The sequence below is a fragment of the Pelobates fuscus genome, chromosome 9, assembly GCF_036172605.1.
Source record: "Pelobates fuscus isolate aPelFus1 chromosome 9, aPelFus1.pri, whole genome shotgun sequence".
NCBI lineage: Eukaryota > Metazoa > Chordata > Amphibia > Anura > Pelobatidae > Pelobates > Pelobates fuscus.
The window spans coordinates 136,226,626-136,298,714 of record NC_086325.1 but is presented as its reverse complement, the minus strand read 5'-3'; the positions used below and the strand labels follow the sequence as shown (position 1 = coordinate 136,298,714).

Below are 72,089 nucleotides of genomic sequence, written 5' to 3'. Positions count from 1 at the left end.
TTCCGCGCGGAACAGGAGTTTCTGTTTCCTGTACCCGGCCGGACTGACAGGAAGGTGCACACTGAGCACCTTCCTATCACTCCGGCCGGGCACCGCGGACCGCACAGCAGCTCGGCCACGCTACGGGGAGGGGAGGTGAGAAGAAGGAGGGGGATGAGAAGAAAGAGGGAGGGGGGGATGAGAAGAAAGAGGGAGGGGGGGAATGAGAAGAAAGAGGGAGGGGGATGAGAAGAAAGAGGGAGGGGGGGGATGAGAAGAAAGAGGGAGGGGGGGATGAGAAGAAAGAGGGAGGGGGGGAATGAGAAGAAAGAGGGAGGGGGGAATGAGAAGAAAGAGGGAGGGGGGATGAGAAGAAAGAGGGAGGGGGATGAGAAGAAAGAGGGAGGGGGGATGAGAAGAAAGAGGGAGGGGGGATGAGAAGAAAGAGGGAGGGGGGATGAGAAGAAAGAGGGAGGGGGATGAGAAGAAAGAGGGAGGGGGTGAGAAGAAAGAGGGAGGGGGGTGAAAAGAAAGAGGGAGGAGGGGGGTGAGAAGAAAGAGGGAGGGGGTGAGAAGAGGGGGGTAAGAAGAGGGGGTGGGGGGTAAGAAGAGAGGGAGGGGGGAGTTAAAAAGAGGAAGGGGGAGTAAGAAGAGGGAGAGGGGGGAGTAAGAAGAGGGGGGATGGGGGTAAGAAGAGGGGGAGGGGGGAGTAAAAAGAGGAAGGGGGGAGTAAGAAGACGGGGAGGGGGAGTAAGAAGAGGGGGAGGGGGGTAAGAAGAGGGGGAGGGGAGTAAGAAGAGGGGGAGGGGAGTAAGAAGAGGGGGGAGTAAGAAGAGGGAGGAGTAAGAAGAGGTGGGAGTAAAAAGAAGGGGAGGGGGGAGTAAGAAGAGGGGGGGAGTAAGAAGAGGGGGAGAGTAAGAAGGGGGTAAGAAGAGGGAGGAGTAAGAAGAGGTGGGAGTAAGAAGAAGGGGAGGGGGGAGTAAGAAGAGGGGGAGAGTAAGAGGGGGGTAAGAAGAGAGTGAGGGGGGAGTAAGAGGAGGGCAATTGCCCCCTCCCCTGTCCGCAGGCACCGTGCGGGCAGCCTGCAGGGAAGGGAGGAAGAGAGGACCCGGGAGCTCAGTCTTCAGCTCCTCTGGGTCCTTCTTGTGCAAGCACAGATCGTTGCCGCGGTTACCACGGCAACATTACGGCTCTTACGAGAGTAAACTCTAGACCTGGAGCTACGGGCTAGAGTTCACTCTCAACACTGACCACCAGGGATTCCTGGTGGTCGCAGTGGTGAGAGTGAACTCTAGCCCCATAAACACACTGCCCCCACACACCATACACATTCACACACTGCCCCCCATACACACACCATACACATTTACACACATTGCCTCACACACACACACATACACTGCCCACCCATACACACACAGCCCCCCATACTAACATTGCCACACACATACACAGCCCCCTCATACACACATTGCCCCACACACCCTACACATTCAAACACTACACCCCCTCACACACACTGAACCTTTCACACACACTGCACCCCTTACACATTGCACCGCTGCTCCTATACCCTACTACAGCCTCATATCCCAGCAGACCCCAGGTAAGTTGTCAAACTGTTCTTAAATGGTTTGACTACTTACTCTGAAAGGGGGGCCCGGCCCTCCTGGCACCATAACGACTACACAGAGCAGTAGTGGTTATTGTGCATGGATTATTTCTTTAAATAATCTACAAGTACCCCAGTAGCCAGCAAGCCAGTCAGCCCACAGGCCGGCCAGCCAGCCAGCCAGCCCATAGGCCGGCCAGCCAGCCCACAGGCCACCAGTTAGGCTTACAGCCAGCAAGCCCACAGCCTGCCAACCGCAGCCAGCAAGCCACAGCCTGCCAGCCGCAGCCAGCAAGCCAACAGCCTGCCAGCCGCAGCCAGCAAGCCAACAGCCTGCCAGCCGCAGCCAGCAAGCCCACAGCCTGCTGGCAGTAGCCAACAGCCTGCCAGCCGCAGCCAGCAAGCCCACAGCCTACCGGCAGTAGCCAGCAAGCCCACAGCCTGCCAGCAAGCCCACAGCCTGCCAGCCGCAGCCAGTAAGCCCACAGCCTTCCAGCAAGCCCACAGACTGCCAGCCAGCAACAGTAATTAAGGTAAGAGGAGCCAACTTGGCCTAGTTATCAGCGAGCTATGTTGTGTTGCTATATTGTGAATAGGAACCAGAGTGTTGGAGAGACCCCCCACCAGGCCACATTAGACTCCATTGTAGTCTCTAATGGGACCTGGAGGAAATTCTTTCTAACACACCCTCTAAAGGACACTGAGATAGCCTCTGCTAGAATGCTCCCCCCCTCCATGGCCCATTAGCCCTCAATTGTAAGCCCACAGCCTGCCAACCGCAGCCAGCAAGCCACAGCCTGCCAGCCGCAGCCAGCAAGCCAACAGCCTGCCAGCCGCAGCCAGCAAGCCAACAGCCTGCCAGCCGCAGCCAGCAAGCCCACAGCCTGCTGGCAGTAGCCAACAGCCTGCCAGCCGCAGCCAGCAAGCCCACAGCCTACCGGCAGTAGCCAGCAAGCCCACAGCCTGCCAGCAAGCCCACAGCCTGCCAGCCGCAGCCAGTAAGCCCACAGCCTTCCAGCAAGCCCACAGACTGCCAGCCAGCAACAGTAATTAAGGTAAGAGGAGCCAACTTGGCCTAGTTATCAGCGAGCTATGTTGTGTTGCTATATTGTGAATAGGAACCAGAGTGTTGGAGAGACCCCCCTCCAGGCCACATTAGACTCCATTGTAGTCTCTAATGGGACCTGGAGGAAATTCTTTCTAACACACCCTCTAAAGGACACTGAGATAGCCTCTGCTAGAATGCTCCCCCCCTCCATGGCCCATTAGCCCTCAATTGTAATCTCTACTGGGGCCTGGAGGCGACTGTTTCCAGCAGGGACACTGAGATGGACTCTGTTAGAACGACCCCCTTCCAAGCCTATTAGACTCCATTGTAGTCTCTAATAGGGCCTGGAGGGGATTCTTTCTAACACACTCTCTAAAGGACACTGAGATAGCCTCTGCTAGATAGCCTCTCCATGGCCCATTAGCCCTCAATTGTAGTCTCTACTGGGGCCTCGAAGGGATTATTGCACTTTTGTTCCTTGTGTCTAAAGATTGTGTAGGGTGTGGCTGGAGGCGGTGCATGGAGGCGGGACATGGGTGGCGCTTGCTGAGAGTATGGGTGGGGCCTGTAAGGGGGCCCTTGATTTATTTTGCCCGGGGGCCCTGAGGGTTCTCAGTCCGCCCCTGGGCCTATTCCAAAACCATTGGAAACCCAATGAAATGTCATGTGAATCCAATTTTGACTTTGATTTAAAATTGTTGCTTAAGTCTGCATTTGAAAGACTTCTCAATATGCTGTAATACAGCTCTCATGAGAAGTCTATGATTGGACAGCCACACGCAGACACCACTGGTCATTTCTGTTTATTGTTTAATTCTTGTGTGTACTGGGGAAGAAACAAATGGCTTTCAGTAGCTGCAAATTCTAGATCACTATTGCAAGCCAAGATTTCATATACCCAAAATGAAAACAAGCAAATATTATTACAAATGCGTTTTTCTCTGGGAGCATATCTAATAAACTGTCAAAACTATTTTTATTGAATGATTTTTAATGATGTGGTATCCACTTACACTTTTTAAAAGTATTAACAATTATTTATAAACAACCTGTGGCTCTCGTTTATTACATATATTTTAAATCAGTTGTTCCCAACTCTCTAAAGCTATTCAAACAGTCCAGGATTTAGGCATTTCCAGGTCTGATCCAAAGAAGGAAATTGACAAAATGTGGACAGTTTGGGTGTCTGGAGAACTTAGTTGGGATCCACCCTTCTATATCAAATGTAAGATGTTTAATGATGCACGATACATTATGATGTAAGATGTGTTGTGATGTAATAAAGAGATAAGGTGTTTTGAACTTAGATGTTTCATGATGTAAGATGTGCTATGATGTAGGATGCATTATGATGTACGTAGAATGTTTCATGATGTAAGATGTGCTATGATGTAGGATGCATTATGATGTACGTAGAATGTTTTATGATGTAAGATGTGCTATGATTTTTTTAATTGTAGGTTGTAATATGGGTTATGTGTTGTAATGTAAGATATGTTATGATGTCAGATTAATTATGATGTTGGTTGTATAATGAGGTAAGATGTGTTATTGATATAGGATTTATTATGATATAGGGGGTGGGGACTGCTAGAGGCTTAAGTGCCCGTCGCGATGTGTAAGAGGGGCTAACCCTTGCTGGACACCCCGGTTACCTGCAATATGCCCCCAGCGCTTTCCTGGAATCGAGTGTGTAATATGTTTTCTGATGAAAGATGTTTTATAATGTAAGATGTATTATGATATAAGATATATTGTGATGTAAGATGTGTCATGATGTAGATTATTTTCTGATGTAAGATGTTTTCTGATGTAGGATGTTTTCTGATGTAGGATGTATTATGATGTAAGATGTTTTATGATGTAAGATTTATTGTGATGTAGAATGTTTTATGATCTAAGATGTGTTGTGATGTAGAATGTTTTCTTTTTTTTTTTTTGCAATGACATTGACTTTTCAATATTATAAGGCTTGTGCAGAAGCCATGTCACAGTATACACAACATTGTATATGTGATACATGTATGTACGTAGTGGGGAATCGCGATGCAGCCTAGAACAACATCTAACCCCATTAAACCCCCCCAATAACGACAGACCACTTAGTATGGATGAAACAGGCCACAGCATTTATTATCACAACTAAATTACTGCATAACACATCCATAACTTTATTTATTAAATCTCTTCTTTTCTGTAACCAAAACATTAGACATAAATAAGCATAAATTAACATATATACATATATAACTCCACCCATAGTGTTATACAGTGACCCAACCGTCCTTGCCAATAAAACCATGGAGTGGTTCCTAATCACCACTCCCTCTCACCTCCCCCCTCGTCATAAAAAATCCTTCCAATGCCTGCCATCAGCCGACCTTATCCACGCTCGATGGGCACGAGACCTCAGGCAACCTAAAGTTAAACCTTTAGAGCAGGGGAGGTTTGAGACCTTAAAAAAACTTGTTCATCTCATTCCATCTACTTAAACGTAACCTCAAACTCAATTGGCAAGGACATACCCCCGGCTAGCTGCGACAAAATATAGTATAGGGCGGGCGGGAGGGAAGCTGTTTGCTGGCCCGAATCCCAAGTGGCACTGAGGTAAGACCTCCCCCACACTGTCTTACACAGAACATAATCACACCCACAGACTCTTCCCAACCAATCCCATGCATCTATCCCCACACTCCTACATGTGCCCTTGTCCGCTTAGCTGCGCTATCTCCCCAGGGCCTGAAACGAAAAATATGTGGTTAATACATGCAGTATGTTATATAATATTGATTGGCTTGTTCGCAGACCGCCAACGTTTTTGTATTAATAGAAAATGAAAAACGAAACACGAATAACTGGCTCTGCAATACCGGAGGGGTTGGGTCCTCACTTTGGTTGAGTGAAACCGGGGTGATTGGCACTGGAATGGGGGTGGGCGGGAGCAGGAGGGTCAACATGTCACTTCCAACGTGTCTAATAAGCTATACCTCATATTGTTCCCATAGCTCCTATACTTTGGTATTGAGTAGTGGAGTTAAGTAGGATGTAGCACAGTTAAATGGTCCATTAACACCTACTAAGTAAACTTAGCCAATATTACCATCTCCTCCCACCCTACTGCTTTGTGGCAGTTCCCCTATGCATCTAAATAATAATAACCTCACAAGCTACATAAAAGATGAAAGCATTGAATTCCCAAACGAAAAAGTCAAAAGCGTCCTACTCGATGTGCATTTCAACGCTCATTACAAAGTTTGTATGTGTTTGTTGATCATTACCTCTTTTATACATACCTCTTTTATTTAATATTAATATTTAGATCCTTATGTACCTTAGACAAGCAGTAAAAGGTTGCTATTATTGGGTGAGGGTTCAGAATAAATTCATATTCATCACTCGATAGCAACCCCTCACTGTGGCCCTGGTCAAGTATCTCCTTATACTCCAAAAGGAATATATTTGTTGGATCTGAGTCAGGGGTTGACCTACTTGGAAGATTTTAGCTGAGATAACTCCAAGATCGGCAAGTGGTTACTATGGTTTACACATGTACTTTCTTTGAAGGAGCGATCAAAACATTGGGTTAATAGATTTTCCCAATTACAAGTATGATCGGCAAGATAGGCTATGCAAAAAACTGTCTCTGCATAAACCATAAAATCGGCTGGTAAGGTATGGGTTAGCATGCTGACAACTTCAAGTCCAGTATCTCTGGTAAGTCAGGGGTGTTAACCTACTTGCAAGATTTTAGCCAAGATACCGCTGCTGGTGATTGGCTACATGTCCTCTTGTTAGCCTCGGGGCAGGCGGCTAGCTGAACTCCAGGAGGGCAGTATAGCTTAGAGTCCATAAGAAACCCGACATAACATATGTGATACTAATCAACTTTGTTACATAAAACCATCTGGTTGATAACTTATGGTATCATTATGATACAACCAACCTCCAATTTTTACGATACTACATCCAGGACTTAACAATTTCACTGTCTAAGTAGGCCATATGCTAATCTTATAAATAGGTTATATCTAGCTCTGAAAGTCATTGGTTCCCTTTTAAAAACACTTTTTTTCATCGTGTTTGACACTATATGACTATTGAGTGTTTACCTTATTAGTGTTTGTGGCATTATTACACGTCATTGCCATTCAATAAAGTTTTCTTTTTTAAATTATCAACTTAGCCCTCTTTTGCGCAACAGGTGTACGACAGTTTTGACTTGCACCTGAGGCGTTTCTTTCTACTATAGATATATGTGTTGCCCATTTTTCTGTCAATGCCCTTCGCGCTTTTAGGTAAATCATGTTTAATAATTTTTGTTTATGCCTATTAAGGCCGTCGGTGGGTCTGGAGAGAAGACACCCCCATGGGTCGAGCTCCAGTCGCCTTTGGAGTACGTGGGAGCTGAGGTCTACTAGTTTTCTCCAGCATAACCCTACTCTTGGGCATTGCCACCACATGTGTACTATATAGCTTCCCTTATCCCTGCAAAGGTGCCAACAGGTATCATTGGGACTCAGTTTCATGTGACATTGCTTAACCGGTGTCGTGTACCATCTAAATAATGTTTTGCAGCATTGTTCCTGTAACGTTACACACATAGATACTTTGGTGCAAGCCTCCCATATATCCTGCCAATCTGTTCCCTCGAGCACCTCTCCCAGGTCTGACTCCCATTGATCAGTGTACCAGAGGGTTCCCAATTCCCCTGATTCTGAGCTAATATGTTGGTAGAGTAGTGTGATTAATTTGGTCTGGGCTGTTTCCTCGAAACATAATCTCTCGAAGAAAGTGAATTGACTTTCCGCTGCTGCTTGGATCTCTTTGGTGTGTGAAAATTCTCTGATTTGTATATAGCAGAAATAGTCCTTTGTCTGGAGCGGGGCCTCGGTTCTGTTTCTAAGAACAGGTGTCATTGGGGAAGGGATCCTCCCCAGGACATATTTTTGTATTGTCTAGTCCCATATCTGAATGGAGTAAAGGACAGCCAAGCAGGTGGTTCTCAGCAGTGCCCTATGAGCTTTAGGGACCCAATGTAAACTGGGGTAGGTCCGCCCCTGTTAATAGGGATTCTATATCCACCCATCTCCTCAGTTCTGGGCATACACAATCACTCGGACACACACACACATTCACTCAGACACACAGGCTCCCTCACAGACACACACACACTCACAGACACACACTCACAGACACACACAATCACTCAGACACAAACACACATTCACTGACAGACACACAGTCATTCAGACACACAGGCTCCCTCACAGACACACACACAGACAGACATACATACACACACACTTACATACACAAACACTCACTCACAGACACACACAATCACTCAGACACACACTGACAGACATACACTCACTCACTCACCGACACACACTGACAGACATACACACATTCACTGACAGACACACACTGACTGATATACACACACAGACTCACTGACATACATAAACACACACACACCTCCCCCCCCCCCCCAACACTCACAGATCATTTTTTAATTTTAATTCAAATTTAAATTCACCCAGTCTCCCTACCTTTGGGAAAGCTGGGTGAATTTATTACCTGGGGTCCAGTGGGGATGCTGGCCGGGCTGTTTGGGCAGGCGTGCAGGCAGGCAGGCGGCCAGTTGAAGTCTAGGCAGGCGGCGAGGGAGCGCTGATTTGTGAGCTCTCCCTGCTCATGTGATGTCATATTCCGGCTCCAGGCATCACTCTGCGGTGAGCGAGGTAGCTGACCAGGGAGAGCTCAGAAATCAGCCACAATTTCGGGGACATTTCCGCGAGCATAGCTTAGAGGGATTCCCTGCTCTGTTGCGTTCGTCTATATTCTGGGAAATGTCCTCGAACATAGACGAACGCAGCAGAACAGGGAATCCCTCTAATTCCCACGACAGCTCGCACTTACCACACCGTGAGAGAGCTGGTCGTAAGTGCGAGCCGTTGTTAAATAGGTAGCTTGCAAAACGAGGACCACCTATAATCAAAAACAAAAGTATGTATTAGTTATCCTGCAGCTCAAAGAAAATAATTTACATGCAAAAACCTTTTCACGACAATAGCCGGTATGTATGTGTGGGAGGGTTGCGGGGTGGGGGTTTTCTGGGTGAAAAAGGAAGCAGTAAAAGCAAACCTTGATACAGAAAAGGTAGTAGATACATAGAATAGTGTTCCAGTAAAGTAGTACAGTAGTAAGTATATAGTTATATAAAAAGAGTAGCCAATATTTGGCATAGCTTTAAAGTAGACATAGTCAGGGCCGTCTTTAACCCCTTAAGGACAGAGCTTCGGAAGCTTGTCTTTCACTTAAGGACAACGGCATTTTTTGCTGTTTGAGTTCAACTGCAATTTGCATTTGACTAATTTATTGCACCGACGCATATTATACCGTTTTTTAAAGGACAGAAAGGGCTTTAATTTGATGTAACATAAATATATACATGCTTATTTATTATAAAAAAATATAGAAAAATGCAAAAAAAATGAAAAATGTTGTGTTTTTTTTTACAGTTTTTGCAATAATAATGTGTGCACAATTAGTGCAGGTTAAGGAAAGTAATTAAAAATAAATTAATTTAGTTGTTCTGATTTACAGAATATATAATGTGTCTGGGATTTTTTTTTGGTAGTTACAGGTCACAAAGCACAAGGAGTAAAATAAACTTTTAATGTGGAGCGATTTTAGAATTTGGTATGTTTGTCTTGTAAGCTTAATAGCCATAAAAGAAAACAAAATTGCCACACAAAAGTATATATTTATATAAAGTAGACACCACAGGCTATTTACCTAAGGTTGTTTTGACACTTTCTACGTAGCCATTTCACCGCCAATCTCTGCTAAATATTGGAGTAAAATTGTGTTTTTTGGGGGTTTTGGCACAGAAACTTATAACAAAGAACTTCTCACATGTATTTTGTAAAGTTGGTGTGTGCTATTCCTGTACAAAGTTTTATTTTGTGTTCAGTTACATCTGCTGAGTAAAATGACACCCCCATTGTATGTCTTTGGCACTATTTTGTGAAGCTACAGTGCCATATAGGAGACCTGTCCTTTTCAGTATTCACAGTCGAATTTTGAGAAACGGATTTAATGAGCCTATGCTTCCATTTGGGGTATTATAGTAGTATGACTGTTCAAAAAAAAAAACACAAAGGCCTACCATTTGTAAAAGTAGACACTCCAGGGTATCTCATAAGGTGCATATTGTGCCTTAACATGCCCCCATATTTTTACCAATATATGCCAAAGTATGTGGTAAAAAAATAATTTTGTGCATTTTTTACATACAGATTGCATTTTTGCTGGGCATTTTGTATATTTCATATGTGCCACTAAGTTCAAAACCCCCAAATTATGCTCAGCTAAGTCTTCTGAGTAAAAGGACACCCCCATTGTATGTCTATGGCACTATTTCGTGAAGCTACAGTGCCATACAGGAGACCTGTCCTTTTCAGTATTCACAGTAGAATTTTGAGAGACGGATTTAATGAGCCAATGCTTCCATTTGGGGTATTATAACAGTTTGACCTTCTAAATGCTGCATAACAGTATACACTCTTGTATGTTCACGTTGTCTAAAAATGCTGTTGTGGCATCAATGTCTTGCGATTGTTACACATGCACAACAAAAATAAAGAATTAAAAAAAAAAAAAAATAACAGTTTGACTGTTCAAAAAACCCCCACAAAGGCCTACCATTTGTAAAAGTAGACACTCCAGGGTATATCATAAGGTGCATATTGTGCCTTAGCATGCCCCCATTTTTTCACCAATAGATGCCAAAGTATATGGTAAAAAATAATTTTGGCCATTTTTTTACATACGGATTGCATTTTTGCTGGGCATTTTGTATATTTCATATGTGCCACTAAGTTCAAAACCCCCAAATTATGTTCAGCTACGTCTTCTGAGTAAAAAGACATCCACAATGAATGTCTTTGGCACTATTTTGTGAAACTACAGTGCCATATAGGAGACCAAGCCATATCAGCTTTTACAGAACTTTGAATTTTGACGCTGGGCCTATGTGCAATTTCCAAGCATCTTCGCAGGTTTTAAATTCAAACTACCCCACAAAGGCCTACCATTTCTTAAAGTAGACACCCCAGGGTATTTCAAAAGGCATATTTTGAACCTTAGCGTGGGATCATTTTTCCGCTAGCTTGTACCAGGTGTAGTGGTAATAAGCGTTTTTTCTGCCTTTTTGACACACAAAGTGAGTTTGCACAGTATATTTTGCAAACCTTATGTGTGCTACGACTGTATAATGCTTCATATGTTGCTCAGCTATGTCAGCTGAGTACAAAAATACCCCCGTATGTACCTTTGCCAGGTATATGTGAACATCGGAGGGGCACATTTGGGACATAGCCATTCAAGTTTTTTTCAAACTTTACATTTTTACGCTGTGCCCATGTCCCATTTTAGAGTATTTTACCAGGCTATATAATTCAAACTACCCCACAAAGGCATACCATTTCTTAAAGAAGACATCCCAGGGTATTTCAAAAGGCATATTTTGAACCTTAGCGTGGGATCATTTTTCCGCTAGCTTGTACCAGGTGTAGTGGTAATAAGCGTTTTTTTCTGCCTTTTTGACACACAAAGTGAGTTTGCACAGTATATTTTGCAAACCTTATGTGTACCACCATCTATAATACTTCATATGTTGCTCAGCTATGTCGGCTGAGTACAAAAATACCCCCGTATGTACCTTTGCCAGGTATATGTGGACATCGGAGGGGCACATTTGGGACACAGCCGTTCCAGTTTTTTTTCAAATTTTTATGCTGTGCCCATGTCCCATTTTAGAGTATTTTACCAGGCTATATGATCCAAATACCCCATAAAGCCATACCATTTCTTAAAGAAGACATCCCAGGGTGTTTCAAAAGGCATATTTTGAACCTTAGCGTGGGATCATTTTTCCGCTAGCTTGTACCAGGTGTAGTGGTAATAAGCGTTTTTAAATGTATTTTTTAACTTTTTAAAACTTTTTTTACGTTTTAAAACAATTTTTTTAACTTTTGTTTTGCTTATTAATTTCTTTCCTAAACTTTCTTAAAACTTTTTTTTTTACAGATTTAACATTTTTCTAAGCTTTTTTTTTACCGTTAACCCCTAACTAGCAGTAAGCAGCACTAACCGTAAATTCCCCATTTTCCCACCCACCCCAGCTAGAAAAAAAATATTCAATTATACAATATTTAAATTAGTTAATTAAATAAATTGAACCCCTGAGGATTAAAAAATAAATAAAAGTTAATCGTCAGGGGTAAAAAAAAATGAGATCACAGTATAATACTGTGATCTGTGTTTTTATCACTGTAGTCAGTGATCGACTGGCAGGGAAGGGGTTAATTTTTATTTGGACTGGGTAAAGGGGGGTGTTTTTTTTTTTTTTTTTTTTTTACTTAAACGTTATTAAAACTTTTTTAACTTAATTTTTACCTTTTTAAAGCTTATTTTAAAACTTTTTTTAACGTTAACCTCTAGTTAGCCTAACACCAAATCCCCCAATTCCCCACTAACTTCCACCCTCCCCAGCTAGCTAAATATATAATTTTAAAATACTTAAATTAATTAATAAAATAAATTTAACCCCTGAGGGTTAAAAAAAAAAAAAGAATTAACCCTCAGGGGTTAAAAAAAAAATCAGATCATAGTAAAATGCAATCCCTGCCAATTGATCACTGCAGTCAGTGATCAAATGGCAGGGAAGGGGTTCATTTTTTATTAAAATGGTAAAGGGGGGGGGGCGTGGCCGGGACACTGAAGGGAGCAGACGCATGTCGGACAAGCTCCCGCTACACAAGCAGCAAAAGCAAGCTAAAAGGGGATTTCTCACCCTCACACCACTGGGGACCAGACCCAACAACACCCGAGATGGGTAAGAAGACGAAGAAACTCAAAACCCTCGCGGGGGACGGCTCCAGAAGCATCTGCGACATGCTGCAGCAGCCGCGGCCTAGACCCAAAATGGCGTCGCCTGCGGACTCCACCTGTCCCTCCTCCGACGAGGAAATCCTCGATGCCCCTGATGCCATCCCGAGATCGGTGGGCCCAAAAGCATCCTCACTGCAAGGTGACCCTCAAGCCCCAGCTACCAAGGGCGATATTCAGGCCCTGATGAACAACATAAGGGCCTTTTTTAACGCAGACCTAGACATCATCAGAGAGGACATCTCTATGGTCACGGCCAGAGTGCGAGGTGCAGAGGAGTCTGTCTCCGCCATAGCTCAACGCCAAACAGGCGAAGCAGAGCAGATCCTACAACTTCAGACCGCGCAACATACCACACAACTTCAAATGGAGGCGATGGAAGATGCGAGAAGGCGCACGAACCTCAAGATTAGAGGCATTGCAGAATCGGTGGACAACCAAGAACTGCCGCATTTCATACGCCGCCTATTCGCAGCCATATTGCAACAAAGAATAGCCAAAAATATACAACTAGACGGCTGTTACAGATTAGCCACCTCAGCTAGAGCCCCGGCAGGGGCACCTCGAGACGTGATGGTATGTTTCTTACTGTTCCGAGACAAGTTGGCGGTGCAAAGAGAGACCAGAAACAAAACACCTTATCCCTTCGAAGAGATGCAGCTCCATTTCCTGCAGGACCTATGCCGCTCCACCCTTACCTGGAGAAGATCCCTCCAAAGGGTCACGCAAGCACTGAGAACAACTGGAACCGCATACAAGTGGGGGCCCTTACGAACCCTGATAGCCACGAAAGACGGCCGCAACCATACTATCTCCACGGCGGACGAAGCTACATCTTTCCTGCAAAAGCTAGGCATTGCTCGGCCTGAGCCGACCGCCTTGGGACATACAGACACTTGGGACGTTTCCGCGATAGTCCCGTTTACACCCCGAGCCGGGACTGACACAGGCTGAAGCCGCAGGGGACACTTGATGGCGAGAAAATTACAGACTGAAAACCACATAGTAATACTCTCTGGTTACCCATGTATTTAGTTAAAGTTAGATGTTATACCCTTCAGTTTGCTTGTTTGCTCCCGACAGCACCACTACCGGTGCCCCTCCCGCCCCCCCCCCCCCCCCCCGCGCTCAGGGGTCACTGAGCGGCACCCCACAATACATAGTATATGCCTAACAATGTTTATTGACAGCCATTAATGCTCCTGACTCTTATGTCGACATATGTACCCCTTCCTGGTATATCATATCCAACACTAGCAGCATATATACTCCTTATAAATTTCACAAGCCCTGTAGTGATAACAAAAGGTCACCGCATTCAAATGCATAAAAGTCACTCACGGTCGACATACTCAACGCTAAAGCAATCTCAAACTAGGCGTTATAGCCACCCTTGCCCTTACAACCATACATTTTATCAACACACGTCCCTAAGACTCCTGTTACATGCTCGTGTTAATATAGGCACGCAATGACAGCACAGATATTCCTCAACTGCACATAAAACGGCGTAGTGTCAGCATTTATAAGCCTTATATGCATTAGAGCTATGTATTATATGCGTCAGCAACTGCTTTTACTTATTTCACCCTTGTTTTACTTTCTTACTCTTTATTTTTGAATATCCCATGTAACATCAGCACTGCAATCTTTACATGTTTATATGTTTATACAGTCGTCCATTCTCAGCGTATATACGCCTTAAATGTCTTTAAAACCTTATGTTAACGACACTTTTGTTCCTAAAATGTTATCTCAGTTATACAATGTCGGCATACATAATACTGTTCCAATTGCCTTACAAAAAAAACAAAAAACAACGGTGCTGCTCTTCATAACATGTTATTGGATCTTTTTACTCGAAATGCCTTTGTTAAATGTTAATAACATGTCGATGTAATGCCCTGATACTATTTGCACCACAAAAATAAAGAATTGAAAAAAAATAAATAAAAGTAAAATGGTAAAGGGGGGTGGGATTTTTATAAACGTAATTTTTTTTTACACAGGGGGCAGGATCAGCACTGATCCGTCTCCCTGCACTTCACAGTGAACCCGGAAGTGCAGGGAGGCGGAAGGTGAGTATACACAGCACATGTGCTCGCTCTGACATGCTGACCAGAGGCAGACCGGAGCACCATTAACCCCGCGATCGCCGCGATCTGGGGTTAATTTTACCGCGTGACGTACAAGGTCTGTCACTTGTCGTTAAGGGTTTCCCCTGAGTGACGGACCTCATCCATCACTCGTCGTTAAGGGGTTAACGCGGGGCAAACAGGGCAGCTGCCCCGGGCCCAGTTGCTCCTGGGGGCAGCTGTTTTGCGCAGCCCCTATGGACCGGGCGGTTCAGCTCCCGCACACTGAGGAGGCTCCCCGGGTGGCCCATGCACTAAGGGCCACTCGGGGAGCATGTGTCAGCAGGGGCCCGGTCGGGCGCTGTGGCGCTTAAACAGCGTGACCGGGCCCCTTCCTGTTCTGCAGCCGGCTCCTCCCACCGGAGATAATAGCCGTGCGGGAGGATGAAGGCAGGGAGGAGGGGAGTTCCCATCTGCTCCCATCTGCCTCAGCCTGCCACTGGACCAGGGAAACCACCCTCCGGGAAAAGGTAAGAACCTGGAGGGTGGCTAAATGTATGTCAGTAGGGGGGGCGGAGCCTGACCACCGAAGAAGATGGATGTGTGATCCCTGAGCTCCCTCACCCCCGAGCATAAAATACGCTAACATCAGCGACTTTAAAAGGCCATCCATCGCAAAACACAAGCACCACGCAGTGCCACCACAGACCTCACTGTGAAATCACCATGGGAGGTAATAAGAAACGGAGAGAATTAACTCCGTCTGTGGCCACGCTGTTTCGCACCTCAGAACAAGGGCGGCCATCTTTGAGCCGGAATACACAGACCTCAGGCTCAGACTCGGAGGATAGCGAAAGGCCAGACGACAACTCGGCTCCCCTCACGATGGGCAATCTGAGGAAGCTGCTCAGAGAAACGTCCTCCGATATTAAGGCCTACACAGCGACAGAGCTGGAAAAGCAAATGACGGGCCTCAGAAGCGACATCGACGCGCTCACAGCGCGCACCACGCAGGACGAACAAGACATCACAGGCCTAACTAACACAACTCTATCCCAACACCAAGACTTCCTCACTATCAAGATAGAATACTGCAATTGGAGGACGGCCTCGAAGATCTTAACAACAGATCCCGCAGGAATAACATCAGGATCTGGGGCATACCTGAATCGGTGCCTCCAGAGGCCGTCCTCACAAATGTTAAGGAGATCTTCCTCTCCCTCTGGCCAGAGGCATCAGACCGCGACCTTACAATAGAAATAGCGCACAGGGCACTGCGGCCTCCCACGCCCAATCCGGCCATGCCACGAGACATAATAGTGAAGTTACTTCTCTTCACCACTAAAGAAAAACTGATGGCGATGGCCCGCACAAACCCACCGACACACCAGGGGCACCAGCTACAATTCTACCCGGACCTGGCATCTAGTACCCTACGGAAACGGAGGGAACTAAAACCCCTCACTACCTCCCTGGTCCAACAAGGCTGGAAATATATGTGGGGCCATCCATTTAAACTGATGGTCAGGAAAGACAATAACTCCTACACCCTCCACCATCCTGCGGACATGCTGGACTTTGCCAACCACATTGGAGTCCCACTCCTCCAACCATCAGAGCCCACCGACAAGAGCCCACAACGCCCGAACCGTCCATCACGCAGAGAAGAAGCAACATCACTACGCCTGTCTCAGAGGAACAGACCACCGCAGACTCCGAAGAAAACCGCATAACCAGCAGCTAACAAGAGGAAAATAACAACGCAAACCACATCAGCCGAACTTTCGCACATTTTGGACTACTGACCAGGTTTTTTTTTTAATTTTATTTATTTTCTCTTCTCCCCCTCATCACAGCCCCCTCAGGGTCACTATCCTCCCCTCCTGTGTTTCCCCCTTCCAATACCATCATAACCAGACAGGGGGGTGCCCCTCGCTCTCCGGTCGGGGGAGGGTTACGCGGGAGGCCTAGTCACCCTGACGCCCGCGCAGCCGGGGACCCTGGGGGGGACTCCGCACAGGGGAGAAGCCTCGTCTGGTCTGGACGGGGCCGCCCGACCACCCCTGGGATGGGGCCTAGCCTCCACGCAGCTCGCGGGGTGTACTGGGAGCAGAACACTAACTACCCAGGTACTAGCTAAAACACCAACCCAATAGGGCCCCATATCGGGGCGACCACCCCCCTTACACAGCACACAGCAACTCCCCGGTGCCGGACGAGCCCGGTCTCAGGGGAGGCACGGCAACATAACATGCAGAGAGGGGCAGAGATCCACTTTCCAGCCTTACCACATCCCTAACACTTCTCACTGGGGTGGCTCATATCCACTCCCCACAAGGCATAGCTTAACAGCTGCAAGGCGGCCGCCTCGCGACTAGCGGCCAGCGGGGGAAGGGTATGGATTGACCCGAAAGGAATAACAGTCTAACCCACCCGCCTCACTATATTTCCCAGAGCCCCCCCCCTAAAATGCTACCACTATGAGAGGGGATGCAGGCTGAACAGCCTCATAGACGCACAAGCACGAACTCCATGGGTGACAAAATTATCAAAATAGACACCAAGGGAGGGATGATGTACCATAGTGTCAGCTATCAGCCACACTATCTACCTACTAAGACTCCCAAAGAGGGACCGTTGTTCCAGGCTAAATGTTATGCACGTTTTGTTTGTCTTTATATGCTACTGTTGGCGCATAGGCACGAAATGTGCTTTCGCATCCCAAACTGACAGGAAAAGACAACTAGGGCTCGATACAACATGTTTAAGACTGACGGATGACACAGGGGTGTTGACCATAGCCAGGCCGCCCCCCACGCTGAAACAATGCCCCACCCTCAATGACTTGATCCCACCAGCCTTCTCCCGAACAACGACCACAGATGAAGAACATCGCCCTCTGACGTAGAAAACCCCCCTTTTCATAGATCCCGACCACCCAGACCAAGCACAAAGGACCAGAACCCCACAAGAACCCAGAGGTAACAACTGCCTTAATCAGAATGTTAAACTGCACACTCAATGTACAGAGCTATCTCAATGCCAAACTGGTATCAGTTCCACACAGTCACTGACGCACACCACTATGAACGGGCCACACAGCCACCCCATCTAACAGCTACCCCACAGCACCAGTAGGCATTATCCACACCTCCAGGAGACAGAAACCCCACTGAGGCGCAAAATACCACTATAACAACCAAAGCCTTGATCGATTCAGGTGCGGCAGACAATCTTATGGATGAATACTTTGCTAAAACCGCAGCCCTGACTTTGATCCGAAAGGCCACATTCTTGGCCGTTGAGGCCATAGATTGTAGACCACTTGAGAAACCTCTGGTGACCCACAAAACCCAAGAAATTGTTATGTCTGTTGGTGCTTTGCACAAGGAAAGGTTAACCTTCCAAATAATCGACTCCCCTACTGCTTCCATCATTCTGGGTTTTCCCTGGTTAGTTAAACACAACCCAGTACAGGATTGGGGTTGTTTAGATATACTCTCCTGGGGGGAATCTTGTCAACAAGACTGTATGGCCCATGTACGTCCTGTTTGTTTACTCAATGTGCCCACGCAGTGGCGTACACATGACCCATGGGGCCCCGGTGCGAAAATTGATCCGTGGGCCCCCCCCCCTCGCGCTTACTCTGCGGGGGCCGGGGCAGCAACACATGGCGGCGGGCACCTGGTCGCAGGGGTTGCGACCGTGGTATGTACGCCACTGCATGCAGATGCACACACACTTAAAGGACCACGACAGACACCCAGATCACATCAGCTCAATGAAGTGGTCTGGGTGTCAGGTCCCTCTAGTTTTAACCCTGCAGCTGAAAGCATAGCAGTTTCAGAGAAACTGTTATGTTTCACTGAGGGTTAATCCAGCCTCTAGTGGCTGTCTCACTGACAGCCGCTAGAGGCGCTTCCGCCATTTTAAGACACTGAACGTCCACAGGAAAGCATTGAGTAATGCTTTCCTATGGGTGGTTTGAATGCGTGTGCGGCTCTTGCCGTGCATGCGCATTCGGAGCTGAGAGGCGGAGGGATCCCCAGCGCCATGGGAGTCCGGCGCTGGAGAAAGGTAAGTGCTGAAGACACACACACACACACACTCTCACGAACAAATGCATACACACTAGCTAACAGACACACACATTTACTGACAAAGACACACTCAGCGGCAGACATACATACACACTCACTTACAAAACATACACTCTCACTGACAAACACACACTCACTAACAGACATCAAACAGACTCACTAACACACACACACACTCAGTAACAGACACACGCAGTAACACACTCACTAGCAGACACACACTCTAACACAAACACCAACACTCACACTAACACACACACACACACACACACTAACGCTCACACACACACACACACTAACGCTCACACACACACACTAACGCTCACACACACTAACACACACACACGCTCACACACACACACACACTAACACTCACACACACACACTAACACACACACACACACACACACTAACGCTCACACACACTAACACACACACACACTAACACTCACTCACACACACACACTAACACACACACACTAACACTCACACACACACACACACTCACACTAACACACACACACACACTAACACTCACACACACACACACTTACACATGTTTTTTTTTAATTTAATCCCCCCAGCCTCCTTACCTTTTGGAGTGCTGAGGGGATTCCCTGGGGTCCAGTGGTGCTGCTGGGCTCCTGGGGGGGGCCGGTCACCCGGCGGGCTGGCTGGTCCTGCGGGCGCGCGAGGGAGCACTCTCCCCTGAGTGCTTCCTCTTCAGCTCCCTCGCGCGCCGCGTACTGATACCGGCGCCGGAAGATGACGTCATCTTCCGGCTCCGGTATCAGTGCGGTGCGCGAGGGAGCTGAAGAGGAAGCACTCAGGGGAGAGTGCTCCCTCGCGCACCAGCCGGCCGCCGGGTTTAAGGAGGGCCAGCCTCGGGGGGCCCGGAGGTGGCCGGCTCCTGGGCCCCCCAGGAGAAGAGGCTGGCCCAGAGCGTACATACCGGGTCGCAGGGGCGGCCGGGCCCCCTGGTGGGCCGGGCCCGGTCGCAGCCGCGACCCCTGCGACCCTGGTATGTACGCCACTGTGCCCACGGCTAAACCACTTTCTGTTTCTGTCCCTTCTGTGTATGCAGACCTTGCATTGGTTTTTGAAAAAAGGGAGGCAGATAAGCTACCTCCACACTGTGACTATGACTGTGCCATAAACCTTTTACCGGGCACTATGCCGCCTAGGGGTAAGGTCTACCTTCTTTCAGAAAAAGAAAATCAGGTTATGGAGGAGTATATAAGGGAATCCTTGAGGAAAGGTTTTATTAGAAGGTCCTCCTCTCCTGCTGGTGCTGGTTTCTTTTTCGTTGCCAAGAAAGAGGGTGACTTACGGCCATGCATAGATTACAGGGGTTTAAACAATATAACGATCAAGAACGCCTATCCTATCCCTCTCATCACTGAGTTGTTTGATCGTGTCAAAGGTTCTAGATATTTTACTAAACTAGACCTCAGGGGGGCTTATAACCTTGTTCGTATAAAGGAAAATGATGAGTGGAAGACAGCGTTCAATACACGTAGTGGACATTATGAGTATCTAGTCATGCCTTTTGGACTGTGTAATGCTCCTGCTGTGTTTCAGGACCTCATAAATGATGTCCTTAGGGATCTACTGCATGTCTGTGCCGTGGTATACCTTGATGACATACTTGTATATTCTCCTGATTTAAAGTCACACCATACTCATGTGAGGATGGTACTTAAGAAATTGTTGCAGAATGGTCTGTATTGCAAGTTAGAAAAATGTTTGTTCGACCAGACTTCTGTGCAATTCCTAGGGTATGTCATTTCTGAACAGGGATTCTGCATGGATCCTTCTAAATTGGAAGCCATACTGTCCTGGCCTCTTCCCCAAGGACTTAAAGCTATACAGCGCTTTATAGGGTTTGCCAACTATTATCGGAAGTTTATTAAAAACTTTTCACGGGGGGCGGGGCCGGACCGCCAAGCTGGCAGGTCGCACTACTGAACGGCTCCTGCAAATATTTTCAGTTTTCTCCTTAAAATCAGTTCTTACACCTACCAAACAACCGATAACGGCAGCCCTGTGTGAAGGAACAACCTGGTTCCGAGGAGAGGCTTGTAGCTCAGCTCTAGTCCCTCGGTGAGAATACCTCCATCTCCCGTGATAGGGAGTGCTCGGGCGGTGAGTGGAGTGGACGGCCGCCATCCCGCTATCCTGCCCACCAGCGGTCGGAACACAGCACGAGGCTAAGGGGGTCCGGCCCTGTTTCCCCCCCTCTGGACCAGGGGGTGATCCCGGTCCCCACCCTGGGCCCACCAGTGTGCGGACACACCAAAGAGCCGGGCGGCGTCAGTGCGGATCCAACGCTCGGAGGCCGCACCAAAATGGCGGACACCGCATGGCGAGTAACCCGCGCCAAAGAGGGCACACAACAACAGTCAGCCTAACAGTCAGCCTGGGTCAAACCACCCGGTGCAGGAGCAGACAGAAACCACGCTGACTCAGGGCGGGAGGCTAGGTACTAGACTGGCGAGGACCCCACAGTCCTGACCACCCAAGCAAGCCCACATAAGGAGCTACACCCAGCGATGAAGCCCTGCAAGCTGAGCCTTTTCCAGCAACTAGCGGAGACCGACACACCCGGACTGACAGCCTGCAACCACGAAGTCCAACACGACAACCAACACGGCTGCAAGGTCCTGGCTCCCACTAGAAGCAAGCACAGGACTAAAAACCGCAAGTACACCACCTGGGGACTGTCACCAAGCCACTTGCCTGGACTATGTCTAACGCGGCAGCACCCTGGCTCCCGTCACTCTGCAACCCACATGCTTCACAGGCAGATACCACAGCGACAAACCACTTGCCTCTGTCTGGCAGCTGGGGGGGGGGAGTTACCCTGGGGTGGTAAAAAGCATGTCAAAAGCTATTCATTTTCAAGCGATGGACTGTTGTATTGTATTCCACCTGTATTTATCTGTTTTCAGGGGTTAGCCTACTAAGCAACTTTTCTAAAGCGACCCAAAAGCATTCTCTCGTATGCCCCCCTGCTGGCAGTACCTAATACTAGCAAAGCATGGGGTATCCTATTCTAGCCTACAACACAACCACTATGTATACACCTTGATTATGCCTTGCTTTAATGAAGATGCTAGCGTAGCTAAGTGGAATTACTTATACTCTTGAAATCTGTGCTCCCACTTTATGTTTTTCAACAGTTATTAGACAAGCACTGATTTTATTTAGCATGCATGTTCTCCATCTCAAACGCAGACTAAGCGAGTCAATTTAATTGTAATGTGTAACTGATAGTAAACTATGTTTTGTTTCTGCAAATATAAAAAAGTTGTGCACTGTTCAAATGCCATAATGTACCATTAATATGATATACCTATGCTCCTGAAGCTATTGTGGCAGAGCAAGCTGTCTTGTCTAAACATGCACTCAAAAATAAAGAATTAAAAAAAAAAAAAAAAACTATTTTCACCACTTGTTACCCCTATTACGAAACTAACAAAAAAAGGTTTGCACCCCAGGGTTTGGACTCCTGATGCCCTTGAGGCCTTCGAGACTCTCAAAAAGGCATTTGCCACTGCCCCTGTGCTACACCATCCTGATCCTTCCCTTCCCTTTGTTATGGAAGTGGACGCTTCTGAATCAGGTGTAGGAGCAGTGTTGTCCCAAAGGTTATCGTATGATGAACCCCTCCATCCCTGTTGTTACTTTTCTAAAAAGCTGTCTAATTCAGAAAAGAATTACGATGTCGGGAACAGGGAACTATTGGCTATTGTGATGGCTTTTAAGGAATGGAGGCACTTATTAGAGGGATCTAGACACAAAATTTTGGTTTTAACTGATCACAAGAATCTCTCCTATATAGCAGATGCTAAAAGATTGTCCTCTCGGCAGGCTCGATGGTCTTTATTTCTTTCAGGCTTTCAGTACGTTATTACATATAGGCCTGGTTACCGTAATGTCAAAGCTGATGCTATCTCCCGACAGTACGAACCTTTGGGGTCTATTGCCCCCGCTCCCGAACCCATTGTACCAGCGTCTCAGATTATAGCTGCTACCCATTTGGTTATTTCGTCTCCTTTCCTTGATGGTATCAAGACATATCAAACCCAAGCACCCTGTGAGACACCCATTGGTAGACTATACGTGAAAGTAAAAGACAGAAAAAAGTTGTTAGCTTTATTTCACACCGCCAAAACTGCTGGTCATCCGGGGATTACCAAGACATACAAGGGTCTCCTTTAACAGTTTTGGTGGCCTTCACTTAAACAAGATGGATTGTGGTGGATTATGTGCAGGCTTGTCGTGTCTGTACACAGTGTAAGTCGCCTAATGTTAAACCCCGGGGACTCCTGATGCCCCTGTCTGTACCCAAGAAACCCTGGACCCACTTATCCATGGATTTTATTGTGGATCTTCCTTCCTCTGATGGACAGACAGTAATTTTGACTGTGACAGATAGGTTCTCTAAAATGGCGCACTTTATTCCGCTTAAGAAACTTCCTTCTGCGGTTCAGTTGGCTCAGGTGTTTGCCAAAGAGGTGTTCCGGTTGCATGGTATACCACTGGATATCGTATCCGACAGGGGTTCTCAATTTGTCTCTCGATTTTGGAAGGGCTTTTGTGCTGAGATGGGGATCTCCTTGTCGTTTACGTCCTCCTATCATCCACAATCTAATGGAGCTGCTGAGCGGGCTAATCAGTCTGTGGAGTTGTATTTACGCTGCTTCACGAATGCACACCAGGAAAACTGGTCTCATCTTCTTCCCTGGGCTGAGTTCGCCAGGAACACTGTGACACATTCGTCTACTGGCCTAAGTCCTTTTATGGTTGCTTATGGGTTCCAACCCTCTGTCCTTCCCGGTGTATTCTCCGACAAGGGAATGCCCGCTTTGGACGAGCACCTCACCTCCTTACGGAAGATGTGGGATCAGGTCCATGTTGCTCTCTCTCGTGCAGCGGTTGCTCAGAAGAGATTCGCTGATCGCCGTAGGTGTGCGGCTCCTACTTATGCTCCGGGTGATAGGGTTTGGTTGTCCTCTAGGAATCTCCGCCTCAGGGTCCCTTCGATGAAATTTGCGCCCAGGTTCCTTGGCCCCTATAGGGTATTGTGTAGGGTGAATCCCGTGTCCTACTCCCTGGCCTTGCCTCCTTCCATGCGTGTACCTAACACGTTTCACACCTCCCTTTTGAAGCCTTTGCTCTGTAATCAGTTCTCTGGTCCTCTCAGGCGACCCGATTCCCTCCGCGCAATCTCTAGTGACATGTACGAGGTGGCTGCTCTCCTCAATTCTCGTTTTTCTCGGGGTCGGTTGCAGTACCTGGTGGATTGGAAGGGTTACGGTCCTGAGGAGCGGTCTTGGGTCTATGTTTCTGATTTGCACGCGCCCTCTTTGGTTCGCTCCTTCCATGCGAGTTTTCCTTTGAAGCCTTCTGCTTCCCGCCCTCTGGGCGGTGTTCGAGGGGGGGGTAATGTCAGGGTTCCACGGGTTCCTCACCCTTGGTTCTTCGCCGCCCGCGGTCTCCCCCTCCTGTGTATGTTGGCGAGCGGCGTCCTCACTGCCTCGCACGCCGCTCGCATCCTCCTTCTCGTCCCCCGGCGGCAGCGTGTATAACGCTGCACGCTGGGAGACAGCACATTTATGCAAACGCCGGGGTCAGCCACGTGACCCAGCGTTAAAGTCACAGTATGACAATCTCAGTGGGCGGTATAGATATCTCCCATGTGTGATTGTTAATTCTGATTGGAAGTTATCCAATCAGAATTAACCACAGGGTTTATATACTTATCTTCCCTGACCCTAAGTGCCCTGTTGTGGTCTTTGATACCTGTATTGCTGTTTGCTTGTAGTTCTCTCTGGTTACCGATTATTTGGCTTGTTTCTCCGACTCTCCTGTATTCTGTGTGTCAGTGTATGTGTGTGTCAGTATGTATCTGTGAATGTTTTAATGTCTGTCTGTGTGTATGTGCCAGTACGTCTGTCTGTGTTTATGTCAGTATGTCTGTGTGTGTGTGTCAGTATGTCTGTGTGTCAGTATGTCTGTGTGTGTGTGTGTGTCAGTATGTCTGTGTGTGTGTAAGTATGTCTGTGTGTGTGTGTGTGTGTGTGTGTACGTCTGTGTGTGTGTCAGTATGTCTGCCAGGATATATTTGTGTGTCAGTGTATGTGTGTGTCATTATGTATCTGTGAATGTTTTAATGTCTGTCTTTGTGTATCTGCCAATACGTCTGTCTGTGTGTATGTCAGTATGTCTGTGTTTGTCAGTATGTCTGTGTGTCAGTATGTCTGTGTGTGTGTATGTAAGTATGTGTGTGTGTGTGTATGTGTGTGTCAGTATGCCTGTGTGTGTGTCAGTATGTCTGTCAGTGTGTGTGTCTGTGTGTGTGTATGTACGTCTGTGTGTGTGTCAGTATGTCTGCCAGGATATATTTGTGTGTCAGTGTATGTGTGTGTCATTATGTATCTGTGAATGTTTTAATGTCTGTCTGTGTGTATCTGCCAGCAGGCCCGGACTGGCCATTGGGCACACTGGGCAAATGACCGGTGGGCCGCGGTGGCCATGGGCCGAGGCCGGCAGGGGAGGTCCCAAGATCTCCCCTGCCGGGCTTTGCAGGGCCAGCACTATCCGAGCGCCGGCCCCGCTGTTTGCCACGACGGGCCGGTGGGGAGATCAAAGCTCTCCCTCACCGGCCCACTTTCATAGACCTGTGGCTGGTGAGGAAGGGAGAGGACCCGACGGAGCTCTATCTTGCAGCTCCGCCGGGTACCTCTCGCGAGATCCAGCGCGTTGCCATGGCAACGACCGGATCTCGCGAGAGTGAACTCTAGCCTGCAGGCTAGAGTTCACTCACCACGAGGACCACCAGGGATCCACCAGGGATGATGTCACCGTGCTGGTCCCCCCTTCCCAGACTAAAGGTAAGAAGGGAGGGGGGGACATAATGCCTACTTAGATCACCCTCAGCACTCACACACATCACCCTCAGCACTTTATCTCTTATTTGTGCCCTACCTATCTTCTTCCCACAATTTCTTTCCACTTTTTTTTTTATTTTATGTATGTCGAATTGCTTGTAGCTAGATTGCATTATGTAGTATAGCTGAATATGTGGCTTATTTGTAAAATTACATATTTATATGTTTTATTTTATTTTCTTATTTTTAAAATGTTGATCATTGCACTGTGTAATATATAGCTCTGCTATAGTTCTGCATCAGTCAATACACTGCTAAAATTATTACTGTACAGAGCACGTTCCTACTTTCTGGGCTGCATATTTAAGATTTATGGAAGGATCTGTCAACAGCACATGTGAAATAGTATCATCATCCACAGCACTATCACACTCGGCACTCTCACACACAGCACCCTCACACACATCACCCTGAGTACTCACACACATCATCCACAGCACTATCACACTCAGCACTCACACACACATCACACTCAGCACTATCACACACATCATACACAGCACTATCACACTCGGCACTCTCTCACACACATCAAACTCAGCACTATCACAAAACACATCACACACAGCACTCTTACACATCATCCACAGCACTATCACACACAGCACCCTCAGTACTCACACACATTATCCACAGCACTATCACACTCAGCACTCTCACTCACATACACATCACAATCAGCACTATCACAAAATACATCATACACAGCACTCTCATACACAGCACCCTCACACACATCACACACAGCATCCATCATACACACATGCTGCACCCCTCACATACACACAGAACCTCCCCAACACACTGCACCACACACAATACTTCCAAACATATGTATATATATATACACATATATATATATATATATATATATATATATATATATATACACACACACACACACTACATTCCTGACATACACACTCTGGATCCCCTATACACACACTAGATTCCTTGTAAGCAAACACATACTACACCCCTAAACACACACTCTCTACAAACACTACATCACCTATACACACACACACACTTGCTACATCCCCTATACACACATTCTCTACAGCCCCTAGCCACATATGCATTACATTACACCACAAACACAACACGACTAAAACCGACCTTATTACATAATACCACACCACAATCAGCTCACTCTATACACACACACAATCCCACAAGCAGGCTCCAAACACATGCACAATACTCTTTCCTGGCCCTTTTGTCTCCTGGTATCCATTTATAGAGACACCAGAGACAAGTTGCAAGGAAACACAGTGCAAGCATGTTATTAAATTTGCTTGCACTGTGCAGAACAAATACAGGGCTTTTTTCTCATGCTAGTGCTCTTTAGCAGAGCTCTGCGCATGGTCTGCCCTGGCCTGCACTTTGAGAGGGGGCGTGTTTGTCGTTAGTGATGACAAAACACACCCTCTCTGCCCCGCCCCCTTCTTAGTGGGCCGCTGTGATAAAAAAATGCCCGGGCCGAATTTTTATCCCAGTCCGGCCCTGTCTGCCAGTACGTCTGTCTGTGTGTATGTCAGTATGCCTGTGTGTGTGTGTCAGTGTGTATGTCAGTATGCCTGTGTGTGTGTCAATGCGTCTGTCAGTGTATGTGTCTGTGTGTGTCAGTATATCTGTCAGTGTATGTGTTTGTGTGTGTGTCAGTATATCTTTTAGTGTATGTGTCTGTGTATGTATGTATGTCTGTGTGTGTGTCAGTATGTCTGCCAGTGTATATTTGTGTTAGTGACTGTGTGTGTCAGTACGTATCTGTGAATGTTTTAATGTCTGTCTATGTGTGTATGTGTCAGTACGTCTGTCAGTGTGATTGCAGGCTGGGTGTAATTGGGGGGTGAGGCGGTGAGAGGGGCAGGGCCCAGGGGGCCCAAGAAAATTAATTGCCCAGGGTCCTAATCGTATTATAGACGGCCCTGGACATAGTACAGGCTAACAGTTATATTAACAGCTTGTAAACACCTGGAAAGCCTGATCTAGGGGTGTTTATACTATACAGTGATTTGTGATGGATAGCAATTCACATGAAAAGATTCAGACCAAGTAAGACAAACTGCCAAAGCTAGGCCAATTCTAAATATTTCTAAACATTATTTTGTCAAATAATTGTCTAGACTGTGAATAGTCACCCTAGTTTGATAAAAATTGAAAGTCATAATCAATAAATATATATATATTTGTAACTTTTATTTTACATAAAGACTGTGCTTGCTGAAAATTAATGCACTAAGCAATATTCAGTACCTTCCAAATTAGCTTAGAGTCGTTGTTATCTTTTTCTATAATATCTGCCCAATTCGATACTTAACACATTGAGATTTTGAGAATCTTCCAGTTTTTAAAAAGACTGAAAGTTTAACCATTGTTCTGAGATGATCTGAAGTCCTTCCAGATCCAATTTTTAGACTCTTCCTCTCATCCTGAGAATATGACCCATTTCAGAAATGTATTCACTCTGAGACACATCATTGGTGAACTCATACATGCGAGAGAGTATAAAGTGTGGGCCGTTGGATGGTCTTCCAAATGCACAATGTGATGGAAAAGGCATATACTACATTAAGAAGATAAAACAATATTATTTATATTATCAGCTGTTTCATCTATAATCTAGATTGTGCCACATTTTGTCAAAATGGAATTATCCAGAAGGCAAATAATTCTCTATTTTGTCTTACGATGTGTTTTGTTTGTGCTGGGCCAACACAACCGTTATGAATTTTTCATTTAGATTCTATCTTTATGAAAAAAAACCCTCAAAAGGGTTCAGTGCAGGTTAAGGTGGTTATCATCCACAAAAACAGACTTAACAGATATTTTACAAATGCATTAACAAAAAGCTAACTCGGGGTGTTTTCTCAATCCTTTCTTCCCTCTGGCTGTTACAACTTTACTTTTCTATGTAATGTTTGCAGAACAAATAAGTACGCCTTGATTGATTTTTCCCTCTGGGGCAGAGCAATTAGTGGTGGCATATTAAACAGAACTGTAACCAGCATAGTATATATACAAAACCTGCAACAATCAACAGTGAGGGATGTAAATATCAGAAATAGATATAGCCCAACACGAAAGCCCATGTCACCCAGGTCAGAGAGTAATACGAGTCCTTAGAGGCGGCTTGGTTTAAAGAGTTGCCAATAATGGTGAATGGTCTGCAGTAGGAAACGAGTAGCCAGAAATAAGATGAGGTCAAGAGATACGGAGAAACAAGCCAAGGTCAGGGATTACAGAAATCAGAACAAACCGGGTCAAAGTGCCAAAAGTCAATCAGAAGGAATAGAGACGTAAAACACGGAAAGGGCACTGAGGGATATAAAGAGCAGGGTATCTGTAGGCAGAAACTACCTATCATTGGTTAGTGCTAATCCTGCGACCACAGAACGTGCAAGTATGGAGTCACATAAATGGCTCATTGTGGCCTCCGTGGTTGTAGAGACGAGGCTGCAGAGCATCGTAAAAGGACGTAGAATTACGGCGTCCATAAGCCATAGTGCTGGAGTGCTGCACAGTCTTAATGCAGAACAAGACAGGCTTCAGAAGGCAGGGCCGCCATCAGAGGGCTTCTACCCTTACACTTGTAAGGGGCTCCGGCTGTGCTCTGGGGACCTCAAGGGCCTTGTAAAGCGATGTGGTCCTATTGGGCCGTATTGCAGACAGTACGGGCACCTTACAAGTACAGCCTCTCCCCTAGATTTCTAAAGGGGCCCCAAGTGTGCTGGTGGCAGTCCCGTTAGAACATTTTGTGACAGTAAGAAGGACTTTGGACAAAGAAGTGGTTATTATTAGAGAAGACAGAGGGAGATGTGGTAAAGAAAATTAGGAAGGGAGAGGTGGTCATTAGAAACTAAGGAAGTGGTAAAGAGAAATTTGGAGGGAAATGTGGTAAAAAGTCTGTGGAGGAAAAAGACACATAGGGGACTGGGAGAAGGGAGTGATAAAGGAGACTGAGGAAGTAGAAATGATTAAGGAGACTTGGGGGGAGAAGGAAACTTGTGAGCAGATGTAAAAGACTCATGTGGTAAATTATGTACCTCTTAAATACGGAACGAGAGGAATATAGGATAAACTGTAAAGGACTGGAACACTAACACTCCTACATGGAGACTTATCTAGGTAAAATAAAATACATTGGATGCTATAGAGCTCTATATATAATTTTAAGACAATAATTAATTGCAGCCAGAATTCAGAATTTAAAATGTATTCGTAGTAAAAGATTATTAGAATGAAATTAAATCGCAGGCTTCCGATTATTCTCTATACCCTTACCTACCCTTTTTAAAGTTATATTTTATTAAAATAAAGGAAAACAAGTTCACAGATATATGAAAGAAATACAGACCACACAAAACGAGATAATGAAGTAGGGATTAATTGCTAGAGATGTATGAATTCATTATTCTAACTGTAATTTGAATTGTGAACCTTATAAGTCGGGTCTAAGTATGATTTTATGAACAGAACTCTGAACTATGTAAAAATTGCATAATAAAAACTATAAATAAATCATTTTTAAAAAGACTCATTATGTTATATGTACATTGATAGAATGATAGCAACTCTCGAGAAATCTAAGTAAATGTGAAAATGTTAGCTTATAGTCATTATCACATTTAGTGGAATACTTGTGGCTTGTCACCTTTTGTCTAGCTGTGCTTGATGGAAGTTGTAGTCCAATTCAGTTTGGTTCCTTGCCATATATATACTGTCCTGCCATGCATGGGAAATAGTGATACCACACCTTTTAGCAGTTTATTAATATTAATCTTTTCTTTGCATTCCAGAAGATGCTTTACATTAACTTGGAAACTTGAAAAAAAAATCTTTACATTGTCAAAAAAAGAGCAAATAAAGGGGCAGTACTTAATATTTCTTTTTTATTGCTTACGAAAAAATTAATGAGTCCAACATAGGTCTTTGTATGTATAACATTCAGTACAATCTTTTTCATATATCTGGTTACTAACCTTAAATCGTGTACGGTCATGCAAAGGTCAGTGTGATACTTGTCCTTTATGGCCTGCCCTCATTTGCATAATTAGGGAAAGTGAGCTAATCTCTGATTAGTGGATGCAGCTAATTATCTTGTAATATAATAAATACACAGCTTTATTAAAGAAGAATTTGAGTATGCAAATCTGACATTTGCAGATGAAATCTTGAGTTCTCTTATATAGACATTCGCTAAATATTTATTTAGCTCAGACTGCATATCTCCCGAGAGTCGCTACTTAACATGGACAGTCCCTATTTTGGCCCTAATCCCTCCCTCTATCCCTCTTTTCTATCTTAATGTCCCTTTGCTAGGAGCTCTATATTGTTGGTGTGTCTAAGTGTATAACTGAGCTCCACAGCAATAATGCTCACAGTAATGTGTCTTTAAACAACAATAAATGTGTTTAGAAATCAGTTTGTGTAAATAAGATACATTGCTATTGTTCTAAATTACACTTTAGTTGAATAAATTGTTATTAGTAGTCACCTAAAATTTCTAAGAACACGCCGCCCCACTCACACCCCTAAAATTAAAGTGTTCCTCTGTCCATTTGAAATGTTGGTAGGTAAATATGGGAAATATCTATACTGAGAAATAACTATACTTTTTTCACAGTTTTAAAATTCACCTATAGATTGTCCAACATGATATAATATTGTATTAAAATGGTAATATTTTTGGGGTGGGCGGAGCTTGACCACCAAACTGGCGACACGCATGGTGCAGAGGCTCCTGCACTCCTTGCTGTATTCTGGGGCTTACCTCACAAACAAGCCACTAGCACCACAGTGCCCTACATAGCTCAGGAGTGCACTGAGGAACAAAATGAGCCCTCACTCCGACTTCTACTCTCCCGGGAGGCGCTTGCGTGCTTCTCACTGTGAAAATCACAGTGAGAAGACGCCAGCGTCATTAGGAAAGCATTCTAAATGCTTTCCTATGAGACTGGCTGAATGCGCGCGCGGCTCTTGCCGCGCATGCGCATTCAGCCGAGGAGGAGGAGAGGAGGCAGAGAGGAGGAAGAGAGCTCCCCTACCGGCGCTGGTGAAAGAGGTAAGTTTAACCCCTCACACTCCATCCAGCCTGGCGGGAGGGGGACCATGAGGGTGTGGGCACCCTCAGGGCACTATAGTGCCAGGTAAACAAGTATGTTTACCTGGCACTATAGTGGTCCTTTAAAGGGATTCTATAGTGTAAGGAATGCAAAGTTGGTAGGTTCCAAAACTGATCTTGGTCACTGTGAAAGGCTGGGAATAAATGCAGCTCAGTGTTAATGACAAAGGCAAAAATGCAGCAATTGGTTGGGAAACTGATACTGGTTAGCATTTGGACATAGAATGCTAACGCAGGATATACGGTACCGATATGCATGTCCCTTTCCAAATTGTGAAAATATTGATTGGTGAACATATTGTCTGAAATTGAGCCTTTTGGCTATGCAAGCAAGTGCCCAACCAGGATTGCATAGTGACTTTCCAATGGCCTCGATCAACATCAGTACCGACATTATGTCATCAGAACGGCTATTTATGAACCTGGATACACCCATGCCCCTGTCCCCATCCTGAATACAAACATGTCCCTGACACCACGGCGATTGCTAATCTTGGAACCCCAGATATTTCTGGATTACAGCTCACATGATACTCAGCCTGCCTTACACCTAGCCAAATTGCCTTAACCCCTTAAGGACACATGACATGTGTGACATGTCATGATTCCCTTTTATTCCAGAAGCTTGATCCTTAAGGGGTTAAAGGACCCTTCTAGGGCCATATTGGAAATCTTCAGGTAACAAAATGCCGTGATCAACAGTATAAAGGGTTAAGAGGAACGTATAATTAGTCTGTTCACAAAAGGAAGAATCTCATCTGAATCCTAAATGAAAATGAGATTGAACTGAATGGAGACAAAGAACCCATTCATATAACGTATGCAAACTAGGCTCCTGGATCATTATCCTCTTTCCACCGAGAACAACATGTCATGTATCAGGAAAATACGTGATATTTAAAAAACTGCATTTCCTGCAAATATAATTATTCAAATGCTGAAGAGTGTGCGACAAGGGAAGTACATGACACAGGTGTGTGTATGTATGTGTGTGTTTTGGCCGGGTGCCTGTTTGTATGTGTTTGTGTTTTTGTGTGTGCACTGTATGTGTGTGTTTATGTACAGTATGTGAGTGTGCATCTATGTTCGTGCGTGTGTTTGTGTGCGTTTGTTAGCGTCGCTTTAAGGTATCTCAGAAATTCAATCTAAACACAAAATCTGTTTTATCATGTATTTTTTATTTTTCTCATATTTTTAATAAATATTACACGATTTTAATGAAAAGCACTTGGCAGTAAGGAGATTAACATTTTTACAACTTGTGGAAGGTACAGCATTCATTCACAGGAAGGTCCAGCTTCAATCTTGCAGGATTTTGAGCTTGAAAGATAGTGTGACAAAACATCGGTGATGTGACTCCAGAAAGAGAGATTGACAGAAGTTGAAAAGAGAACACAGCAATGCTAAATACAGCAGTGTTAGCAACTGTAAAATAGTACACATTTTCCAGGGATAAGATTTTGTTCACAATTCTATCCTATATGTAATTTAACAATTTTTTTAAAAATAAAAACACTTACAGGTAACCAGAGAACTTTATAAGTACTGTTCTACATGCAGTGCCAAATATATGACATTTTCTATATAATAGTGTTGTTGGAAGTGTTGGAAATAGTGTAACTATAACTTTTATATATACCAAACCCGCCATAGTGAGATACATGTTTATGTACATATTGGAAGGATTATAGGATGGTAAAGAAGATGACAAGAGCATACAAATCTCTTTACTGTTCAGTGTTCAAGAAGCTGAACACAGACGTGGCTAAATTGTGCCACGTATAGACGTTTAGGTGACAGTCTGAATAAAAACGGCCACTCCTATGGCCCAAAATGGAACATTTTGTCTTTTTGGAATGTTAACTTGTTAAATGTTAAACAGAACAGATTTGGCAAATCCGAAGGAAATTTGAACTCATTTAATTCCGTGCTGATTCTCTTTGTGTCTGCGCAGATCCACTTTTCGCTGAAAACCTTTCCCGCAGCGATCACAGGTAAAGGGTTTGAAGCCTGTGTGCTTGCGGCTGTGCGTGATGAGATTGGAGCTCTGGCTGAAGGCTTTTCCACAAACCTGGCACTTGTGAGGTTTCTCGCCTGCAAAAGCAAAGTTTGGAAATTCACTTTGACATTGTGACAATTCACACTTTGGTGAATAACGCTATTGGCAGTTTATTAACTAAAACTCTAGATTGTAGTGGATTGCGATCCCAAATGGCAACATTTAGGCAACAATAGCTGATTTGGGAAAGTTCTCCAACTCAACTATAGTCATGGCTTGGCTATTTCTGCCTAAATTATCAAATTTGCAGGGTTATTTACAAAACAAGAATTTCTGGCAATTCAAAGTGAATTTCAAATTTAAGACCAAAGTAACCAAACAGGAAAAGTTCTCCAAATCAGCTCCACTTCCAGTTTGCTTATTTTGGCCTTAAATTTTAAATTCACTTTGAATTCCCAGCAATTCTCACTTTAGTGAATAACCTTGTTTTCTAATATACTGCAATTCTGGATTTAGCGAATAAACCCCTCACTGTATTAAAGCGAGGCTCACTTTCATTAATTTTCGATTGTCTGCATTTCCATAGTAAGCATACTAAACAACTGAGATTTTGGCTAAACATGCTGTATCACATTCTGAAGAAATATAAAACCTTGATGAAACTCGTTTTACATTTTTAAAAGTGCTGTTTCCCAATACAGACACCCCTTACTTACCGACCGGGTTCGGTTCCTACGACCCGGTCGTAGAACAAATTGGTCGGTAAGTGAGGAGTTAAGGGATTCCCTGCTCTGCTGCGTTCTTCTATGTTTGGGGAAATGTCCCTGAATATAGAGGAACGCAACAGAGCAGGCGAATCCCTGTAATCTATGTTCGGGGAAATTTCCCCGAACATAGATTAAGGGATTCCCCACTCTGGTGCGCATGTTTGTGTTCAGGGACATTTCCCCGAACACAGACGAACGCAACAGAGCAGGGAATCCCTCTAATCTATGCTCAGGGAAATTTCCTCAAACATAGATTAGAGGGATTCCCTGCTCTGTTGCGTTCATCTGTGTTCGGGGAAATGTCCCTGAATATAGAGGAACGCAACAGAGCAGGCGAATCCCTGTAATCTATGTTCGGGGAAATTTCCCCGAACATAGATTAAGGGATTCCCCACTCTGGTGCGCATGTTTGTGTTCAGGGACATTTCCCCGAACACAGACGAACGCAACAGAGCAGGGAATCCCTCTAATCTATGCTCAGGGAAATTTCCTCAAACATAGATTAGAGGGATTCCCTGCTCTGTTGCGTTCATCTGTGTTCGGGGAAATGTCCCTGAATATAGAGGAACGCAACAGAGCAGGCGAATCCCTGTAATCTATGTTCGGGGAAATTTCCCCGAACATAGATTAAGGGATTCCCCACTCTGGTGCGCATGTTTGTGTTCAGGGACATTTCCCCGAACACAGACGAACGCAACAGAGCAGGGAATCCCTCTAATCTATGCTCAGGGAAATTTCCTCAAACATAGATTAGAGGGATTCCCTGCTCTGTTGCGTTCATCTGTGTTCGGGGAAATGTCCCCAAACATAGGAGAACGCAGCAGAGCAGGGAATCCCTCTAATTCCCACAATGGCTCGCACTTACCACCCCACGAGAGAGCTGGTCGTAAGTGCGAGCCGTTGTAAAGCAGGTAGGTCGTAAAACGAGGGCCACCTGTAATGCCAGTAATAATCTTTGTTATCAACCTCGAATCGAACATATATATTAACACACACAAATTTAGACTTGTGTGATGATGGTGATGTGCCAGAGGAATGCTTGTCACCATATTGCAAGCACAACACAGGCTATTTCACATTATTGCAAACACAACATTGATAAATAACAGCTTTTTACAAGCATAACACTGGGACATCACACCATATCAGTGCCGGACTGGGGATGAAAAAAACCCTGGCATTTAGATTGCACTCCCGAGGACTTCTAACAGTCTCCATGCAAAAGGAAAAAGATATGAGATTTACGTCGGCAACAAAGGCGACATCACATTGGCCGTGAGAGTACTCTCTCACACTCTTATGGCCGCATCTGCATCCCGCCACTGCCAAATTCTTAAAGGCCACATCCCACAGCGGCCCCAGGGTAATCCGGTCCTGCACCCTATTACAAACAGGAGTCTTTACTGTTGTCACTACATTTTTTTTTTTTATAGCTAACAAATACTTTGGTTGTGACTGATAAACTCAGGCTGTCTGAGTATAGTGAGGAATGCATGTGATGTATTTGGTTGTCAACCTATTCCTTTCATCAGTTTCTCTTCCTCCCATTGCCAACCTCCCCCCTGTGAGGTTCATCCATATCCCCCCTTGCCAACCCCCCCCCCCCCCTGTGATCCATATCTATTCCCCCTTGCCAACCTCCCCCCACCTATACATATCTCTCCCCCCCTTGCCAACCTTTTCCTCCTATCCATATCTCTCCCCCTTGCCAACCTCTCCCTCCTATCCATATCTCTCCCCCTTGCCAACCTCTCCCTCCTATCCATATCTCTCCCCCTTGCCAACCTCCCCCTCCTATCCATATCTCTCCCCCTTGCCAACCTCCCCTTTCATCCATATCCCCCCTTGCCAACCTCCCCCTTTGATCCATATCTATCCCCCTTTGCCAACCTCCCCCCACCTATTCATATCTCTCCCTCCCTTGCCAACCTCTCCCTCCTATCCATATCTCTCCCCCTTGCCAACCTCTCCCTCCTATCCATATCTCTCCCCCTTGCCAACCTCCCCCTCCTATCCATATCTCTCCCCCTTGTCAACCTCCCCCTCCTATCCATATCTCTCCCCCTTGCCAACCTCCCCCTCCTATCCATATCTCTCCCCCTTGCCAACCTCCCCCTCCTATCCATATCTCTCCCCCTTGCCAACCTCCCCCTCTTATCCATATCTCTCCCCCTTGCCAACCTCCCCCTCCTATCCATATCTCTCCCCCTTTCCAACCTCCCCCTCCTATCCATATCTCTCCCCCTTGCCAACCCCCCCTCCTATCCATATCTCTCCCCCTTGCCAACCCCCCCTCCTATCCATATCTCTCCCCCTTGCCAACATCCCCCTCCTATCCATATCTCTCCCCCTCCTATCTATATCTCTCCCCCCTTGCCAACCTCCCCCTTTCATCCATATCCCCCCTTGCCAACCTCCCCCCTTTGATCCATATCTACCCCCCTGCCAACCTCCCCCTCCTATCTATATCTCTCCCCCTTGCCAACCTCCCCCTTTCATCCATATCCCCCCTTGCCAACCTCCCCCCTTTGATCCATATCTACCCCCCTGCCAACCTCCCCCCACCTATTCATATCTCTCCCCCCTTGCCAACCTCTCCCTCCTATCCATATCTCTCCCCCTTGCCAACCTCCCCCTCCTATCTATATCTCTCCCCCTTGCCAACCTCCCCACTTTCGATATCTCTCCCCCCCTGCCAACCTCCCCCCTCCTATCCATATCTCTCCCCCCTTGCAAACCTCCCTTCTCCTATCCATATCTCCCCCTATGCCAATATCCCTCCGTCCATCCATATCTCCCTCCATGCCAACCTCCCCCTTCCTAAATATCTCCCCCTTGCTAATCCCCCTTCCTCAATATCTCCCCCCTTGCCAATCCCCCTTCCTCAATATCTCCCCCCTTGCCAATCCCCCTTCCTCAATATCTCCCCCCTTGCCATCCACCCCTTCCTCAATATTTCCCCCCATGCCAATCCCCCCTTCCACAATATCTCCCCCCTTGCCAACCTCCACCCTTCCTGATTATCTCCCCCACTTGCCAGCCTCCTTCCTTCCTCAATATCTCCCTTCCCTCCTTGCTGAAATCTACCTACCTACCTATGCAATCCTCGTTCCACGCAGCACTCACAGAGCCAGCGGTCCAGTGGAAGGCTCTCCTCTGTAGCCTCCATCCCTGCTGTTTTGCCTGTCATGGCAGGGGAGGGGGACGCCCAATGCGAGGTACGCTGTGTCTCAGTCATGCTGAGCGCCGGGTAGTCCTACGCAGACCGCAGTGCGTGCGATTCTTTGATGGAGCCGCACGCTGCCTGGACGCGCCGGCTGAGCAAGGGGCGCAAAAATCACTGCTCAACCTTACAATTGATTTTGCACCCCCCTCGGCCTGCGCCCCTGCATTAATCTGTGGCACCAAATGCATAGGAAACTACTAAATTTGACAGCTCAAGCAATGGGAGAATGGGTGTTGAAAGCAGTTTTTCTGCTGAGTAAGTCAACCCCAGAGAGAAATTTGAATGTTATAATTCTAGAGGATTTTTAAAAATAAAAATGTAAACTGTGTCAAAATTTGAGTTTTAAGGAGGTCAAAAACAGACAGATCCATATTAAGAATCCAGGACTCTGAATTTGCTTCCCCATGTACGTGTTCTTTACAGCAGTATTTCTCAACCTTTTGCGGAGAAGAATGCATGCAGACCTAAAAAACATTTCCATGCCTCGAGAAAGTAATTTCTATTGATTTAAATTCCAAATGAAACGTGTAGACACTGACCCAGTGCAAACCGACACACACGCTTACACACAGAGGATACTGACACACATACACATTTATACACAGAGGGAATTGAAACAAACATATAGCTTTGGGGCAAATATAATAGACTAAATCACAAAACAGAACCCTAAAAAAGAAAAAATCTTTTTTTTAAATTACTTCTTTTAAATCAGCTCTGTTGTATCTTTTTCCTCCCGCCAGCCTCTTTGTGTGTTTCTTTTTCCTTTCCCCCTCTGTGTGTCTCTTACTCCTCTTCCCATCTCTGTGTCTCTTTCCTCCCCCAGCCCTCTGTGTGTCCCTTTCTCCCCCTCCCCTCTGCTTGTCTCTGTCTTCCCCAGCACATTTTGATTTGTGTATCTCCCCTCCCCTGGTCCCTTTGTGGTCTCTTCCCTCCTCCTGTGCCTGATAACCTCCCTCCTTGTACCGCAGCCAAGTGGACCATATCTCCCAACATTTCAAATAGACAACGTGACACTTTCATATTAGGAGTCTGAGTGGAGGTGGGACCAGGAGAGGGAGAGCTGTGCTGTGCAGTTCTCTCACCCAGATCTTGAGCCCCATGGGCCAGTGTGCTCTAAGGCTGTGCCGCCTTATGGTTCCACCAGCCCTTGCTCCATCTACTTTTGGTGCGCATACCACAGGTTGAGAAACCAGGCTTTACAGGAACACTCTAAGATTAAGAAAATATATTTATTTTTAATCTTAGGGTGTTCCTTGCTGTAGATTCAAGCCCTTCCCCAGTTTTAAAATGAAAAATAAAATAACAGAATACTCATCAAGCTGATCTGTAATCCAGAGCCAAGCCAATCATCCCATAGCAGCTTCACCATCTCTTTTGAGGGAGATCATTATGACGGATCTCGGTCCAATACAATAGTTCTCATAGAGAAGCATTGAAGATCCACAGCCATCAACGCATTCTGCCAATCTAATGTTTCTCATAAAGAAGCACCAAATCTAGTGCTGTAAACATTGCCATTTCTCAGAAAGGGCAATGTTTTGAATTGTCTGAGAAAAACACCAGAGTCTTCACTCCAAAACCACTAAATTAACATGCAGTGGTTTTAGTCCTTAGAATGTGCCTTTAAATTAACCTACAGTACTGGGATAAGAAAGCATGTACCTAAACTGCTTGCAGTTTTTTTTTTGCACACTGATCCCATTGATTGAAATGGGATTTATTACCTATATAAATGAACTGAGAAATATACTACACTATTCTCTCACCTGTGTGAATGTAGGTATGCTTCTTCATGTCCGACTTCTGGTGAAAACGTTTGCCACAGAACTGGCAAGGGTAGGGCCTGGTGTCTGAATGGATGAGGAGATGGGTGGATAGCGTAGAAGATCGTTTAAATGTTTTTCCACACATCTTACACTCAAAACTGCGCTCCTGTCAGTATAAAGAGAGGATTTATTACAGGGAAGTCATTTTATATCCACCATACCCATTGAAACCTCCTTTCATTCTGAATTCATATAGTCCTCAATCATTCACAATATGTTCCCGTTTAATTAAATGTAATATTGCTCCGTATTTGAAATAATCTCCTGTGAAATTCAAATTTCATTCAATTTCCCTGCATTGTCATCTTAATGCCAAATTCTTCCCTATTTTATATACCCCTCACTTTATTACACACAATTTCACATTCTTTCCCCATCATCATTTCATAGCCTCCTTCTTCGTATCCTAATTGAAGCCAGCATAAGCCCACTATGCAGATTTTTTGGCATACCCTGTTGAGAGGTGTACATTTCTGGTCCCTACCATTTCAGGAATGTTTTACTTCTTTTTACTTGTTCTTCCTCCTCTTATTATCAATATTATTATTTTCACAAATATTAGAGCAATATTTTAGGAAAGAACAATGTCATGATGTTTGCATCATTATATGATTCTATTAAGACTTAATAAGTGTGATTTCTCACCTGTGAGTGAACGTTCTGATGTTGCTCAAGACTGACAGCATGTCCGAAGGATTTCCCACAAATGTCACAGACAAATGGCCGAGTGCCACTGTGAGATCTCCGAACGTGGACCTCTAGCCCATGGGATGTGGAGAAGACCTGCAAGAGGAAAATATGTACTTATGTTAGGGGATCTACACTCTATCTCTGTGGTTGATTGTCTTAGAATCTATGTTTTAATTTTTTGGTTGCAAACAAAAATCAAATGACTTCCAACCAATTTAACAAGGTTACAAAAAAGTTTATATTAATAAAACTATGCATATAACAAAAATAAAGCTGTAGGAAGCTAACATTTAGTACTGTGAAATTTGCTTCCAATAGCACCTCCCAAGGCAAGTCCCCAGTTTTGGGACATTCTTTGCTAATATTCCATAATCTAATACATTCACTAACGGAACAAATGGTTGACTGTAGTTACATGACCAATTGTAGTGACATTTGTTTTTTAATTAAACCATGTATGTTCCTGTAAACTGATCCCAATCGCAAATTTCCAGTATAGTATAGTTGGAACCTTATGACCATCCTGAAAATCTTACCTTGTTACACTTGACACAGTGGTAGGTGTCCATGGTTGGTGAGTACCCAAGGCTATAATTGATGGGGTGTTCGGATTCTGCATCAGGTGTGGGGGGACTGCTATACATGCTTATTGAGTGCTGCAAGAGGGATGTGTGCAAATGGGATGGCATGTGTTTAAAACCATAAGCAGAATGCAAGTTGTTCCATGAAAAATGTTGTTTGTAGAAGGCGGATAGATGAGATGGTGTGTTGTAGGCTTTTATTGGGATAGGAGACAGGGTAATACCTGGAGAGGAGAAGAAAGAGCAACAATAAAGTTAGAACTTTGGGACATCATGTGTGGTGGATTTGTTCTCTTACTTTAATCTAAAGATTGGGTGCTTTCACTGATGTACCTTCAACTGAAGGTGTGGAGTGCATTCTGCTCAAGAACATGACTTTTTCATCATTTTGATCAACACATGGCTCATGCTTAAGTAAGTTTTCTGGTATATGTTCTTCAAGTGTAGAGCAGAATGGATAAATTTCTGCCGGAGGCTCAGAACACGGAGCTGAGAAAAGAATAGAACATGTTGTATCACTGGAATATACTTCGTTAGAGAAGGTCAAATGCAGATCTGAACTGGGTGTAGGGTAGAGAATACAGCCTTTATTTTTGTTAACGTAATTTATCATTATCATTTAGCATTATTGTAAAGCTCACTTTTATACAAGATCACATTATTAAATAAGATGAAGTTCATCATTAAAAATAATATATAATGAAAAACATGAAGATAATGTTATTATAGTGGCAGTAAGGAGACATCTTAAATTAGTAGAACTATAAAAGTATATCATTAACTCACAATAGAAAATAGACAAGATTATTATACAATAAATATAATGAAACATATAAATAAAGAAATGTCCTAATTTATTATTCTCTTTGTATTTATGAATAAATATATTCTGATCTATGGGAATTAATAAATACATTTTCTGTGCTTTAGATTAATTCTCCCATAGGGTTTCTGTATCTTTTGTTCTTGATGGAACCTACCGCTAATTTAGTCTGTTTTGCTCAGTTTCCACAGTTTTGCCTTTTTCCGTTCAGAATTATGGTTTACGAACACCCGCCATTCGGCTCCCGAGCGAGAACCACTCCTGTACCCCATTAGAACGTTCACACCAGCAACTTAAGTACGAAACCGCAAGGGAAGTAATTTATGAATACTTCTCCTGGGTGGCCGCCATTTCAGATGACCGAATGCATGTGGTCGACAAAGGAGTGGTGTCCATTTTGTCTCACAAACATGGGCAGCGGCACTTGGTCGTTGAGTACCTGGAACTCTTTTCGGCTAGGCACACTCACGAACCCTGGTAAAGGTAAGAGTGCTGCCCGTTCTACTTCCCGACCAACTATGTGAACAACGTTCGGGAAAAGGGAACTATCGAACAAGGGGAGCATTCGTACCCTGAAATTAAGAGAATCCCTTGCATGATGTTCGCAGCGGAACCTTCGAATAGAGACCTTGCCCCGGTGGCATTCCAGTTTCACCAAACTGATCTGAGTGATATTTAAATATGTCATACACTCAGATCAGGGCTATCGGGAGATATAACTTTTGTGGGGTTCCTAGTTATGGTGGGGGTACTTTTGGAGTACTGTATATTTTGGTTAGATTTTTTTGTACCTGAGATATAATTGGATTATAGGTTTTTCTCATGCAATTATCTCTCATTATCTTATTGTGTTAGAGACCCCATGTAGGGATCTGTGCATAAAAGCTGTGTATGGCCTGAAATACATCAGTTGACTCCCAGAACTATGTTTCATCTGGTTACTGGGGGAATGGATGTCAGATTGTTTTAATGGTTCTAGATTGGTTCCAGAGAGAAGGCATTAGCGGAGGGTTACTCGTGGTCCGCTACACCCTACTTTTCCATAATGTTTGTTTATGGGATTTAGCCTTATTAAATAAATTAATGAAAATATATTTTTTTAATATTTAAATGTTGGTGATGTAAAAGAACATTGCGGGCAGCTAATTAACCTCAGATTTTGTATTTTTATCAATTGTCAATTTATCAAATCTCAAATTTGTATCCATGATATTAATATGAATGTGTTAAAGTGAAACGTGTAAAAAGCGGTGTCTACAGCATGTGAGAATCTCCAACAACCTTTGTTGCAATAAGCAGATGTTTGATGGAGTTACATGAAGTTAGTAACCATCTCAAAAACAAATAATAAGATGTGTCACGGTCAGTTGATCAGTTTGTTTTAGGGACTAATGTACTTTTCATCAAGGTCCTGTATAACTAATGGTGAATAACATCTCCCTGGATTTTGCATCCAGGTTGTTGCCTTTAAAATTTGTCTCTGGAGACATTAACTAGTATTTATTTTAATTTTAATATTGACGTGATTTCACATTACCAAAGTCAATTATTTGCCAAAACCAATGTTACAAAAAAAGAGTTATTGACACATTGTGTTTGAGAAACCACAGTGTTTGTATGGACGCAGAGCCAACTTATTGTGTCTCAAATCCGGCTTTGATTGAGCTGAAAAAACATTTCCTTGAACATAGATACATCATCTTCACACTAATGTGACTTAGAAATATAACACACCCTATCCTGGATTTTAAGGACTATGCCTTCCTAGGAATTCTGTACAGAATACTGAATATCCCTGTCTCCCTGACACCCACAGAAAAGTGTCGTAGATAAAGAATGATGTTTGGTCTACACATTGTCTTGCAAAATTGTTAGAAAATGCATATAAACAGTATTAACAAAGTTCATTGTGGAATTGCAAAGGGTATAACTTACTCTTCATTTTAGAGAGGATAACATTAAAATTCAGGAACAATCCTAGAACCTACAAGATGCTTAAAATAACTCTCCATATTGTAAGCAGTCAAACCATTTTAGAACAGTGTGACTTTGACTTGGGTCCACCGGGCTCCGCTCACTGCCTCCTCTCGGCAGCCAAGAGAGTCAAGAGCTCTTGCCATGAGCTTCAGTTTCCTTTCCGGAACTAAGCTCTAAACATAAACATATCACTCTTAGCCAATGTGCTAGCTCAGGACAGCTAACATAAGCTCCATTGTTAGTAGTGGAGGTAGGGAGCAGCACCCTGCGGACCACAGGTCATTTACGAGGTTTGACTTCTCAAAATGGTGGGGGGTCTCACGTAAAAATGGTTTGAGATAAACCAAAGGAACAGCACTTATTTCCCTAGAACCATCACAAAGAACTATATTATATAAGACTATAGTCATTATGGTCCTTTTTGAATCCTTTTAAAGGGACACTGTAGGCACTGTATCTGCTTCATCTCATTAAACTGGTTATAGTGTCTGGAGTCCCCTGGAACCATCATTTCATTTAATGTTTTTCTGTTTTAATGAGAGTCAACAGCAGCCCATCCCCTCTGTGCTGCTTTGGCTAATAAGGAAGTATTAGCTTGAGCTGCAATGAGAGTGTCAGCTGCCTGCTTCTAGCCTATCACAGCTCAAACTGACTGTATGAGTGGGCATGACAACAAGGTATGAGTGGGCATGACAACAAGGTATGAGTGGGTACGACAACAAGGAAGGTTATAATCTCTGCCTTAGCCACACCTCCAGAAGGGGTCAGACTGTGGGTGGCCAGTTACTCTTATTTAGTGTTAAACTGCCCTAAAATGGTTTAACACTGAATGGAGGGACAGTGCCAGGAGACTCCAGGTATTATAACCAATTCAAAGAGATGAAATGGTTATAGTGACTACAGTGTCCCTTTGCGTGACTGTTCACAAATACAGGAAACACAGGTAGACAAGGTCTCTTATAAAACCCCTGGCTGGTGGGATTTGCAATCAATCAATAATTTAAGGACTCTGGATGAGCAGCCCTGATTTACACAGTTCTGGCAGGCTTCATACTTTTTGGCACCCTGTCTACCCCTTTAACAAATAACTAATGAGTTTGAATTAGTTTTCTGAACAGCTTTGGGAATCTTCCTGTTTTATGGTTAAACTTGATTGTTAATATAGAGGTCGGTTCCAGGAAAACAGTTATCGTGCTTAGGGATTAAGCAGAAAATGAGCACACAATGATATTTGAATAAACCTCATTTGAATGAGCCTGAAGGGCTGAGAATAACTGTTGACATTTCACGAGCGGTAAATATTCCAAAGCCACACCTCGAAGCAGTGTTTCTCAACCTCAGTTCTCAGACACCTGATACTAGGAGTTCTGAAGGTCCCCCTGCTTCTACACTGGTGTCCCTGCTTGTACACAGGTGACCCTACAAAATAGTTCAGCCAATGACGTTGCAATGTGAATCTCCTTTCATACAAAATGGCCCTTCCTTCATAGGAATGCTTTAAGACCCTGGGGTGGCCCGTGCAGATTCTTTAACAAGGCACCATTTTAACTACAAACATTTGCATTTCCACAACATAACTTTTAATGACATTATTTACTTCAGAGCAGTTGATTTATTCATCTCTTCTAGTATCCTATATTGATAATGCCTTGAAGAAACTAATTTATATAATATTTCTGATCAACTGGTTCAATCTTTCCTAGCCTGTTTTCTCATAACATCTCCCATGTTATTTTCAATTGACCTCCTTAGCCATATTCTCCATCTCCACTTTGCTTAGGGTGGTCCAAGAAAGTGTAACACGTCCTCTTTAAACAAACATTTTATGCATTGTATCTGGTATCAGAAGGTGCAGAAGGTTAGTCAATAAGGAACAAGCCAGTCTGAGTTTCCATAATCCCTTGGCTTCACGAAGTCCTACTTTTAAACCTTAGACACATGCAATAGTCACTAATTACTTTATATTTTAGCAGAAATGCCTGTTAAGTAAAACAAAATAAATCAATGTGAAACAGATAACATGAAATTTACCTGCTTATGGGGGCAAGCTCACTTGAGCATAATTTTTTGCACATTTTAGGAGACAGGTGGGTATGACTACTACTCTCTGCGTATGCTAGTCAGTGTTGCAAACTCCCATGCAACAGAAAACTTAAATATATGCTCGAGCTTTCAGTAGATGAAAAGTCATAAAAATAAATAAATACAATAAATAACCATAAAATAAATAATGGTTCAGGCACTCCGGGATAACAAAAATAAAGAATATATATATATATTTTTCCCTATTACAATCTCTAAGATTTGAAATCATTGTTTAGTGAATAAGCGAGTGCGCTGGATTCTGTATTTTGTATATATATATATATTTTTTTTTTCAGCCTGAAGACCTTTTGTTGAAGTTGAAGAACAGAAAACATTGTCCACTGATCACATGTCCACTTAGGACTTAAGTCCTAAAATATTAACAAAATGGAACACTTCTTACCATGGCATAAACTTGTAACAAGATCATCCACGGAACATTTGTCCTCCACGTAGCGGTGTTGCTGGTACGTGTGAGTCTTCTTACTCTTCACCAGGAACGACCGTGGCATCTCCTAGGACACGTAGACATAAACACGTAAAATTTACAAACTGGTCGAGTCATTAGCCCATCCTTATAAAATTAGTGGTTCGCTAAGCCTTGAACACTGTAAATTAACTTGTTGATAATTGAGCTTGCTTAAGTCATGCTGGGGTACAGGTTCTCGTTAAGTAAATTTTGTCTAGCCTCGCTTGGCTTAGGGGGGGGGGGTCATTAACTTCAATAAGGGGTTTCAAGGAGGAGCTGTACTTGGGGAGATCTGATTAGCTCCTGAGCAGGGTTATTTACTAAAAAGAGAGTTGTCGCGAATTCAAAGTGAATTTCAAATTGACGGTGAAAAATGGCGAATAGCTGAACTGGATAAATTCTCCATGTCAGCTATGTTTCCAGTTCAAATACTTCAGCCTTAAATTTGAAAATCATTTCGAATTTCTGACGATTTTCAAGTAAGTGAATAAAAGGAATTACTCTGAGGTGAGAACAAGGAATTATTTTGGGGAAAACCTGAGGAAGCTGTCAATTTCTATTGAGACATCTGTTACTGCCGCAATTGTAGTATTCATTCAAACCTCTGAGTCTCAGGTTTTATTCCCAGCAGGGTCAACACAGTGTTTCATGATTTTGTTGTTGATAAAATTAGTTATGATGTGTATAATAACATATGTGCCCTGTGACTCTATGACATATATTAATGCATGGAAAAATCTAAATGTGTATACTTTTGGAAAACCGTTATTTTGGGACTATAGGCTCCCTTATAGCTTTTTCAGTACTGTCTACCCCCCTATCCTATTTAAAGGACCACTATAGGCACCCAGACCACTTCAGCTTAATGAAGTGGTCTGGGTGCCAGGTCCAGCTAGGATTAACCCTTTTTTCTGTAAACATAGCAGTTTCAGAGAAACTGCTATGTTTACCTATGGGTTAATCCAGCCTCTAGTGGCCGTCTCTGAATTTCACAGTGAGAAGACGCCAGTGTCCATAGGAAAGCATTGATAATGCTTTCCTATGGACTGGCTGAATGCGCGCGCGGCTCTTGCCGCGAATGCACATTCAGCCGGTGACGGAAGAAGAGGGAGGAGAGGAGGAGAGCTCCCCGCCCGGCGCTGGAGAAAGAGGTAAGTTTAACCCCTTCCTCCCCCTAGAGCCCGGCAGGAGTGGGACCCTGAGGGTGGGGGCACCCTCCGGGCACTATAGTGCCAGGAAAACGAGTATGTTTTCATGGCACTATAGTGGTCCTTTAAGTTAAACAATCCCAGTGTCAGGAATCCTCCGCTGCGGCCTCCAGCTCCCCCTTCAGTGATGTCATCATCCAAGCTGACATCACCAATGATATCCTCCAATGCACTGCTTTTTATAGAGAAGCAATGGATTGGAACTAGGCATGTGCTATCTGCAACATATGATTCCAGGAGCATGTTTCACTCAGTTCTGGAGGAGGAGGCGCCTCTAGTGGCTGTCTACAAAACTGTAATGTTTTACATTGCAGGGTTTAAATGACAGGACCACTGCTCCCAGACCATTTCATAGTGATGAAATGGTCTGGGTGACTTTTGTGGTCGTTTGAGATAAGCCAAGTAAAGAGCGACTTGGAGAAAGGTAGTGATGATGGGAACCCAGCTGTTTGTAGAAGTGGAAGAATTTTAGAGATAAATCGATAACAGGCAGATAGATGGATGTGTGGATGGATGGAATCAATAGGGGCACAATCTATAATTGTGCACTGACAAGCCCGTTTTAGCTATTTTGCATTCAGTCAATAACTCTCCTTTGCCAGGGGCAGAGCAAACAAAGTCTAAAATAAACGCTGTCATGGGGCTAGTGAGAAAGGAGTGAATGGACCTCTGGCATAGGGATGTGTCAGTGTTTGCTATGTGTCATTAAGTAACTGCTGTCTGTATAATCTGATCACACCGGGCAGAAAATGAATCCAGAGTTGGCATCAAAATGTGACTCAGATGGCACGTAATTTGTATGAAATTTGCATTTATTCTGCAATGATTTAGAATTGTCAGAGCCAGGCACTGTCCAGTGTTAAAGAGATAGAATCATGCAGGAAAATCATTCACAGTGTATACTTTAAACACTATTTTTACATGGGGTAATGTGATTCTGGTTTTAATACAAGAGAAATACATATCTACCAATCCAATTCTATGTCGCTGATTTTAATGTCGTATTCAGTAGTTCTAGGGACCTTCAACAACCCCCCAAAAAGGTTTTGTTTTTTCTGTAAAAAATACTTTTAGAAAATTATAATCTGGTCACTTTCATGTATTTTCTATGTAAGGCTTTGGAAATTGATTGGCAGACATATGACGGCTTACCATCTGGTCACCAGTCAGTGTTGATTCAAACACGTGACTTAATGGGCTTCAAACACAAGTCTTTTAACATGATTTTGAACAAATGACAATAAATTGGCAGTAATGTATGAGCATCATATTAATTGAACTATAATGGACACTACTGGAACTCATGCCCATGACGTAAATGGTGTCACTTAGGTAGGTCCCAGCCAGTGGCGTACATACCAGGGTCGCAGGGGTCGCGGCTGCGACCGGGCCCGGCCCACCAGGGGGCCCGGCCGCCCTGCGACCCAGGTATGTACCCACAGGGCCAGCCTCTTCTGCTGGGGGGCCCAGGAGCCGGCCATCTCCGGGCCCCCCGAGGCTGGCCCTGCTGTCACCCGGCTGGCTGGCGGGCGCGCGCGAGGGAGCACTGTCCCCTGGGTGCTCCCTCTTCAGCTCCCTCGCGCACCGCACTGAAACCAGACCTGGAAGATGACGTCATCTTCCGGCTCCGGCATCAGTACGCGGCGCGCGAGGGAGCTGAAGAGGGAGCACCCAGGGGACAGTGCTCCCTCGCGCGCGCCCGCCAGCCAGCCGGGTGACAGCAGGGCCAGCAACACCACTGGACCCCAGGGAATCCCCCCAGCTCTCACACAGGTAAGGAGGCTGGGGGGATTAAATAAAAAAAACTTTGAGTGTGTTAGTGTTAGTGAGTGTGTGAGTGTGTTAGTGTTAGTGAGTGTGTTAGTGTTAGTGAGTGTGTGTGTTAGTGAGTGTGTTAGTAAGTGTGTGTGTTAGTGTTAGTGAGTGTGTGTTAGTGAGTGTGTTAGTGTTAGTGAGTGTGTGTGTTAGTGAGTGTGTGTGTGTGTGTGTGTGTTAGTGAGTGTGTGTGTTAGTGAGTGTGTTAGTCTTAGTGAGTGTGTTAGTGTTAGTGTGTGTGTTAGTGTTAGTGTGTGTGTTAGTGTTAGTGTGTGTGTTAGTGTTAGTGAGTGTGTTAGTGTTAGTGAGTGTGTGTGTTAGTGAGTGTGTGTGTGTTAGTTAGTGAGTGTGTTAGTGTTAGTGAGTGTGTGTGTTAGTGAGTGTGTTAGTGAGTGTGTGTGTGTTAGTGAGTGTGTTAGTGTTAGTGAGTGTGTGTGTTAGTGAGTGTGTTAGTAAGTGTGTGTGTGTTAGTGTTAGTGAGTGTGTTAGTAAGTGTGTGTGTTAGTGTTAGTGAGTGTGTGTTAGTGAGTGTGTTAGTGTTAGTGAGTGTGTTAGTGTGTGTGTTAGTGTTAGTGAGTGTGTTAGTGTTAGTGAGTGTGTTAGTGTTAGTGAGTGTGTTAGTGTTAGTGAGTGTGTGTGTGTGTTAGTGAGTGTGTTAGTGTTAGTGAGTGTGTTAGTGTTAGTGAGTGTGTTAGTGTTAGTGTGTGTGTTAGTGTGTGTGTTAGTGTTAGTGTGTGTGTTAGTGAGTGTGTTAGTGTGTTAGTGAGTGTGTTAGTGAGTGTGTTAGTGAGTGTGTTAGTGTTAGAGTGTGTGTGTTAGTGTTAGTGAGTGTGTGTGTTAGTGAGTGTGTTAGTAAGTGTGTGTGTGTGTTAGTGTTAGTGAGTGTGTGTTAGTGAGTGTGTTAGTGTTAGTGAGTGTGTGTGTTAGTGAGTGTGTGTGTGTGTTAGTGAGTGTGTTAGTGAGTGTGTTAGTGAGTGTGTTAGTGTTAGAGTGTGTGTGTTAGTGTTAGTGTGTGTGTTAGTGTTAGTGGTGTGTGTGTTAGTGTTAGAGTGTGTTAGTGTTAGTGAGTGTGTGTGTTAGTGAGTGTGTTAGTGTTAGTGAGTGTGTGTGTTAGTGTTAGTGAGTGTGTGTGTTAGTGTGTGTGTCTGTTACTGAGTATGTTTGTGTGCGTCTGTCACTGAGTGTGTGTCTGTCAGTAAATGTGTGCGTCTGTTCATGAGAGTGTGTGTGTGTCTTAAGCACTTACCTTTCTCCAGCGCCGGACTCCCTTAACGCTGGGGATCTCTCCGTCCCCATCCGCCTCTCAGCTCCGAATGCACATGCGTGGCAAGAGCCACGCGCGCATTCAAAGTCAATGAGACAGCCACTAGAGGCTGGATTAACCCTCAGTGAAACATAGCAGTTTCTCTGAAACTGCTATGTTTTCAGCTGCAGGGTTAAAACTAGAGAGACCTGGCACCCAGACCACTTAATTGAGCTGATGTGATCTGGGTGTCTGTAGTGGTCCTTTAAGTGTATGTGTTTATGCATGCACTGGCATACATACCGCGGTCGCACGGGTCCCAGCCCTTCGACCAGGTGCCCGCCGCCATGTGTTGCGGCCCCAGCCTGCGCAGAGTAAGCGCTCGGGAGGGGGGGGGGCCCCGGATCAGTTTTCGCACCGGGGCCCCATGGGTTGTGTGTACGCCACTGACTGGAATACACAATTACAGGTTGTTTAGGAAACCAAGACCCACTATACCATTCATAATTCCAATTTATAATAGCATTTAATGTATGTCAGTCAGTGACAGAACACTGGGAGTTTTTTTTATTGTAAATCTGTTTTATTGGTGTCAGCAAAAGACAAGGTGGAACAGGACTTGCAGGTCCCAAAAGACATAGCACGGTCAACAATAGCATGGACATCATTCAGCAGTGTATGAAGCATGACTTGTGGGTACGCTTTTGGGCTCGCAGGCCCACAATGTTGCCGGACACGCAGGTCCCTCATACTTTCTTGAGTTACAGCTATAGGTGTTTAATTAACCAAAATTTTCCATTTACCGGGGCAGTTACCTGAGCATAGGCGTTGGGGCTGTAATTTAGCCAGTATCTGTTCAGTCCCCCTGTTGCTGTTTATGTGACGGAGTGACTCAGTCAGTTGTTGGTGTTTGCCTATTTATGGTGATGTTAGTATGTGTGGGCCTTCTTATGTTGTCGCGTGTCCACAGTTCTATCAGAAGATGTCATGTCTGGTTCATCTGCTTATCTTTAACGTGCGCTTCAAGTCTCCTGGCTGCTCGCCCCCCTCCCCTGCCCTGTGACGTTGTGTAATGGAAGTTTCGTATTTTCTACCTTTATTTTCTACTTTGTCATGTGCCTGGGTACTTATGTGTATATTGATCGTGTTGTCTCATGTTTGATTTTTTGTTTATTTGCTATTATTTCTGCTGTCTGTCAACATGTGTTTCTTATGCATGTTGCTTCTTTGTGTGTTCCTTGGTTGCTACAATGGTTATGTGTTCTCCGTCGTGGAGTTCGTGTCTCTCTGTTTTGTTCGTGATATACATCAGCGTCCAGTGTAAGTGTCTCCCTGTTCTTCGCATTCCTTCATGTTATATGTGTGTAGGGTTCTTCCCTCCTCTTAGGTCCGGAGGGGGTTGGGGACTGGGAGTTTTTTTTTGACTGATTGACTCTTATAGGAGAACAGGAAGCCTAGTGTCTCCATTTCCCCTCACTGGTGGAAAAGGGATTGATATAAATATATACACTGATAAGCCACAACATTAAACCACCTGACTAATATTGTGTAGGTCCTCCATGTGCTGCCAAAACAGCTCTGATGCGTCAGGCATGGATTCCACAATACCTCTGAATGTGTCCTTGGCTATCCTGCAAGTTGTGAGGTGGGGCCTTCATGGATCAGATTTGTTGTTCCAGCACATCCCATAGATCCTCAATCGAATTGAGATCTGGGGAATTTGGAGGCTAAAGCAGCACCTTAAACTCTTTATTATCTCCCTCAAACCATTCCTGAATAATTTTTGCAGTGTGGTTCGGTGCATTATCCTGATGAAAAAGACCCATATCATTAGGGAACACCATTGCCATGAAAGGGCATACATGGGCTGCAACAACCTCTAAGTAGGTGATACATTTTAAAGTAACATCCACATGAATGCCTGGACTTAATGTTTCCCAGCAGAATATTACCCAGAGCACAACACTGCCTCTGAAGGCCTGCCTTCTTCCCATAGTGCACCCTGCTGCAATCTCTTCCCCAGGTAAACTATGCACAGGCACCCAGCCATCCAATCTAAAAGAAAACATGATTCATCAGACCAGACAACCTTTTTCCTTTGATCCATGGTCTAGTTCTGATGTTCAAGTCCCCATTGAAGGTGCTTTCAATGGTGGACAGGGCATCATCATGGGCACTGTGACCGGTCTGCTGCTAATGTAAGGATAGGAGGATGAGTACACTAAATGGTTTCTGTGCAGGGTGCAATGATCTCTATAGTACTGATAATTAGTAAAGCTTTATTTACACTGTGTGGCCATTATAACTGTGTATGTGTGTTATATTCTTTTCTTCAGGTTTCACTTAAAGGGACACTATAGTCACCAGAACAACTACAGCTTATTGAATTTGTTCTGGTGAGTAGAATCATTACCTTCAGGCTTTTTGCTGTAAACACTGTCTTCTCAGAGAAAATGCAGTGTTTACATTACAGCCTAGTGATAACTTCACTGGCATCTTCTCAGATGGCTGTTAGAGATCTCTCTGCTGCCTTTGACACTGTTGATCATGTCCTCCTTCTCCAAACTCTTCAATCTATTGATCCCCTTTTGTTCTCTCTCTTTGCTGCCTCTCTTGGCAAACTCATTAATTCATTTGGATTCCACTACCACCTGTACGCTGACGACACCCAGATATATCTCTCCTCCCTTGACTTTTGATTGGATGTCCTCCTGCTTTCTGAAACTCAATCTCTCTAAAACTGAGTTTCTTATTTTTCCTCCTCCCACACTGATCCCCTTCCTTCACTCTCCCTGCAGGTTGACGGTACCTGCCTCACCCCATCCTTTCAAGCTCGCTGTCCTGGTGTCACTTTTGATCCTGGCCTCACCTTTGCGCCTCATGGCCAGTCTGTTGCTAAAACCTGTCGATTACAACTTAAAAACATTGCCCGCATACGCCCCTCTCTTACGCAAGATGCTGCTGAGGAGCTTGTTCATGCTCTAGTAATCTCTTGCATCAATTACTGTAATTCTCTCCTAATTGGTCTCCCCAGAATCCACACTGCCCCCCTACAATCTGTGGGGAATGCTGCTGCCAGGCTGAATTTTCTCTTCTGTCGCTCCTCTCACACCTCATCCCTCTGTCGATCCTTACACTGGCTTCTTGTCCCTTACAGGTGTCAATTTAAAATACTAACCCTTACCTATAAAGCTCTAGCCAACTCTAGCCCCTCTTACATTTCTTCACTGATTCATAGGTATGCCCCATCTCGGTCTTTCCGCTCTACTGGCGACCTTCTCCTTTCTGTTGCTCGCACCTTCTCATGGGCGACTCCTTTCCTTTGGAAAAGGTTGCCTACCCCTGTCAAACTCTCCCCTAGTCTTTAATCCTTTAAGAAGTCCCTCAAAACACATATTTTCAGGAAGGCTTATGGCCTCCAAAAATAACTTCTATCTCTCAAACCTTCTTCTCGCTCTCTCCTAAAGGGCCACATTCCACTCTCACCTCCAGCTCTGCTACTCTTCCACCATGTCTATTTGCTGTCTCTCTCAATACCCTTCTTATTATGTTTTTATACCCCACCTCCTCTAGACTGTAAGCTCGTTTGAGCAGGGTCCTCAACTACCTATTGTTCCTGTTACATTTTGTTATTGTCTCATTTGGTAAATTCCCCTTTTATTGTAAAGCGCTGTATAAATACCAATTATAATGATAATAATAATTACATACAGCACTGCAAGATAAAGGACATTAAATAATTATAAAATGATTTACCAACCACCCAAATTATTTCTGAAAAGTGTAAACAACTAATTTTTTTATTTTATTTTTTGTATCCTTGATTCGCTAGTTATTGAACAAAGGTATGAAATAAATGTAATGCCATTTAAAAAATATATATATATATATATATATATATATAGTGAAGTGGTTAAATATTAAATTAACTGAAAATACATTAAAAGGATATCTGATTTTGCTTAGCAATGTATTTAATAAGCATAGCTCAGCTAATACTTATCTTATCTGGAGAAGATCATTTAGGGAAAGTTTTACATAAAACTATTAGAGTCAAAACATTTAAAATCTGATTCATTAGTAAATGTGTGTTTATGTTTATTTTCTATGCTAGATGTAAAGATTACTGTCTAGAGATGCATTAGAAAATACATCCTAATTTTGAATACAAACTATATAAAATGTATAATTAAAACAATAATTATTCAAAGGCTATACTAATAAAAACCCCAATTTAAGAAAATGTCTGTTTTGGTGTATTGATGTGATGTGTTTTGTGTGTGAATAGAAATTGGACTTGTTACACCTCCTGGCTGTGAATCAGGCAGCCAGTCCTGTTACCAGTCCTGTTTGCTTAGCTCAGTGGAGCTAAACTCATATGCCCCCATAAAAAAAAGTTATGCATAAATATATGCGTGCATGCTATAATTGGGTGTGTATTTATTTAATTTTATTTGGGAAGTGGAATGTCTCTTAAAAAGAATGAGTTAAAAAAAATAAGGTCTAAACTGATAGATATTGCATACCAAAGCTTAGTTATTATTGATTTAGTAACATAAATTTCACAAATTATTCTTAACCTTCTGTCTAGTGAGTAAGGTTTTATTATTATTATTATTTTATTATTTTTTGGTATTTATATAGCGTCAATCTATTCCGCAGTGCTTTACGATATTATAAAATGTTACAGTAACAATAGGTTAGTGAGGACACTGATCAAACGAGCTTACAGTTGAGAGGAGTCTATCTCACTATGTTTACACTTTCTTTAAATCCTTAAAAGCTATTATCTTATCGTGCCTATTCTACTAAAAGATTTAAGTATTCATAACAGAAAACCACTTCTTCATTAACAAATCAGCATTCCTTTATGTGTTCCAAAAAAAATGTATTATTATCAATGCCAGGGATAGGTAGCCTTTGGCACTACTAATGCTGTGGACTACATCTCCCAAGATGATTCTACAGCATTATGAATGTAAGAGCATTATGAGAGATGTAGTCCACAACATCTGGAATACCTATGGTTTACCTATGCTATCACCAAGAAAGTCAGAAGTGTATTCACTAAATGGTGAGACGTTGCGAGTTGTAAATCTCAAGCAAAATTTAGACAGAAATAGCAGAGTTTTAAAAACAAAGAAACAAACAATAAACTGCTGAATTGGAAGAGTTTTCTTGGGGGTGTTTTTTTTCAACACAGCAATTTTAAGCTAAAATTTGCAAGGCAACCGAGCTGAAACATTGAAGAATAGCACATTTTTTTTACAGTTTAGATATTACGAAGAATTTGCAATAATTTCTGGTTTAGTGCATAACCTACCCTGGTATGAAATGAAAATGGTTATTTAACACATAATAAACATTATTACATAAGTTTTCAAAAATATAACTATGGATTTTAAAAAAATTGGTCAAATTTATTAACCGGCTTTAAAATAAAAGAATGAGTAGAAATGCTCACAGTCTACGTGTTCCACTATAAACAGTATAGGTACTATTTCCTGGAGGGGTTATTTCACTTAGATTAGAGTGAGGTAAAAAGTAAATGGCTAAATCTTGGCAAAAACAGGTAATTTGTAAAAAAAAATAATATATTCAACTCCTCCCTTGAGTTTCTGCCTAAATTATGCTATTCACTTTACATTCACTGTTTAGTCAATAACTCCTTTAGACTTGGCTATCTGTATGTCTCATATGGTGCTGTAATCATAATTTCTATTTTTAGTCAGGTAAGGATACACCGAATAACAAAAGAAGCTATGTTTTCAGAGCTTTTATAATATTTACTTTTGTTTTTCTTTGAATATATATAGATGTTTTTTTATTCTAAATTGTAACCTTGATCTACAAGCAAAATTAAGGGTGATAGCAATTTGCAGAGTCAATGGCATTGATATAAACAGCACATAATATAGTAAAAAAAATAAAAAAATTATACAACCCCCAACAAGTGCCAAAACACAGAAAATAATAACAAACATGACAGACGGTTGGTTGTAAAGTGACACTTTAGGGGGCTTTATGAAAGTGTTCTGAAAATTAGTGCAAAGTTCTAAAAGTTGAGTATCTACAACGTAAAGTGGTTAAATTGCTCTATATTTGCAATTGTGCAACAATTTTCAGATCCTGACATTATGACATGTCTGCCTAGGTTTGAGCCCTGTATCTAGAAGCTTACAATCTAAAGATTGGGTGAATATATGAACTACCTCATCTAGATTGAAAGCATTCCCTGCAGCTATTTTGCTTTTTAGAAGCACTTTACTTTATTATTACTTTATTTTTCATATATCTGTATTTATCTGTGTTCAAACATATAGGGAACATGTACCAAGACTAAACGGGAGGTATTTAGGTGCAAAGTGCTAGATGGTTTCAACGGATAAAGCACTTTATTTAACACTTAGTTTTTTTTTTCTGTTTTTCTGTAATAAATACATTTCACAGTGATCATTAACGATAGCAGAAATAAATTAAAAGCTTGAATTTTACATTTTTTTCAACTTGTTTATTCTGCTCTAGATTTTGCAAACCAGTTCTTAAGTCACTGCTTAGTAAATATATACTTACATAAAGTCAACATTTATTAAAATAATAGTAAGGCAATTGTAGTTTTCATAAAAATAGCTAATAAACAAATATTAATGTGATATTGATAATTGTTAAAAGATATTGCACGACTCTCTGAGTGGTCCACTAAAAGTTATCACTACCTGCAAAGTATACTATTTTACTGCAATAAATACTCATTTTACACTAGAGTGTTCTTACTTAAAAAGTCACTGACAAAAAAAAAAATTACAACAATAAAAAATAGCTACAGTATAACAGAAATTAAAAAAAACTTTGTGAAAAACAACAAATAAGTTAACTGCTTTTTTTTTTACATGTTTTTTCTTTAGATTTTATTAATATTAGATTATTCTAGTATGTTATATGTTGTACGAAGTCCCTTACGAAGTAAAATAGATAAACACTATTGAAAGTATGTATACTTCTAGGTATAATTATTGGCTTTGTTTGTTTTATGTTAAGCATTAATTATTATTTTTGTTACAAATTTTAATTAGCAATGTTTTTTCTATTGTAAATATTTTTAAAAAAAAAACTATTACAACCTGCAGCGGATGAACTCTGCATTGGTAGTAATTTGCAGTACAATACCTCAATAATCCAGATGTACTGGGAGTTAATTACTGGGCACTTTCTCTTTTCTCCTTCTTTGTCTGCTGTTGATTCACTGATGTTTAACAAACCTGTCCTCTACACTTTCCCTTTGGCCTCTGTCTCCCCCCTCCGCCCTGATTTTTCAATCTGATTACTTGTGTCAAAATCTGAAGTTGTCCTAGCCAATAGGGAAGCTCTAAGCTCTGGCACTATTTGCTTATCAAAACTCTTGCAGACTTGACAGATCAACAAACCTTCAACACAACTTCTTTTAACGTGTGAGCACATTAACATATGGAAGGTTTTTTTTTGGTTTTTGTTTTTTGTTTTTTAATATTTTGCTAAAAGAAGAGTGGCCTTATCAGCCACAACCAAATGTGAGTTTTTTATGTTGAAAAGTATTTATTTTTTCTAAACGAAAAACGTATTTTTATGAAATATCTAATGACTCCTCCAAGTTGTTGCCATTTTCCAAATGTACTTGTAACTCTTTTAAAAACGTAATTCCAGTGTTTATTATGGCTGTTCTAATGCGCCAGGAGAACAATTTGAAGTGCAAAACTATTTGTAGATACACTGTGCTTTCCAGAATGCATATCACGTATACATACTGATGTAGGACCACCAGGGCCACGAGTTAATGGGACCAAGAACTTCATGCATGTCCAGCAATTGCAGAAGCTGACTGTTCACTTTTTTCGAGGACATAATGGTTCCACCAGTTTACCTTTTTTTCCAGGACATATTGATGTAGGACCACCAGGGCCACAAAGTAATGGAGACCAGCAACTTCATGCATGTCCAGCAATTACAGAAGCAGACTGTCTGCCTTTTTCGAGGATATAATGGTTCCATCAGTTTGACTTTTTTCCAGAACATAATTCAACATAGCTGCCAGTTCATCTCTTTCCAGCATAAAATGGAGCCACACAAGATGGAGTTCATCCCAAATAACATACAATGGAACCATCAGTTTGCCACATTCGAGCACTTTACAGAGCCGACTGTTTTTAAAGCCACCAGTTTCCCTCTTTCGGGCACATTATGAGGTTGCCCGTCCATCCCATTTCAGCACATTATAAGGCCACCAGTTTCCTCTTTCCAGAACGTCATGGGGCCACCAGTTCATCCCATTCATCGCACACTTGGGTCGCCATTTTCTTTCTTTCTAGCACATTATAAAGCACCATCTAATCCCTTTCCAGCAAATAATGAGGCCACAAGTTCATCTCATTCCAGCACATACAGGGACCAATAGTTTATTTTTTTCCAAACGTAGCAAGTCCGTCAGTTCATTGTTTCTGGCTATACCCCGAGTGCTGCCACAACGTTAAATCCCAATGCTCTTTTTCTAGTTCCACCAACAGAAGGACCGTTCCATTGCATTTGTGAGTAAATATTCTAAGTTTGTGTTATTCTTCATATTAGGTATCACTTGCTAATCTGTTGCTGAGTGTGATAAACGTTCAACATTATATTTTATTGCACTCTTGTGCTGTGAATCCCTGCTTTACTGATCTTACATATCTGGGTCTTTGCTAGATAAGACGACTGACAGAGGTCATTTATAGATAAAATATGGGTTGTTCTCAAAACCACAACACAAAGAATCCTCCCAGCCACACACCCTGATTAAAGAGATCTACGTTTTATCAACCAAATCACATTACAGCAGCAAAAGGTCAAAATCTTTCATAGGCAAGTACAGGAAACAGAGGGTTTTCAGCTGCTGTAAACATTGAGGCCTACAATAAATTAACAAATAAGGCCTTTATCTATTGCAGGTATAGGCAACCTTCGGCACTCCAGATGTTTTGGACTACACCTTCCATGATGCTCTCCCAGCATTATGGATGTAAGAGCATTATGGGGGATGTAGTCTACAACATCTGGAGTGCCGAAGGTTGCCTATATCTGATTATTGTCTTCCAGATAGCCACAGGAATAGGTGGCAAGACTGAGTCTTTTGCTGAATTGTGTATGCTATTATTGGGTCAAACTATTTATATGTTGCTATGTGACAACAACGATATTTAAGGGATGGGATTTTGTTTAAAAAATGCTGATATTAACAATCTTCAAGGAAAATTCGAACCCATAAACCACGTTTTGTTTAGCTTGTTCAAGTGCTTTATGTGTGAAGAGTGTGTCCCCCTTTTTTATTTTAAAAAAACGTCAGAGTTCAGTAGAAATTGGCACTTTTATAAATTAACCTTGTTACACCCCCTTGACTTTCAATCAGATAACAGGGCCTGTTACTTCATGGTTTGGTTAGGTAAGTTAAACTCAAGAAGCAGCAATTGCCCAGAGCACCTGCCTTGCAAAGACTTCTCATTGAGCTTCATTGGGCAGTCGGTGATTGGACAGCCACAGATAGTATGGGCGGGGCTAAATGGGGAGGGCTTGCAAAGGCTGCAGACAAGAGATCTGCAAGTTTTACAAGCTATTTTTAGCTATAATACCAATAATTTGGAAAAATACATAATTAAATACATACATAATTTCCTGGGTAATATCTTCTAAAAAGTGATTTTATTTTATTTTTTTTTATTTGGGCAGTGGAATGTCCTTTTAAAGCAATAGGTTTTTCCCCATTTATAATTGTTAGCTCTTGGACCACTTGCATTATTAATTATTTAAATGTTCCATATGTCAGTGTGCATACTTATCAAGCGTCCCTATTTAGGAGGAACAGTTCCTATTTTGAGCCACAATCCAACTTTATCATAAAAGAGATTCACAACATTAAAACTGACACTAATATGTCTAGAAACTGCAATAACATGTTAAAATGAGTCTTTGGCAATAAGATACTTTGGTATCGTTTTAAATAGTTTTTTATATTGGACACAATTTCTTTGTAAAATATTCTCCCTCCGTCTCACAGTCAGGAACACCTCAAAAGCTTTGTATTGGCCATTTGATCTGTCTGGAGGCAGTACATAACTATAACTGTACATGAGTTAAAGGAAGAGGAAAGGGAGTATTTTTGTTTGCCCTGAAGACCCCGTTTAAGTGTGGCAGTTATGTATTTTTAGGCTATGTTTTGTTAGTTAACTTACATTTCCAGCAAGCCATGGTGTTTTTTTCAAAGCCAAAGTTGGCCATAAATTCTCTGAATTTATTTTTTTATGGAATTTAGGCACTTCTGAAATTATTCAGTAGCAGCTTTAAGACTGGGAGATTAATTGATGTAAAGCTCAGTGTCACACTCATCCTCAAAGCACATTTTTTTCTTTTATCATACCCCTAAACATCGGCATCCCGTGTGGGTGGTGAACAGCATAAAATACGGTGAGACAGTCATGCAAATCGTGTCACTGGTGCAGAAACCCACGGATGAAGCCGGCCAGCCCACCAAGAGTGGACCTTGCAAGATCTCTCTGTTTGGTTGTAGTGCTCTAAGTGTAGTGCCTATGATGTGCCTATACTACGGTTTCAGGGACAGCTCCCTGGTGTCCCTAAAAGAGCTCTGAGGTTGTACCCTGGACGTTAGCCTCTCCCCCCCAATGCATGGTGTATCAAAATATAATTTTGTTTTTGCATAAAGGACGATTTTAACATGTTTGACAGATTACAACATTCAAGTCCTGAATGCAAACCTGGGACTGGTAATGTATTGCACATTTGAAAAGTACAGGGAGTGCAGAATTAGTAGGCAAGTTGTATTTTTGAGGATTAATTTTATTATTGAACAACAACCATGTTCTCAATGAACCCAAAAAACTCATTAATATCAAAGCTGAATATTTTTGGAAGTAGTTTTTAGTTTGTTTTTAGTTATAGCTATTTTAGGGGGATATCTGTGTGTGCAGGTGACTATTACTGTGCATAATTATTAGGCAACTTAACAAAAAACAAATATATACCCATTTCAATTATTTATTTTTACCAGTGAAACCAATATAACATCTCAACATTCACAAATATACATTTCTGACATTCAAAAACATAACAAAAACAAATCAGTGACCAATATAGCCACCTTTCTTTGCAAGGACACTCAAAAGCCTGCCATCCATGGATTCTGTCAGTGTTTTGATCTGTTCACCATCAACATTGCGTGCAGCAGCAACCACAGCCTCCCAGACACTGTTCAGAGAGGTGTACTGTTTTCCCTCCTTGTAAATCTCACATTTGATGATGGACCACAGGTTCTCAATGGGGTTCAGATCAGGTGAACAAGGAGGCCATGTCATTAGATTTACTTCTTTTATACCCTTTCGTGCCAGCCACGCTGTGGAGTACTTGGACGCATGTGATGGAGCATTGTCCTGCATGAAAATCATGTTTTTCTTGAAGGATGCAGACTTCTTCCTGTACCACTGCTTGAAGAAGGTGTCTTCCAGAAACTGGGAGTTGAGCTTGACTCCATCCTCAACCCGAAAAGGCCCCACAAGCTCATCTTTGATGATACCAGCCCAAACCAGTACTCCACCTCCACCTTGCTGGCGTCTGAGTCGGACTGGAGCTCTCTGCCCTTTACCAATCCATCCATCTGGCCCATCAAGACTCACTCTCACAGTCCATAAAACCTTAGAAAAATCAGTCTTGAGATATTTCTTGGCCCAGTTTTGACGTTTCAGCTTGTGTGTCTTGTTCAGTGGTGGTCGTCTTTCAGTCTTTCTTACCTTGGCCATGTCTCTGAGTATTGCACACCTTGTGCTTTCGGGCACTCCAGTGATGTTGCAGCTCTGAAATATGGCCAAACTGGTGGCAAGTGGCATCTTGGCAGCTGCACGCTTGACTTTTCTCAGTTCATGGGCAGTTATTTTGCGCCTTGGTTTCTCCACACGCTTCTTGCGACCCTATTGACTATTTTGAATGAAACGCTTGATTGTTCGATGATCACGCTTCAGAAGCTTTGCAATTTTAAGAGTGCTGCATCCCTCTGCAAGATATCTCACTATTTTTAACTTTTCTGAGCCTGTCAAGTCCTTCTTTTGACCCATTTTGCCAAAGGAAAGGAGGTTGCCTAATAATTATGCACACCTGATATAGGGTGTTGATGTCATTAGACCACACCCCTTCTCATTACAGAGATGCACATCACCTAATATGCTTAATTGGTAGTAGGCTTTCGAGCCTATACAGCTTGGAGTAAGACAACATGCATAAAGAGGATGATGTGGTCAAAATACTCATTTGCCTAATAATTCTGCACGCAGTGTAGACTGGTGCATTAAAGGGAAACTATAGTATAAAGTTGTATTCCTAGCACTATAAAACCCTATAGTGCCCTCTCCCTCAAGCCCACACCCCGCAGCATTAAAAAGTTAAAAACGCTTTTGTCACTTACCTGATTCCAGTGATGATGTCCCTCGACGCTGGGTCAGGCGCCGCCTCCACTCCTCCTTTGCTGACGTCAGTCAGCGGCGGGTGGGGGAGCCTAATGTGCATTATATTTATTCTTTTTCACTAAGAGCCACACATTTGATAGGTTATAATGAACATTACCATCTTAATGCCTTATCCAGCTTTATTGCATTTCAATGATTACCATTCCTGCAAAATATATAAATGCTCCCCCTTGTGGCCATTGGTTGTCCTGCTGTTCCCTGGAAACAATTGCTTCAGTGTGAACTGATGTAGATCAGGTTTTTCATAGGCAAATACATGGGCTGAGAATTTATACAGTACATATATTTATATATTAAATCTCAAACAATTCCACAGTAAGATTTGCCTTTGTTGACAGATCTTGACTGTTCTGTTACAATGCCACATTTAACAACTTCCAGTGAAATAGGATGACATGTGGTGAAAGGAATTGTGAGATTTCAAAATGATTTCAATTTTAATGCCAGAGTAGTCGAACTGAAAGCATAGCTTAGTTAGAGAATATTTCTAGTTTAGCTATTTTGACCTTAAATCTAAAATTCACTTGAAATTCTCACCTTAGTAAATAACTCCAAAAGTTGAAATATTCTCCTGGTCACCTATGTTAATGCTTTATCTCAATGAAGTGGCCTGGGTGTCATGTCCTAGTATAGTTTTAAAATCTGTGAAAATATTGAGTTTAAAGGCCTCTACTTGCTGTGACTCTGTCAGCCAGTAGAGGCGCTGCCTACAAATTAGCCAAGTAAATCTGATTGGCACACCATGGCATTTTGCTGTGCACGTGCATTAGCCTTCCAATACTTTCCTATGGGAAATCTTTGGACAGGCTAAAATCATTCTAACTCTATAGTGTTCCTTTACATTCAACCAATTTGTCCTAATATTTAAAAGGTGAGGTGAAATCATTAGAATTCTCAACAATTTAAATGTAAACGAATAACATTGTCACTGTTAGTTGTTTGTAGGCTGTCTCAGGCTGACCTTGGCTGTCAAACACATAGAGCAGGCTTCCCCAAACTCCAGCCCTCCAGATCTTGCTGAACTACAACTACAACATAATCCTGGCAAAGCATCAGGGGAGATGTAGTCCACAGCATGTGGAGTGCAAAAGGTTGACTACCCCTGCACTATAGTGCTCTAGTCACCGTTTAGTTGACGGCGTCAACGCTGTTAGGGTTAAAAAAAGGCGGAATCGATCCTGGGTTGGTCCAGATCTCCCAAGTGCTCTGTCGATAGGCAAGATGTGCAGTGCTAGGCTCCGCCCCTATTGTTGGTCCCACCCCTTTTGTTACACTCTGCTCCCTCGCAATCAGCAGCAGGCAGCAGAGCTGGCAAGCTGTTTAACCCCTTAAGGACACGACATGTGTGTCATGATTCCCTTTTATTCCAGAAGTCTGGTCCTTAAGGGGTTAAGGAAAATATGCCAAGTCAGCTTGTCAGCTTGTAACTTTTGACTTCCAGCTCCGCACCGCACTGCGTCAATCAGGTGGTCTCTCTTGTAGACCATCTGATTGAAGTAGTGGGGTTTTACTCCAGTAGTTTGGTGGAAGCATCTCTCTAGTGCCTGTCAATCTAAAACATTGCAGTTGTTAACATTGCATGGTAAAGACTGCCTCTAGTGGCCGTCTACCAGAGTACAGAGGGCAAGACACTAAACTTGTTGTGACTATAGCTGTGTTGGAGTATTTTTCAGGACAGCTATTTTGGCCTCGGTTTTTTCTTTTAGATTTTCATCTGTAAAAAAGTTTTTTTTTTAAATCATAGTTTAGAGAATATCCCTACCAATATCCAGATGTAAGCAGGGTCCTTAACCCCTTAAGGACCAAACTTCTGTCATGTGTCCTTAAGGGGTTAATCTTTCTAATTTCAAATGTTGTGTCAGGTCAAGTAGATTGAGCTACCACTTTAGTCCCTTGGACAAGTAGATTTTTAAAAGAATGTCCACAAACCTGGCACTACTAATACCATAATCAATAAGCATGCTGCAGTAATTATAGTGCTTGAAGAGTTAATTGAAGCATTCGTGGCTTCTCTGTCAACAAGAACAAGGGTGTCTCTTCTCCTTTGTATTTTTTCAATACCAAGATGTTTTTACTTGATACCCAAACGTTGGCCAGCTCAGGGTGACCATAAGAATCAACCACATTATATGGCAGATAAAGCCAATTACATCATGATAGCGTAACCAGAATAGGAAGTCCGTGATTTTCAATAGCCCCTACATTTACAAAGCAATACATTTTTCAGAATAGGTTGCCACAACACACTATTTAGAGCAGTGCTGCCCAAAAAGGTAGATCCCCAGATGTTAAAGAACTACAACTCTCATGATGCTTTTCATGCCTTTAGAATGACAAAGCATCATGGGAGTTGTAGTCCTACAACTTATACGGATCTCCCTATTGGGCAGCCCCTATTTAGAGAATAAACACAATTGCACATTTGCATACCTTTCAAGTTCCCCAGATAATGTACAGACATGCTAAATTTGGGATCCGAGCGCAGCGGAGAACCTCTAAAAAAGTGACTAAAAATTCTGTTTGAAACTATTAGTTTCATAATATTGCTATTACACTTTTGGATTATTAGGTTACTAATCTACTTAATGACTTTTTACGTTCAGAACTTTTATCTGGACATCCAATTAGTTTTTTTTTATATGGGAAAAATTAGGAGACCATCTGTCTTGATACCGAATATTCATCCATTGCTCCCTATTGTTTATTAATTAGGGATAGAAGGGGATATCTTTACACAGTGGAAGACTGCTTTGCATGAAAGCAACTGTGAATACTCAGCTCTCAGGCTGCTTTGCATAAAAGAGAGGACTTTTAGTTCATGTTTTGGGTATAAACCTGCTATTGTATTTTTCAGCATGCCCAAATTGGGAAGAAAAAAAAAGTTAACACACGCCTGGAGGGTGGTTACATATTTAACCCTCTTCGTGCCAGAGAGCAAGGAACAGGCTGTGAAGGAAAGTTAAAGTTACCAGGGGGTAACAAATACATATGGAATGGTGGAGAGTTGACAAGGGGATTGGATTGCAACTTTTAGACACAAAATAACCAAACAAAAGAAAAATCTACAAAATTTGCAAGTTATAGGTGAAATAGCAATTTTGAAAAATTCTCACCTACAAACCTACACAGTTTAGCTATCGTAGACTACAATTGGCAATTTGATTTTTCAGTTCACTACAATTTGATGTTTAGTGAATAAACCTCAAAGTGCATATGTTGATCCAATAGGATTGGATTACAACAAACAACAGAGATGTTATTTACTCTCATTTGGAAAAAATGGTGGCCTCTGCAGCATAGGGAAGTCTATTTTTTGTTCATTCCCTGTGTAAATTTCACCCCAGGTAATACATCAATAAAGTTTAATGAGGAAAATAAACAAAAGACAGAAATTTTGGCATATGGGGTCACTGCATTTTTTTTTTCTCTTGTCACCTCCATCATTGCTGCAGGCTGCGGCCTGCGACCATGCTCCTGTGAAATCGTCAAGAGGTATGTGAATTGTGTACTCTCGCGTTGGGGGTGTATGGAAGTTCATACAAGGCACTATATCTTTAAAATATGTTATAAGCATCTACTGTACATAGTGTGATAAGATACATGCTTCCGTCAGCCAAGGCAAGGGACAGCTGATGGGAAATGGCAGGATGTGGCGGCAGAAGGTTCGCCCGTTGCCACATTTTCCCAAAAATATGGCCCTACGTTAGACATAGCAGTCTCTGCTTTGTCTACTGTATACCTTCTGATTTTGTTAGAATTCCAAAGAAATTCCAACACAGTCAAAAAGAGAAACTCAAATGTGACAGTGTCACATTAAAGAGAATTATTGTCTTCTTAACCCCAGCCACTATTCTTTCTGCCAATGTTTATCTTCCCACGATCACACTCAGTTAACCTCCCCACACAAGAACACTCACACAACCTCACATTCAATCTCACTCAGTCATCTCCACTCATAGCCAGCCCTCAGACACAATCACATTCAGCCAAGAAAAAAAAAAACTGACATGCTAATTTGCCTAACTTATATATATGTGACATCACAGGACATGACATCACAAGAGAATAAAAATAAATTTGAAAGGGCAAAATTCCATGAGTGAGTGTGTATAGTGCAGACATCAAAAGTAGCCCCGCATTTCGAATGCAGCTCCCTGACCCTGCAAATCACATGACCGGTGTATAGTCGCCATATGGGCTGTCGGAACTTTGGACAAAACCCCCCACATACCTAACCCAATAACACACTGACACTATGGTATATGGGAAAAATTGTCCACAGCTTTATTAAACAAATCTAATAATATAACGATAGTACTGCTTAATAATAACAACCTATAATTAAATAATATAATTAATAATTAAAAACCTTTATTAAACCTGTATTGAATTGTTGTACTAACTCCATTTTATTAAGACTCATTTCACTGACAGATTCTCCATTTTAACTACATTACATGACAGAATTTCCTAACAGCATTTAGTATAATGAATAGAGACTGTATTTTCTAGAAAGATATGACTAACACCGGAATTATTGAGCTCCTGTAACATGCAACAAAGTATAGCCAAGGCCATGAGAAAAAGTGTAGAGTAGGTTAGCGCTAATAATATACAAAGGAGGCAGCAACCTTACAGAGGGTCACCCTCTAACCCTCTGGGATAAGGATGTACAGGAAAAAAGGGGAGAAAAGGCTGCGCCAAGAGATACAATAAAATAAGTCCCAATAAAAATATAAAAAGGATATATATAAATATATATAAAAGTCAATATAAAAAGGAGGATAAATGTCTATGTTGCGCTGGTGTTCTCTCTTCTTATGATGCTTTGGATCCTCCCGTGATATGTAAAATATAAAAGGGAAAAGGACCAATGGTGCAGATTGTGGGGTACGTGGAAAATGAAGAATAAAGATGTAATAAACTCACATTTGTATGAGCTATAACCAGCTCAGGTGGAATGGGCGTTCTGCAGTATAATCCCTGCTAGTAGGATATCAGGAAATTCTGATCCACTGGTGCTGTCCAATTCTCAGGAGAAGGGAGAAAAATATATAACAGATAGTGCTCTCTGAAGATAAGATGTGGTATATACAAAACAAAATAAATATACTCACAGTATACAGTGCAGATGACACTGCACTTGAGATATGGCGTGGGTGGTATAATCCCCACCTTAGGATATATAAAATGCCAGGAAAGGATAATATAAAATTGGAGTGATAAAAATATATATAATAAAAATATGAATGGCACAGAGATAAAGCCAAACGTAATTTATTATTAAAAGTATACAATAAAATCCATTAACGCGTTTCACCTCAAGGGTTTTATCAAAATGGAATAACCTTAGCTCATACAAATGTGAGTTTATTACATCTTTATTCTTCATTTTCCACGTACCCCACAATCTGCACCATTGGTCCTTTTCCCTTTTATATTTTACATATCACGGGAGGATCCAAAGCATCATAAGAAGAGAGAACACCAGCGCAACATAGACATTTATCCTCCTTTTTATATTGACTTTTATATATATTTATATATATCCTTTTTATATTTTTATTGGGACTTATTTTATTGTATCTCTTGGCGCAGCCTTTTCTCCCCTTTTTTCCTGTAAGGCCATGAGAAAGCTGGCCTAATGAAATGTCCTATTCATAAAAAGAACACTGAATCTGACCACGAGTCTGACATCACTAAACTACCCAAAACGGTGCCAAGTACTCAAAATGGCTAGCTGCCAGATTCCCCCTCCCATCGAGAGAGCCTCGTGCTAAAGAGCAATGGCGACTGAATCCTTGTCAGAAATTACGACATCCCATGATGGGAGGATGCCCCACTAGCCACTCAAATCCCTGAGCCAATTACTAATACAGATGGGAGGGCATTTAACCTACCACTTAACACTTAATCCAATTAATGATGTTTATTTACTGCTATCTTGATATTCAATGATGATGTAATTCTGCTCTTATAAGGGCTTGCAAGCCTGTTTTTTGCCAGATGCCATTAAATTTTCTCGAAGTGCTTTTAACCTGAACCTCCGCTGCGGGATGAGGCCCAGGTCGTTGCCGCCCGCATGTAGGACCAGCATATCCGGCCGTGCCCCGCATGCGACCATTCAAAATATCGCCCCGCATACGTCCCCCCACCAGAATCCCCTATACCCCTACCAGCGCACCACAAGCTGGTCCTCCGGAAAGCCCAGCTGTTGGCCTTGAGCTCGAGCTGCAGCCCTCCTTCCGGCCCAGAAAACAAAGGAATGACCCACGATCCATGCGACCCGGCCTGGGGAAGAAAGAAAAGACAGTATAAAACACACCCGCTCCCCCAAGGCCCCCCAAGGCCCACTCTAGTGATCCAACAGGCCCAAACGTACATACGAGCGGAACCGAACGGACTCCCATCTCCCAATCCTCTTGACTATGTCGTCCCCCAAACCCAGGCGTGTGGCCTCCGTGGCGGCCCCGATACGAAAAGAATGGGTACCGTAGATGCCAGCATCAAGTCCCATCCGACCCAGGCCCAAGCTGAAAACTTTGTTAAATTGGAAGCGAGAAAGCGACGAGCCATCCGCATGAACTAATAAGGATCCGCCGATCGCGGGTCTCCGATCTAAATACTCCGTTATCGCAGCCACTGGGCACAATACGGAACCCGGCAGGGCACCCAGCGTAACATCCCTGCCTTTTCCCTCAACATCTGTCTTGGACCTGGCCAAGTGCACCACCAGCTTCCATCCTAGCACACGAACCCCTGACACCTGTAGCCCCCCTGCGGCAGCTCGCGTGGCGCTCACCAATTCCCCGATTCAGAACGCACCAAAGAATGACAAGAGAAACGCTACCCGGAACAGGGACAACTCAAAATCGTTGAAACAAATGTCCGGTAACACCTGGATAAGCCCTCCCAGCACCCGCACCGACACCGGGCGCCTAGCATCGTGAACCTTTCTACCCCTCCGATACCCTTTTTTTTTTTATAATTCTTTATTTTTGCACAAGATAGGAACAGCAAGATTATAGCAATTTTTGGCTTGCGCAGAAGCCCTCTTTGGAAAGAAACTTACAATGATGTAGTGAACATAAGCACATATAAATAAGCCTGTCTTTGGTTTCCTTATTCCTTGCCACCTATCTAGGGTTTTATGATTATTCCAGGCTACGCAGCTGAATGAGGAGCTCTAACTCTGCATACGCAAGGTTCACCTTTAGGCATCCTCGTTTCTCCGTTTGTTGAAACATGCCCGGGAGACAAGAAAAAAAAAAAAAAAGGACAAAAAGCAACTAGTAAATAGCAAAAAATAGAGATAATAAATGAGACCTAGAAAAGAAGTATACCCCTTTATACTAAGGGGCATAAGTCCATACAGGCCGGATCGTGGCCTGAAATAGGACTAAACTAGAAGAAAAGAGAAAAGACTAGAAAAAGAAGAAGAGGGGAGAATGAGAAAAAGAGAAATAGCAGGTGTAGGTAGGAAAAAAGGGGGGGGGGGCCGGGGAGGGCTGGTCAAGGCCGACAGAGTCCAGGGGACTGTCGGTATCCCGCGGCTCCGGTGTCCAGCTTTTCTCTCGTTCGTATCCCCTCAATCGCCACTGGAGCCCACCAGACTGTTATCCCAAGGTTCCCAGGTCCTCTGAAAAGATGCAGTCGTCCCCTTCAATCTTGCGGTCAGGTCATCCATGACCCTGCCTTCCCGTATCCTGGATATAACCCCTCTGATCTCTGGACCCTCGGGTGAGAGCCATGCCGTAGCTATCGCTCTGCGTGCGCTTAGAGTTATCGTGTGCACCAGTTTCTGTTCTCTCTTCGTCCACCCCTCGATAGACCTGTTGAGTAGGTAGATCCATGGGTCCATGACCAAAGGCTTACCGAACGTTTGTTTCAATAGGTCTTCTACTGATTTCCAAAAGCCTTGTATTTTAGGGCATTCCCACCACATGTGGATGTAAGTGCCTCTTAATCTGCATCCCCTCCAACAGTCGTCCGTGTCTACTTTCCGCATTTTGTGTAGAGTCACCAGTGTAGAATACCATCTGAACATGGTCTTCCACGCCTGTTCTTGCATCGTAACACAGATGGAGACGTTTCTGTTCGCTTCCCATATCTCCTGCCACTCTAGGCCTTCCAGTTCCTCCCCCAAGTCTGCTTCCCATTTATCAGTGTATTTTAATCTGCCCCATTCTTTAGTTTCAGTGCTAAGGTGGGCGTATAGAAGCGTGATCATGCCCTTGGGGGTGGTACCCTCCATACATAATCTTTCGTAGAAAGACATCTTACCCTGGGCAGCTGCTTTAATGCAGGGTCTCCTAGCGAAGTCTCGTATCTGGATATAGCGAAAAAAGTCAAGTGGTTGCCTTGCTGAAGTTCTTCGAATTGTATGAGTTCCCCGTTTTTAGAAAGTTGGTGGATACGTTGTAATCCAGTATTTTCTATGTTTCGGAAGTTTCTAGGGGACATCCCAGGAGGAAACTCTCTGTTCCTGAGTATTGGAGCCATAGGGGAGGGGGATGAAGAAAGCCCATATTTGACGCTGTTAGCATCCCACAGGTTAAGGGAATTAAGAATGCCCTCCGATACCCTTTGAGCGCTTGCCTGACAATGAAAGCCTTGGTAAGGTCCTCCCCTCCATGGAGTTTGAACCAAAACACTATTGCCGCCATGCTCCTGTCAATTACCGGGAGGCATCCAGAGGTGAATCACAGGAAGGCATTCAGAGGCGGTTCCCCCTTTCCCCCGCGGCCCAGCCCGCCCCAGGAACGTTCCCACAAACTCCAGACCTTACTGTAGGCGGCCCAGGTGGCCGGCGCCAGCGAAGCCCTCACGAGTCCCCCAAGCAGGACGCTTCCAGTTGCCACATCTCGTCCGGGCACGATTGACCCACGTCCTGAGCCTCTGGAGCCACCGTCCGAAACCGGGACCACTGAAAACGAGACAGAGCGTCAGCTACCTCGTTCAAATACCCTGGCACATGGCGCGCGCGAAAGACT

General features: G+C 43.3%; 1 protein-coding gene across 1 annotated transcript; it reads right to left on the bottom strand.

Moving 5' to 3' along the window:
* Positions 1 to 33,067: 33,067 nt before the first annotated feature.
* GFI1B (growth factor independent 1B transcriptional repressor) lies at positions 33,068 to 57,898 on the bottom strand. Its single transcript, XM_063431319.1, has 7 exons — positions 57,734 to 57,898; positions 46,235 to 46,346; positions 41,280 to 41,435; positions 40,902 to 41,170; positions 40,321 to 40,458; positions 39,616 to 39,781; positions 33,068 to 33,948 (listed from the first exon to the last, which is right to left on the bottom strand). Exons 2-7 carry the CDS (start codon positions 46,341 to 46,343, stop codon positions 33,770 to 33,772), a joined length of 1,017 nt encoding a protein of 338 aa, XP_063287389.1. The 5' UTR covers positions 46,344 to 46,346; positions 57,734 to 57,898; the 3' UTR covers positions 33,068 to 33,769.
* Between the last annotated feature and the right edge of the window lie 14,191 nt (positions 57,899 to 72,089).

Excerpts from the sequence above, each read along its gene's own strand:
- GFI1B (XM_063431319.1), bottom strand. The coding sequence starts at position 46,343 with ATGCCACGGTCGTTCCTGGTGAAGAGTAAGAAGACTCACACGTACCAG. Across the intron at positions 41,171-41,279 it reads CTCCACACCTTCAGTTGAAG|GTATTACCCTGTCTCCTATC; the intron begins GTACATCAGTGA and ends TCTCCTCTCCAG. Across the intron at positions 39,782-40,320 it reads ATCAGAACGTTCACTCACAG|GAGCGCAGTTTTGAGTGTAA; the intron begins GTGAGAAATCAC and ends TTATACTGACAG.